We start from the raw sequence: 70,870 nt of genomic DNA, 5'->3' as shown, positions 1-70,870 counted from the left end.
TTCAAAATTCCATGTCCCTCTGTCCTGACCTCCTCACATCTCCCTTTTTTGTGTTCCTCTTTATTCCAATCAAATTCAGCAAGTTCAAACCCTTATTCAAACTATGCTTAAATTATATTTTTCTAATTATTATGTCCCAGATTTTCATTATCTTAGCCCATTCCTCATCTTATATACTATGACATAATTTTATTCTGTTCATAACCCCCTTCTCCTTTTTAACATTCTTCTTTTCATTCACATTTAACCAAATCCCACAAGCCCTGTTGCCTTCACTTCCCACATCATGTTAACACTCCAACATTTTGCAATGTTTTTGTAAATAGTCCTTAAACTTTTTCCAATCCTGTTCCATCAGTTCTTCTCCCTGGTCACGGATTCTGCCAGTCATTTCAGCCATCTCCATGTAGTCAATCACTTGCATCTGCCATTCTTCCACGGTGGGTAGATCTTGTGTCTTCCAATGCTTGGCAAGAAGTATTCTTGCTGCTGTTGTTGCATACATAAAAAATGTTCTGTCTTTCTTTGACACCCGTTGGCCAACTATGCCCAAAAGGAAGGCCTCTGGTTTCTTAGGAAAGGTAAATTTAAATACCTTCTTCAGTTCATTATATATCGTTTCCCAGTAAGCCTTGACCCTTGGGCATGTCCACCAAAGGTGAAAGAATGTTCCCTCAGCTTCTTTACATTTCCAGCACTTGTTGTCAGGCAGGTGATAAATTTTTGCAAGCTTGACTGGGGTCATGTACCACCTGTAAATCATTTTCATAATATTCTCCTTTAAGGCAATGCATGCCGTAAACTTCATACTGGTGGTCCACAACTGCTCCCAGTCAGCAAACATAATGTTATGACCTATGTCCTGCGCCCATTTAATCATCGCTGATTTAACCGTTTCATCCTGTGTGTTCCATTTTAACAGCAAGTTATACATCTTTGACAAAATCTTAGTTTTTGGTTCTAACAGTTCTGTTTCCAATTTTGATTTCTCCACCTGGAAGCCAATTTTTTTGTCCAAATTGTAGGCCTCTCTTATTTGATAATAATGAAGCCAATCTCGCACTTTGTCTTTTAATTTCTCAAAACTCTGCAGTTTCAGTCTGTCACCTTCTTGCTCCAAAATTTCCCAATATTTTGGCCATTTGGCCTCCATATTGAGCTTTTTCTGAGACTTAGCTTCCATAGGTGACAACCATACAAGGCCAAAACTTTGGCACAACTCCTTTATGGTTCCTTTTTGCCCCCGCCTTCCTCGGCTTCCTCCCCCTTTGAGAGAGTTCAATCTGGACTTCTTAGAGCTCTCCTCCAAGTGCCCAGATGTGTCTCAAACGCATGGGTGAGATTAGAAACTGGGGTGATGAGAGTGGAGGCTAGCATCTGCCTAACATCAATCTACAAATGGCTGACATTGAATCTGCTCCCCCGAGGGATAGCCCCATTGATTCTCTGCGACCAATTCCAGTCAGGCTGGCAGACTGCAGTTCTGAACACCCTCCGGAAACTGGGTTTTGCCCCTCAAGCCCTTCTAAGTCTGGGCTTGGGCCAGGCCAAAGCCACGGTCAAGCAAAGAATATTAGATACCGAGAGAGAACAGGACTGTGCAAGGTGCCCCGACCATAAAATTGGAGAAATCGAGAAATATATAGCCGCACCGGCAGAATATCTCTTCTTTCTCGCATCTAGAAATGCAAGAAGGGCCTTTACACTTGCCAGAAGCTCGGCTCTTCCCTCGCTGGTCCTGGATGGAGCCTTTAGAAAAGTCCCGTGTGCTCAGAGACTTTTCACCTGTCCATTGGGAGAGATAGGAAGCCAAAACACTTGTTCTTTAGACGTCCCTTTTACGAAGAGACACGTAGTAAGACCATTGATCCCCTGCTGGTGAGGCTCGCTGACCTCCCGCAAAAGCAAAAATTTGACCTTTTGCTGTTAGGCAAAGATCAGAAGATGACCTGGATGGTCGCCAGATTCTGTGTACAGATCTGTAGCCGCAGACCATCTCCCAACTCAAAATAGTCCATCATGAAAATCCCCAAACTCGGTTATATGGGTGACTCTGAGTCAACTCCCTGGTATAGTTTATTGGTGTACATTGTTTTTAAATTTGTTGTTGTACATAAATTGCCTGTTTTACTTCTGTGACTGTACCCCTACTGATAGCCTTATTCAAAGAAGCTAGATTTCTATCTGCTAGATTTCCTTTTTTTTTTAAGATATTTATTTAAGTTTTCAATTTTTTATGCAAGCAAAAAACAAACAAACAAATTAAAAAAACATATAGTTCATAATACATACTTTTCAATAACATATTTCTCTGACCTCCTCATACCTCCCCTTCTTGTATTCCATTTCAAATTATTTGTTCAGCAAATCCTTAACTTAAAGCATTACAGCTTATAATAACACCTTGTTTTCTATCCAATCCTTTTTTTTCATATTCCTTTATATCATTACAGCTAGAAACCACTCAATTTCAATCCAGCATCATTCAACATTCCTTAATTTTACAATATTTCTGTAAGTAGTCCTTAAATTTTTTCCAATCTTCTTCTGCCGACTCTTCTCCCTGGTCACGGATTCTGCCAGTCATTTCTGCCAATCCCAATCAGTTTCATCTGCCATTCTTCCAGAGTGGGTAAATCTTGCGTCTTCCAATACTTTGCGATGAGTATTCTTGCTGCTGTTGTAGCATACATAAAAAACGTTCTGTCCTTCTTTGGCACCACTTGGCCGGCCATGCCCAAGAGAAAGGCCTCTGGTTTCTTCAGGAAGGTATATTTAAATACCTTTTTCAATTCATTATATATCATTTCCCAGAAAGCCTTAATCCTAGGGCACGTCCACCAAAGGTGAAAGAATGTACCTTCGGTTTCCTTACATTTCCAACATTTATTATCGGACAAATGATAGATTTTTGCAAGCTTGACTGGTGTCATGTACCACCTGTATATCATTTTCATAATATTCTCTCTTAAGGCATTACATGCCGTAAACTTAATCCCAGTGGTCCACAACTGTTCCCAGTCAGCAAACATAATATTATGTCCAACGTCTTGTGCCCATTTAATCATTACAGATTTAACCGTCTCATCCTGAGTATTCCATTTCAACAGCAAGTTATACATTTTTGACAAAGTCATAGTTTTGGGTTCTAACAATTCTGTTTCCAATTTAGATTTTTCCACCTGGAAACCAACTTTCTAATCCAAATTGTAAGCCTCCATTATCTGGTAATAATGAAGCCAAACTCACACTTTATCTTTTAATTTCTCAAAACTCTGCAATTTCAGTCTGTCCCCTTCTTGCTCCAAAATTTCCCAGTATTTTGGCCATTTGGCCTCCATGTTAAGTTTTTTCTGGGCCTTGGGGTTTTATTTTCCAATAGATCCTTATATCTAATCCAAACATTAAACAATGCTCTCCTGACAATATGGTTTTTGAAAGCTTTGTGTGCTTTAAGCTTGTCATACCACAAATATGCATGCCAACCAAAAACGTTGTTAAAACCTTCTAGATCCAAAATGTCTGTATTCTCAAGAAGCAGCCAGTCTTTCAACCAGCAGAATGCTGCTGCTAGATTTCTATCTGCTAGATTTCCCAGGGGGCTCTGAATAATTTTTTTTCTGGAAGGGGGGGCAGTAACCTTCTCCTCTCCCCCCCCCCCAAGATCTAAAGGAAGGAGACAGTTCCTGCGACCTCGTCCCTCCTTGGCAGGACCCCCTGCTCCCTGGGGCTCCCCCCCCACATGAGCCACCCTCCCCTGCTGCAGCCCTGGGACCCCCACCTTCTCCCCACTGCACCCTCGGGGGGGGGGGAGGGACTCACCAGATCCCAGGAGAGGATTGCCCTTCCCAAAGGAGTAAGCAGCGTCTTTATACAAATGCAGAATATAGAGTATTGTAGTTGCAAACCTCGCGCAACCCCGTCCCTCCCTGGCAGGACCCCCTGCTCCCTGGGGCTCCCCCCCTCCCCACATGAGCCACCCTCCCCTGCTGCATCCCTGGGACCCCCCCTTCTCCCCACTGCACCCTCCTGGGGGGGGGGAGAGGAGACTCACCAGATTCCCGTGGAAGAGAACAATGCAGCATTTGCAATAGCAGAAAGCAACCCCCCCCCCCGCTTGCAGGAAGGGGAGGGAGGGGCTTTTCCTCTGGAGGACCTGGCCCCCCTTACTTCCTGTCCCCTCTAGGAATGCAGCTCGGTTCCCTTTAACCCTTGCAAAGCCGAGTCCACCCTGCTCAGTCCTCTCTGCCTTTTCTCTCCTGCATTGCACAATCCCAGAGATGCTCATTTGGAGGGGACGCTCTTGGTTGGTCTGTGATCCGCTCCCTCCCTTGGCCAGAAACTGGAGGAAGAGGTTGCAGGCAAAAGGGGGTTGCAGGAAGCGAGGAACCTCATCCTAGAATGGGAGGGAGCCCTAAGGGTCATCTATTCCAGCCCCCCTGCAAGGCAGGAATCTCAGCCAAAGCATCCACCCTCTGCTTAAAAACCTCCAAGGAAGGGGAGTCCGCCATCTCCCAAGGGATTCTGCTGCTCTTCTCGTCAGAAGAAACTGCTTTCTGGTCCTCTGGGTCCCTTATTCTGGGTGCTCCCCTCTAGGGCAGGAGAAAACAAGCTGGCTCCCTCTTCCATGGGTCAGCCCTCCAGATATTGAGAGGTGGCTCCCAGGTCTCCATCCAGCCAGGTCTCAGCTGAGGGAGGAACAGGAAGACACGCTGTTCCTGCCTCTCCTGGGACTATACATTGCTGAGCTGCAAAATGCAGGAAAGTGCACATTTTGAAGGCTTTGGGCACGTTTTGTTAATGGAGAAATCTGAGGGTTCCCTTGCACAAAAAACAAGGACACCGGCCAGGAATATCAGAGCAAAACAGCAGCCAGTAGGCTTGGTCTTTCTTGAAGATTGTGGCGACAGGACTCCCACCTGCCACAAGGTGGAACAAGATGGATGCCCAGAACAAGAGAGCCCCCATTTATCAGCTGCTAATCCCCATGTTACACCCCCCCAAACTACATCACTCATACATCATGAAAGGGGAGGTCTGGTGGCAGTAATCTGAGCATCCTGGACCCTGCCCCATGGTTCTCCTTGCCTTCCATCAAACACCCATGGAATGTAACCTGACGCTTTTGCCTCCGTTTGAGTTTCTTATTTCTGGAATGGCTACCTGTCTGGCACTCAGGTATCAGGATGCCAGGGATTATCCCTCAGGCAGAGGGGCTGCTGAGCTCACATTATATGAATTTCTGAAGTTTTCCCAGTGAGCCAGTACATAGATACATTTATCAGTGAATTCTTACATTTGGTATTGTGCAGCAGAGGCCCTTTGACCAGAAGGGAAGAAACTGATGACGTGTTTTGTGGGGACAAGTCACAAAAGTCACAAAATGATGGTGCTGATTTTGGTAGTGGGCTGCATGTGCATGATATCTGCTGCAGGGGCAAGCCCCCCAAAAAAACTATACATAAATTTTGCCTTCCAGTGTCCGGCTATACCTCTTGGCTCGTCCTCCAAACTTTGCTGGGGGGCTGTGTTCCCCCTCCCAAAGCAGGGACACACTCTTAGCACCCGAAAGCTGTACCACCTCATTGCTGCTGCTGGGGGTGTGAGGGTTTATATAGTGGCGGGTGATGCCCTTTTGAAATATTTGGCCAATTAAGTGAGGGAGGGAATCCCTCAAGGGAGAGCAGCAGCTGATTTGCTACCTGTGCAATGACACCCTCCTCTCAGCTGAGCAGGTGCCCTGGGGGGACTTCAGAGGGGAGGTCTGGTGGCAGGAATCTGAGCATCCTGGACCCTGCCCCTATGGTTCCCCTTGCCCTCCACCAAACACCCATTGAGTGTAACAAAAGAGATTGCTGGAGGCAGGGGTGGGACCTGTTGGCCCTGAATATCTGGATTGGCTAAGCAGATGAAATGGGTAGAAGCATCTCAGCCAGTGGGAAAGGCAGACATATTGACTATGGCAGGCATAGGCAAACTCGGCCCTCCAGATGTTTTGGGACTACAATTCCCATCATCCCTGACCACTGGTCCTGTTAGCTAGGGATGATGAGAGTGGTAGTCCCAAAACATCTGGAGGGCCGAGTTTGGGGATGCCTGCACTATGGGTTGTGGACTCTCCATCTTTGGCGATCTTCACATACCTGTCAACTGTCCTGCTTTGAGTGGGACGTCCTGCAATTCCAGAAGCCACCCTGGCTTCTGATTGGCTCCCAGGATGTCCTGTTTTGGCTCCCGTGAAACTGTGGCCCCAAAAGACGCCCATTTTGGGGGATCCTTGCTCTCGTGTGAGTTACGTGACTCATTCAGGAGCGTGGCCCCAGAAGTCGCAGGTCCCAATTTCCCTCTGCAACATGTTGGAGGGTAGGCAGAGTTTGGGAGGACAACTCTATTCATATTCTATGGCTGTGGGTGACAGGAGAAAGAGTGGACGATGTCAGAATCTTCAGAGGGCCAGCAGAGGAGCCTCCCTTGGATGAATCACCACAGCCCCCTAGTGGCCTTAAAAGCAGGTGAGCAGTGAGTCTCCCTCAGGTTTTAAAAGGAGTGCTGCATTACTAGGCTGTCTCACAGGATGCTTTTTATTATGTTTTTATCATTGTTGTTCTGTATTGTCCTTTTAATGTTGTAAACTGCCCTGGTATATTCTGATAAAGGGTGGTATATAAATTGAATAAATACTACTACTGCTCCTCCTACTACTACTACTACTTCCCCAGCACTATAAGTTCCTTGTTTGATGATGATTTTATGTTATAAAGGGCTCTGAGTTCCGCCTTCTGGAGTGCCAAGTCTTTTTGAGAGAACTGCTGTGGAGCTGAGATGAAGGAGGAGAGACCATTTCCTCTCCACCCAGCAGAGGTGTGGAACTCCAGGAAGACACAACCTGAAAGACAGTGCGCTATTTTATTATTATTTTTAATAACTCCTGCTTATGTTATATGATGTTATGATGTATTGTAATTTTCATAAAATGTATACATTGCTTGATTGTAAAAACACACAAACACACTCTTTCATCCCCCATTCTAACAGAATACCGTATGTACCTTTCAGCAGTTGGAATCTAAGTCTCTCTTGTATTTGTCAAAGGACTCTCTGAAATTCTGATGTTAGCCTGTATCTCCTTTTGGTGTATGTAAAGGAAATGCCCTCTGGGAATTCCCATTTATATATAATGTCAGCTCTCCTGAGTGCTATTGTTAAATATCTATATTTGGTTCTTCTAAGTCTCAATTTCAGTGGAATCTCTCTAAAGATATCTACTTTGTGTCCGGCAACCACATGATTTTTTTCAAAAACTGTTCTGAAGGATTGCGTCCTTCACTCTTTTTGTTACTAGTGTTAATAAAACATCTCCTAACTGCCTCCGTTCGCAATTTTCACACGATCTAATTCTGAAACAGCTCTCTGAAAGCCCATCCAACCAATCTTTGCTTTCTCCCAGCCATTCTGAAATTGTCTGTGTGACATATGTCTCCAAATTTGGCTCTGAATCGGATTCTGGAAGGCCTCTGTCAGGTAGATGTTAACTTATTACTTAAGCTAAATGTCACAGGATTAAACAAGGTACTACAGTGGTACCTTGTGTTACAAACGCTTCAGGTTACATACGCTTCAGGCTACAGACTCCGCTACACCAGAAATAGTACCTCGAGTTAAGAACTTTGCTTCAGGATGAGAACAGAAATCATGCTCCGTCGGCCCCATTTGCTAAAGTGGTGCTTCAGGTTAAGAACAGTTTCCGGTTAAGAACAGACCTCCAGAACAAATTAAGTACTTAACCCGAGGTACCACTGTACAGACACAGCTTCTCTTAAACTCCCTCCTCTCATAATCAGTTGTTACACTTCAGGTATCCAGAATAAATGCTAAAAGGCTTAAGTCTGTTTCTGCTGCTTCTCTCTCATTCCCTTCCTTAGTTATGACAGGACAGCCCAGCTTCCTTCATGGCTTCATACTTTGGTCCGTGAGCGAGGGGCCACTTTTCCTTGGTTCCCCTCTCTCTTAGCAGTCCCACTCCCGAGGTATTTTCCTTTGTATGCCAGACCCAGGGGATCCTCTGAGTCCTATTTACTGACTCAGAAATCTCCTTTTCCTAGAAAATCTCTCCCCTCCCGAATGGAAGGAGACCCCAGAAGAAGAGTCTTCCCAAAGCTTCTCCCTCCAGATTAAGTCCCGTCTGAACACTCTCTCCAGACCCTCAACATGGACTTCCTATCTCAGCTACGACTGTTAATAGAGGATGAGCTGCCTCACTTCATGAAATTAAAACCTCGCTCCTTCAAAGTATTAGAGTTCAAAGACTGTGATAAAAATGAAAGAAGACCAAAGGGAGAACAATATCGTGGTTCTCAAATGATGGATAACATAGGTTACTACAGGAGTAAGAAAATAAAATGATAATTATTATTATTATTTATTAGTTATACCCGCCCACCTGGCTGGGCTTCCCCAGCCACTCTGGGCGGCTTCCAATAAAATATTAAAATACTAACACATCAAACATTAAAAGCTTCCCTAAACAGGGCTGCCTTCAGATGTCTTCTAAAAGTCTGGTAGTTGTTGTTCTCTTTGACATCTGGTGGGAGGGCGTTCCACAGGGAGGGCGCCACTACTGAGAAGGCCCTCTGGCTGGTTCCCTGTAACTTAGCTTCTCACAGTGAGGTAACCTCCAGAAGGCCCTCGGTGCTGGACCTCAGTATCTGGGTAGAACTTCAAAGGTATCCCATTGTAGAGCGCATTGCTGTAGTCCAAGCGGGAGATAAGCAGAGCATGCACCAATCTGGCGAGGCAGTCCGCAGGCAGATAGGGTCTCAGCCTGTGTACCAGTTGGAGCTGGTAAACAGCTGCCCTGGACACAGATTTGACCTGTGCATTCATGGACAGCTGTGAGTCCAAAATGACTCCCAGGCTGAACACAGCCCAGGGGGAAGGAGCGGAACCACTGTATGACAGTGCCCCCAGCTTCCAGCCCCTCAAGATGGTCCAGAAGGATGTTATGGTCGATGGTATCAAACGCCACTGAGAGATCCAGCAGAACTAGGAAACAGCTCTCACCTTTGTCCATAGCCCGCCAGAGATCATCAACCAGTGCAACCAAGGCAGTTTCAAGTCCCATGCTGAGACCTGAATCCCGTCTGGAAGGGATCCAAATGGTTCGCTTCCTCCAGGTGTGCCTGGAGTTGTTCAGCCACCATTCGCTCAATCACCTTGCCCAAGAATGGAGGATTTGAGACTGGGCGATAGTTTTTTTTATATATATAAATTTTTATTAAGGTTTTTACAGTATTACAAAATGAAAACGAAAAAAACAAAAACAAAATAAAAATAGTTAAAAACAATTCAATCTTTTCATCACTTATTTTTCATTTACTTGTTTCCCGGACCTCCTCATACCTCCCTTTTTTGTATTCCAGTTCAATTTATTTAGTTCCGCAATTCCTTTCCCACTTTATTTTATCCTGATCTTTTTAATCTTAAATCATTATAGCATTAAATTTTTACCTATTAAAAAACCATTTTTTCATATTCTTTTATACCATTACAGCTAGAAACCACTTAATTTCACTCCAACATCATTCTAGCATTCATTAATTTTGCAATATTTCTGTAAATAGTCTTAAAATTTCTTCTAGTCTTCTTCCACCGACTCTTCTCCCTGGTCTCGGATTCTGCCAGTCATTCCCGCCAATTCCATGTAGTCCATCACCTTCATCTGCCATTCTTCCAGAGTGGGTATGTCTTGTGTCTTCCAATACTTTGCAATAAGTATTCTTGCTGCTGTTGTAGCGTACATAAAGAATGTTCTATCCTTCTTTGACACCGATTGGCCGACTATGCCCAGGAGAAAGGCCTCTGGTTTCTTCAAGAAGGTATATTTAAATACCTTTTTCAATTCATTATAAATCGTCTCCCAGAAAGCCTTAATCCTTGGGCATGTCCACCAAAGGTGAAAGAATGTACCTTCAGTTTCTTTACATTTCCAACATTTATTATCGGGCAAGTGATAAATTTTCGCAAGCTTGACTGGTGTCATGTACCACCTGTATATCATTTTCATAATATTCTCTCTTAGGGCATTGCATGCCATAAACTTCATACCTGTGGTCCATAACTGTTCCCAGTCAGCCATCATTATGTTATGTCCAACATCTTGTGCCCATTTAATCATAGCAGATTTCACCGTTTCATCCTGAGTATTCCATTTCAACAGCAAGTTATACATCTTTGACAAAATCTTAGTTTTGGGTTCTAACAGTTCTGTTTCTAATTTTGATTTTTCCACCTGGAAGCCAATTTTCTTGTCCGAATTATATGCCTCCATTATCTGATAATAATGAAGCCAGTCTCGCACTTTGTTCTTTAGTTTCTCAAAACTCTGCAGTTTCAGTCTATCTCCATCTTGTTCCAAAATTTCCCAATATTTCGGCCATTTGACCTCCATATTGAGCTTTTTCTGAGCTTTCGCTTCCATCGGTGACAGCCACCTTAGGGTTTTATTTTCCAATAAGTCCTTATATCTTATCCAAACATTAAACAATGCTTTCCTAACAATATGGTTTTTAAACGCTTTATGCGCTTTGACCTTGTCATACCACAGATATGCATGCCATCCAAATACGTTGTTAAAACCTTCCAAATCCAAAATGTCTGTGTTTTCAAGAAGTAGCCATTCTTTCAACCAGCAAAAAGCTGCTGATTCATAGTAAAGTTTAAAGGGAAGCATTCACCACCCCACGAAGCCCATTCCGGCTAGCTTTTATAAGCCAGGATGGACAAGGATCAAGGAGACAAGTGGTTGGTTTCACTCGTCCAAGCAGCCTGTCCATATCTTCGGGGGTAACAGATTGGAATTGATCCCACACAACTTGACTAGACAGGACTCTAGCACTCTCCCGCCCTGCTCCCACGGTGGAGTCTACGTCTTCTCGAATCGGAGCGACTTTGTCTGCAAAAAACTTTGCAAAATCATTGCAGGAGATCATGTGGCCTGTACTGGGCCCTACTGGAGCAGGTGGTTCTGTTAAATTGTGAACCACCTGAAAGAGTCTCCTGCTGCTGTTTTCCGCAGATGTAATAGAGGCGGTGAAGAAAGTCTTCTTTGCTGTCACTATCAGCACTTGGTAGGCTCAAAATTGAGCTCTAGCCCGTGTCCGCTCAGATTCAGAATGGGTTATCCGCCACCGGCACTCTAGCCGTCTCAGCGATTGTTTCATCACCCTCAGCTCCGAAGAAAACCACGGGGCTGTCCGGGCTCCATGCAATCGGAGAGGGCGCTTCGGAGCCAAACAGTCAATAGCCCTGGTTAACTCCACATTTCAGCGGGCCACCAGGGAATCAGCTGAAAGGCCATCAACATGGGATAAAGCATCCCCTACCGCTCTCTGGAAACCATTTGGATCCATTAAGGGGCGGACCATCTGAATCGGTCCCACTTCCCTGAAGAGGGGAAGGTTCGCGGAGAAGTCCAGTTGCACCAGGAAGTGATCTGACCATGGCAATTCTTTAGTTTCACTTTTACTTAGTGTCAGATAACCAACATCCATAGAGGTGAACACCAGGTCTAAGGCATGTCCGTGACTATGAGTTGGGCCAAACATATTCAGGGAAAGCCCCATGGAGGCCATGCTTTCCACGAAGTCCCAAGCGGCCCCTTGTAAGGTCGTGTCGGTGTGGATGTTAAAATCCCCTAGGACAACCAAACTAGGTGTCTCCAGGAGAACATCCGCCATGACCTGGAGCAGCTCAGGCAGGGAATCCTTGGTGCAGTGGGGAGGTCGGTACACCAAAAGGAATCCTGTACTGCCCCTATTGCCCAACTTCCAGAACATGCACTCAGAGAACTGGGTCTTCCCAATAGGACGCCTGCTCCACAGGGTAGGACACAAACCAATGCCTTCAAGTTTTGTTTTGTTTTTAAAAAAGACTGACTAAACATGCGGAAGAACTTTTTGACAGCAAGAGCTGTTAGTGGATTGGACTCCCTTGGGAGTTCTGGAATTTCCATTCTTTGAGGTTTTCAAATGAAGTTGGATGGTCATCTGTCATGGATGCTTTACTTGCTATGCCAGCATCACAAGGGGTGGAATAGATTGCACCAGGGATCACTTCAAGCTCGAAAATTCTACAATTCCGTGATTCTCCCTTGTATGAATTCTTTGTTGTTTTTTTAAATAAATGTTTATTAAAGTTTTACAAAACAAAAAGTTCATCATTTCACATAGATCATTCCATTTATTAAAGCCCACAGAAAAATCAAAAAACAAAAATATATAGCAAAAAAGAAGAATAGAAAAAAGAAAAATCCACTTTAAAAAGTTACAAAATTCCATGTCCCTCTGTCCTGACCTCCTCACATCTCCCTTTTTTGTGTTCCTCTTTATTCCAATCTAATTCAGCAAGTTCAAACCCTTATTCAAGCCATGCTTACAATTATATTTTTCTAATTATTATGTCCCAAGTTTTCGTTATCTTAGCCCATTCCTCATCTTATATACTAAGACATAATTTTATTCTGTTCATAGCCCCCTTCTCCTTTTTGAAATTCTTCTTTTCGTTCACATTTAACCAAATCCCACATGCCCTGTTACCTTCACTTCCCACATCATGTTAACACTCAAACATTTTGCAATATTTTTGTAAATAGTCCTTAAACTTTTTCCAATCCTGTTCCATCAGTTCTTCTCCCTGGTCCTGGATTCTGCCAGTCATTTCAGCCATCTCCATGTAGTCGATCACTTGCATCTGCCATTCTTCCACGGTGGGTAAATCTTGTGTCTTCCAATACTTGGCGAGAAGTATTCTTTCTGCTGTTGTTGCATACATAAAAAATGTTCTGTCCTTGTATGAATTCTTTGATGGGTATTCAGATGGCCTCTCTGGCTGAAACTCTTTCCACATTCCAGGCACTGATAGGGTTTCTCCCCTGTATGAATTCTTTGATGGGAAGTGAGAGAGGAGTTCTGACTGAAACTCTTACCACATTCCACACACTGATACGGTTTCTCCCCTGTATGAATTCTTTGATGGGAAGTGAGAGTGCAGCTCTTACTAAAGCTCTTTCCACATTCAAAGCATTTATATGGTTTCTCCCCTGTATGAATTCTTTGGTGTTTAGTGAGATCGGAGCTTCTACTGAAGCTCTTTCCACATTCCATGCACTGATAGGGTTTCTCCCCTATGTGAATTCTTTGATGGGAAGTGCAATCTAAACTGCTACTGAAGCTCTTTCCACATTCCACACACTGATAGGGTTTCTCCCCTGTATGTATTCTTTGATGTTTAGTGAGAGTGGAGCTTCTATTGAAGCTCTTTCCACATTCCACACACTGATAGGGTTTCTCCCCTGTATGAATTATTTGATGTTTAATGAGATCGGAGCTTCTACTGAAGCTCTTTCCACATTCCACACACTGATAGGGTTTCTCCCCTGTATGAATTCTTTGATGGGAAGTGAGATTGTGGCTGTGACTGAAGCTCTTTCCACATTCCACACACTGATAGGGTTTTTCCCCTGTATGAATTCTTTGATGTTTAGTGAGATCGGAGCTTCTACTGAAGCTCTTTCCACATTCCACACACTGATAGCGTTTCTCCCCTGTATGAATTCTTTGATGGGAAGTGAGAGAGGAGCTCATACTGAATATCTTTCCACATTCAATGCACCGATGGGGTTTCTTTCCAATGAGATTTTGTTGATGGGAACTGGAATGGGAGCTCTGACTGCAGCTCTTTCCACATTCCAAATTTTTACGTGCCTTCTCCACTCTGCAGATTGTGTTGTGGTCACCTTTGATCTTGATTTCCAATTCATCACAATCTGCAATGGAGAGAAAAAGGGATTAGAGCCTCAGGAACAAATGGAGCCCCCAGTTAAGGAATAATGCTCATTAGATTTGTTGTAGAGAAGGCAGTGTTCATTACCTTTGTTATTTGTAATAAACCAATGTATTTATTACTGGATTCTAATCGTTGGTTGAATGTTGCTTTGTTTGAAGTAAGTTACTCATTTTAAAAAAATTGTACTTTTTGTAAAATTTTTGTACTTTTTGCATTGGATTAGATTGTTATTATTACTGTTTCATGTTTTTACAGTAGCACCTCGAGTTACGTAAGCCTCACGTTATATAAACTTCAGCTGATGAAAGTGGCAAATCCATACGCATGCACAGAACAGTGATCTTCGGGTTGCGAAAACCTCGTTATCTGGCCGGAACTCCCTAATGGATCCCATTCGCAACCAGAAGTACGACTGTATATGTGTTGGAAGCTTCCCAGATTGGCTGGGGCAACCCAACCAGATGGTCAGGGTATAAATAAAAATTAATAATAATAATAATAATAATAATAATAATAAATGTTATTTATATCCCGCCCTCCCCAGCCGAAGCCGGGCTCAGGGCAGCTAACAACAATCAAATAATCAAACAATCAAATAATCCAACATTCTAAAAACATTTCATTATAAAAATTAATTAAAATCAAATTGATGGCAACCGTTAAGCAAAATTCTATGCAGGTTGCCAGAGGAGGGAGTTAGGCTGCGCCCTGACCCAAAGCCTGGTGGAACAACTCTGTCTTGCAGGCCCTGCGGAAAGACGTCAGGTCCCGCAGGGCCCTAGTCTCTTGTGACAGAGCATTCCACCAGATTGGAGCCGCAGCCGAGAAAGCCCTGGCTCTAGTTGAGGCCAGCCTAACCTCTCTGTGGCCTGGGACCTTCAGGATGTTTTTATTTGCAGACCGTAGGTTCCTCTGTGGGGCATACGAGGAGAGGTGGTCCCGTAGGTACGAGGGTCCTAGGCCGTATAGGGCTTTATTTATTTATTTTTTAAAATAATATTTATTACTTTTACAACAATTTAAACACTTACAAAAAAAAGAAAAAACAGTACATTACAATACAAAAACACTACATAACACTAAAACATTAAACTAACAAGACAAAACAAAAACAATTTAAAAACACATCAAAAAAAAGAAGAAAAAAATTTCAATATCTTATCTTTCTTTCACATATTTCCACGGCCTCCTCACACCTCCCTTTTTGTATTCCACTTCTATTAATTATTTCAGCAATTCCTTTCCATCTTCCCGTTTTCTATCCTATAATTATCTTAACACATTTTAACCTTATTTTTCCTTTAATACTCTATTAATCTATTTATACTTAATTCCTTATAACATTTCTACTAAAGCCATATAACTTCATTCCAACATTCTTCTAACATTCATTGATTTTACAATATTTCTATAAATAGTCTTTAAACTTTCCCCAGTCTTCTTCCACCGACTCTTCTCCCTGGTCTCGGATCTTGCCAGTCATTTCTGCCAATTCCATATAGTCCATCAACTTCATCTGCCATTATCCAGCACTTCAGTGCTTTCAAGAAGCAGCCATTCTCTCAGCCAGCAAAAAGCAGATGGTTCACAACAAAGTTTAGGGGTCTGGCAGGGCAAGTCCACCTCCTTCTTTGGCATCCGTCAATATCTTAAATTTTACTCGAGGCTTCCTGCCCTGCCAAACAAATCTAGAAACATCCCTCTGCCACCTCCTGAAACAATCCCTCCCATCCAAAACTTGCACTGTTTGAAACGAAAGCAACATCCCTGGCAACACAGCAACCCTCATCCCCACCACAACTCGTCCCAACAATAACAACTTCAGATTTATCCATATTTCCCAATCCCCCTTCTCTTCAATCCAACGTCCCTCACAGTTATCCTTAAATAGATTCACATTTTTGGCGGTCCTACTGACCCCCAAATACCTCTCTTTCTCAACCGATGTTAGTCCTGTCTCCTCCTGAAACTCTGTCAAGCTTTCCTTTCCCAATTCAGGTAGGGCTCTGGTCCTCAAATTCGTCTGTTTTTCTTTAAGTTCCATCATAACAAATGTCAGCTTATGTTCATCGAGTTGCCTTTGAATGGATGGGACTCTCTCTCTCTCCAATTGTATTGCTTTACATTCAGCAACAAGGGTTTTCTCCCTGACTTCATCCGCAGTTTGCCGTATCAAAGTAGATTCCTGTATCAATTTCTGGACGGTTTCTGTATTGGTGTTCACCTTTTGTCCCAGATTATTTAAACTTTCTACAATTAAGTCGATTTTAATATTTGCAGCATCAACTTTCACATTTATCACGTCTGTTTTCTTGTGAAGCTGTTCCAGCGAATCGTTAATTTTCACTAATGCGACCACTAAGGCCTCTTCTGTCGACATTTCGTCTGTTTTTTTCCTTTCCATTTGCCATAACACTTAAGAGATTCAAGGTCAATCCCAGAGTCTCACAATTTTTTATCTTGCAGCTGGAAATTCCCCTAGCCCAGCTCTTATAAAGCAACCAATTTCAGAGATTTCCACTAGGGGGAAACAGTTTCTATTTATAATAGTCAATAATGTCCCCTTTAAACGCAACTCATACAATCCAAAGTTAGTTTCAGTTTTCAGTTACTTTTTACTCCTTTTTAGAAGCAGCCGGAGACAGTAGAAACAATGTATTTCTCTTATTTTGCTAGCTGTCAAGGAACGTTCTAAGTGCTGTCAATGAACATTCCAAAACGTCAGTCCTGCTAGCAGCCCGTTTCCAAGGTCAGAGCGGCGGTATTTTAACTCTCTTCACTCTCTCCTGTAGGCATACTCAGTCCGCAACTTCCCCCCCTCTTCTCCTGCCTCCAAGGGGGGTTTTATGCTCTTTACCGATGGAAATTTAGTCTTTTACAGAAGGCTTTCCAAGACTTCAGTTTGCAGCCTCCTTGCCTCAGTCTATTTACAAATAGGGAAGGCGGACTTCCTGTATTGAACCTCCCCATTTCGATGCCAAATTAAACGTTTAAAATCCAATTCTCCCGCTTCAGCTCTACTCACGGGTAATTACTTTGGAGTCAAATTGTCCACAGGAAAAAGTCAGTGCTCTCCAGCAACAGCTATGCGGCTTCGCTCCGTGGAAGAAGCAGACAATTTGAAGCACCGCGCTGCTCACCCCACTTCGCTCTGGATCCCCGAAACCGGGTTTCCCTGCGAGTAGGGGAGGCGCAAAAGGTGCCCGCCGAATCCCACGCTCACAGGCTTCTCCCGCCTGTGATTTCTTGCAGGTCTCCGCCTTCGCCATGGCGGCCAGACCCAAATTCCCACGGGGCAAATTACTCCCGATCAGAGGAATTCCGCCATTACCGGAGGCACCAACCCGGAAGTCTCCCTAGGCAGTATAGGGCTTTAAAGGTTAAAACCAGCACCTTAAACCTGATCCTGTACTCCACCGGGAGCCAGTGCAGCTGGTATAGTACCGGATGAATGTGATCTTGCAGTAAAGACCCCATAAGGAGTCTCGCCGCGGCATTCTGCACCCGCTGGAGTTTCTGGGTCAGTCTCAAGGGCAGCCCCACGTAGAGCGAGTTACAGTAATCCAGTCTGGAGGTGACCGTCGCGTGGATCACAGTGGCTAGGTCAGGGCGAGAGAGATAAGGGGCCAACTGCTTAGCTTGGCAAAGATGGAAAAATGCCGCCTTTGTTATAGCTGCAATCTGCGCCTCCATGGAAAGGGAGGTATCGAAGATTACACCCAAACTCTTAACGGACGGTGCTGGCACTAATTGTGCCCCCGCAAGAGATGGGAGTTGCCCCCTCAATCCCATATCGTCCCGTCCCAGCCAGAGGACCTCTGTCTTTGAAGGATTTAACTTCAACCGGCTCCCACATAACCATCCAGCCACAGCTTCCAGACATCTGGTCAGTGTGTCTGGGGCCGAGTCAGGATGGCCATCCATCAACAGATAGAGTTGGGTGTCATCGGCATACTGATGGCAACCCAGCCCAAAACTCCGGACAAGCTGGGCGAGGGGGCGCATAAAGATGTTAAAAAGCATCGGGGATAGTATCACACCCTGAGGCACTCCACACACCAAGGAGTGGCGCGATGACAATTCCCCCCCAAGCGCCACCCTCTGTCCCCAACCAGAGAGAAACGAGCGCAGCCATTGAAGGACTGTGCCCTGGATCCCCACGTCGGCAAGGCGGTGGTCCAGGAGTTCATGATCGACCATGTCGAAGGCTGCTGACAGGTCTAGAAGAATCAGCAGCCCCGACCCGCCTCGATCCAGCTGCCTGCGGAGATCATCTGTTAGGGCGACCAGAGCCGTCTCGGTCCCATGACCAGCGCGGAAGCCGGACTGGAATGGATCCAGAGCTGATGTTTCATCCAGAAACCCACCAAGCTGTTCAGCAACCGCTCTCTCAATCACCTTACCCAGGAATGGAAGATTCGAAACCGGGCGGTAATTGGATAGATCTAAGGGATCTAATGATGTTTTCTTTAAGAGCGGGTGCACCACTGCCTCCTTCAGTTCCCCTGGGAATATCCCGGTGCCAAGAGACAAATTGATGATATCCCCCAGGGGAGCCCGCACCTCGTCTGGACACGCTCTAATCAGCCATTGCTATTATTATCACTGCTACTACTACCTGAGATTCAATCAGCCTGGCTCTTCTCTGGGGCAGATGTTGTTTGGCCCAGTCATGGCATCCCCTCCATCTCCAGTGTCAGTCGTCTCTTTGGTCAACCCAAGACTGACAGCAGCAAAAACAAAAACAGAAATCCTGACAGAAGCTACTTATCTTTCCGAACAACTCTGAAGCTGACATTTAAGATGCCTGGGCAGTTCAGATCAGCCCAACTGTGGTAGAAGGAGGCAGAACTGGAGGAAGATTGTTCACAGAAAAAACTGTAATTTACTATTTCTTGTGGGGGTGTTGGGTTCCCAGGTGTTGTAGGGGGTGCTGTGAAAATATATGAGGTTTGTCACATAGAGGTATTTTTTGAATTTCCTGGCAGCTAGGACGATCCCATAGGGAGCCTTACCAAGAGAGGCCACGATCCCCCAATTCTCCTCCATGACGTCCTTATGCAGAGCTCTCTGGTCAGGATCCAGCAACTCCCACTCCTCGTCTGTGAAACGAACAGCGACATCTTCAAAGCACACTGGACCCTAAAAGAAAAAGGGAAATGTCCTTCTCTGTGACAGCAGAAATATAATCTGCTACACAATGCTCTGTTATTTCCTTCCTGTTAATTGCTGTGTTATTTCAATAGGATTGCTTTGCTGCATACTTTAATTATGGGTACCTATTTTAACGCTTTAATTGAATTCTTTTATTCTGCATTTTAAGTGTGGGTATTCGTCTTTTTGCAAATAGGTGGTACTCCAGCTTATGTTTACGTTTCTCTGCCTTCGCAAGCATTCCAGTTTCCCCGATGGAAGGATCCACTTTCTCCTCTCCTCGTGTGCTGTTCTGGGGAGGTTCCCTTCCAATGCCCTAGAGCCAAATTCAAGGGGTTCATGGGGGCATGGAGAGGGGGAGGAATGGGGGGCAGGCCCCATTTTGCAGCGGATGGGGCTGGCTAGGTGAATCCTGGCCACTATTTGTACTCGTCTGTCCGCTGCTTAGAAGCCTATTTTAGCATTCATTGATGAATATAGAAATAAAAGAAGCCTAGTTTGGATGGCCATCTGTCTTGGAGGATCTAGCTGAGACTCCTGCAATGCAGGGGGTGGGACTTGATGACCCTTGGGGTCCCTTTCAACTCTAGGATTCCATGAAAACTGCAACTACAGATGAATCCTACTGCCAACATTCAGAAGGCTGGTGTCACAGAGTTATCTGGGCAGGAAATCCCACAGTTCACAGCTGTATTTAACTCTTTATCAGCAAGAACACGATATTCGCAGACTTGGCTGAGTTTTGGGCTTTATGAAAACAGCAGCTCATTCCCTGAGCCTCTTCCTCCACAAAAGCAGTTGCTGAGAGTGAAGGCCCCCGGCTCCCCACAGCTTTTCAAGTCCCCTCCTCTCTGGGGTTTCTGGGGAGCGATCAAACAATGCGCCAGTGTGCAACCTGCCTTTGCTCCTCCATTGTAAGCCATTTGCTGGCTCTGAGAGACAAGCAGGGAGGGTGGATTCTGGCAGAAGGAGAGGGAGCCCCCGGTGGCTCCTCCTTATCCTGACTCACCTCTGCCTCTCGACCTTCCTCTCCCACTCGCCTCCTTCCTCTTCTGCCTCTGATTCTGGACTGCATTCTGCCACACAGTCTCCCAGCTCACTAAGCCCTGTTTCCCCTTCAGCCTCTGACACCTCCTCTTCCCAGGCTTCTCCCTCTGACCGCCAATCCTTCCTCAACCTTCACTCCTTGGGCTCTGAGACGTCTTCCCTTCCTGGTTCCCCGGCTGCTTCCTCCCACCATTCCTCTGTGCCCAACCAGTCCATGACATTGCTCCGTCCCTCAGCCTCTGTCCCCACAAGGCAGCTTCCCCTGACCTGATCTGGTTCCACAGCCGCTGCTTCCCTTCTGCCCCCATGAAAAGATGGATCAGGAGGTCTTTCTGGCTTCATTCTTTCACCTGCAAAAGAAAAAAAAGGTAAGCAGGATGCCAGGAGTGCCTGCTTCTCTCACAGGGGAAACAGGACATCTCTAACTAAAGATGGGCTTTGAGAAAGCCTACCTGCTGAGTGCAGTTGAAGGTTTGTGCCCATTTCATGTTAGGTGTGCAGAAATACATCTCCCCTCCTCTGAACCCTTGTTCCCAACCCCCACCCCTCAAAAAAAAACAACACCCAAGATTAAAAGAACCCTCGGATGAGTTGGAAAACCAACAGAACAAGACCAAACGGAGAAAAGCCACCTTCCTCCTTACCCAGTGGCCTCTCTCTGGTGTCCAACGGAGCCCTCTCTGCCTCACAGGAATCCAGATCCATTTCTGCAAAACGATCCCTTTTCTGAAAGAAAAACAAGGATTCAAAACTAAATGAATGGTGAGAAATGTTAGAAAGAGAATGACAAAGACAGAATCTTTAAGGATGTCAGAACTCATTCCATGGATGCAGAAAAAGGATGGGCCAACAGCAGATCATTATGGGATGTTCTCCATCCTGTTTGGAGCCCCTTGGGAGTATCCAGAGGAAAGTCTCTCTCACCTGCTTTCTCTCTGCCTGCTTTCTCTCCTCTGCCTGACTCAGGAGGAATCCTTCGGCCAGCGACACCGCCTGGGAACTGGTCTCCGCTCCACAGTCCCTCACCCAGCTCTCCATCTCCGGTGGAAGGACAGCCAGGAACTGCTCCAAGATCACCAGGTCCAGCATCTCAGCTTTCGTGTGCCTTTCTGGCTTCAGCCACAGATGGCAAAAGTGGTAGAGTCGGCTGCAAACCTCTCGGGGTCCTTTGGCCTCCTGGAAGCAGAACTGCCTGAATTGCTGGCTCTGCACCTCTGAGCGGAGGGTGTCCTCCTCTACCAGGATCTTCTGCCCAGAGTTTTCCCAGAATCCCTCACTGCTCCCAGTTTGGATTGCATGGCCTCTTCCTGCTTCAGGGCCAGCTGTGTCTTGCTCATCCATCTGCGGTCTCAGGAAGCCTCTGAGAGATCGGAAGGAACCCTTTGGTCTTCTGCCAAGTTCTGTCCGTCTTAATGAAAAGCTCTAGCAAATCCTACAAAGCAAATACATTGTTCTGTTACAAAAGCTGTACAATATCAGGAGAAGAAAAAGGTTCCCTGAGCATCCATGGATGAGTCTTGCTGGGAACCAGGGTAGGACTGCACCACAGCCCAGACTCTGAGCTATCTTTCAAAAAAGGAGGAGGAGGAGGAGGAGGAGGAGAAGGAGGAGGAGATGTAGGCCTCTAGAAGGGAGATTGTGGAAACGTGGAGGCAAGCGAAGAGATTAATGCGAGGGGACTCAGCCTGGTTGCTCCTTCCTTCCAGTCAATGCATGAAGTCAGAACTGATTGACAAGGGAGTCATTGGTGCCTCGTGAAAAATGACTAGGAGTGTTGAGTCCAAATCTCCTTTCTTGTAGCTTGAAGACATTGGTTGGAATCCTACGCCCAGGTGACATGGCTCTCCTATCTCCTCTCTGTCTCCTCCTCTGCAACTCAACATACCCAGCTCCTCATAAAGCTTGGCTTGATCTGCTTGGCTTGCCTCCTCTGCCAATAAGGAGAAAGGAAGAAAGGAAAGAGACAAAGAGGTTTTGGAGCAACCATTCATACACGTTTCCTCTCTTGTGCAATGACGCTGACCCGTGTCACTCACGACAGAAGTCGTACTGATAGCCTTCTTTAAAGAAGCTAGATTTCTATCTGCTAGATTTCCCAGGGGGCTCTGAATAATGTTTTTTGGGAAGGGGGGGCGGTAACCTCCTCCCCTCCCCCCCAAAGATCTAAAGGAAGGAGACAGTTCCTGCCACCTCGCCCCTCCCTGGCAGGACCCCCTGCTCCCGGGGTCTGCCCCCCCACATGAGCCACCCTCCCCTGCTGCATCCCTGGGACCCCCCCTTCTCCCCACTGCACCCTCCTGGGGGGGGAGAGAGGAGACTCACCAGATTCCCGTGGAAGAGAACAATGCAGCATTTGCAATAGCAGAAAGCAAACCCCCCCCCCGCTTGCAAGAAGGGGAGGGAGGGGCTTTTCCTCTGGAGGACCTGGCCCCCCTTTACTTCCTTTCCCCTCTAGGAATGCAGCTCGGTTCCCTTTAACCCTTGCAAAGCCGAGTCCACCCTGCTCAGTCCTCTCTGCCTTTTCTTTCCTGCATTGCACAATCCCAGAGATGCTCATTTGGAGGGGACGCTCTTGGTTGGTCTGTGATCCGCTCCCTCCCTTGGCCAGAAACTGGAGGAAGAGGTTGCAGGGAAAAGGGGTTTGCAGGAAGCAAGGAAGCTCATCCTACAATGGGAGGGAGCCCTAAGGGTCATCTATTCCAGCCCCCTGCAAGGCAGGAATCTCAGCCAAAGCATCCACCCTCTGCTTCAAAACCTCCAAGGAAGGAGAGTCCGCCATCTCCCAAGGGATTCTGCTGCTCTTCCCGTCAGAAGAAACTGCTTTCTGGTCCTCTGGGTCCCTTATTCTGGGTGCTCCCCTCTAGGGCAGGAGAAAACAAGCTGGCTCCCTCTTCCATGGGTCAGCCCTCCAGATATTGAGAGGTGGCTCCCAGGTCTCCATCCAGGCAGATCTCAGCTGAGGGAGGAACAGGAAGACACGCTGTTCCTGCCTCTCCTGGGACTATACATTGCTGAGCTGCAAAATGCAGGAAAGTGCACATTTTGAAGGCTTTGGGTACGTTTTGTTAATGGAGAAATCTGAGGCTTCCCTTGGACAAAAAACAAGGACACCAGCCGGGAATACCAGAGCAAAAGAGCAGCCAGTAGGCTTGGTCTTTATTGAAGACTGTGGCGACAGGACTCCCACCTGCCACAAGGTGGAACAAGATGGATGCCCAGAACAAGAGAGTCCCCAAACATTTATCAGCTGCTAATCCCCATGTTATACGACCCCAACTATACCACTAATACATCATGGTTACATCATGAAAGGAGAGGTCTGGTGGCAGCAATCTGAGCATCCTGGACCCCGCCCCATGGTCCCTGTAAAGGTAGAGGGACCCTGTCCATTTGTTCCAGTCATGGCCGACTCTGGGGTTGCGGCGCTCATCTTGCTTCTGGGTCATGTGGCCAGTATGACTAAGCCGCTTCTGGCGAACCAGAGCAGTGCACGGAAACGCCGTTTCCCTTCCCAACGGAACGGTACCTATTTATTTACTTGCTCTTTGACGTGCTTTCAAACTGCTAGGTTGGCAAGAGCAGGGACTGAGCAACGGGAGCTCACCCGGTCGTGGGGATTTGAACCGCCGTCCTTCTGATCTGCAAGTCCTAGGCTCTGTGGTTTGACCCACAGTGCCACCTGCGTTCCTTATGGTTCCCTTTGCCCTCCACCAAACACCCATCGAGTGTAACAAAAGAGATATTTACATCTGCGGGCACACGCGCTAAACCCTGTCTGTGGTGCCTACCCCTTTTCCCAAATGATAACACAAGAGACCAGAGTATGGGTTCAAATTGGCCACAACTTTATTGAGCTTCAGAAGTGGGAAACTTGGCACAGGCCTTGGCAGGTAACCCTCTCAGCCCGCCTGGCTGAGGATATGCAGGCAGTTGAGGCCCAGTGAGAGGGGACTGCAAAGCGCAAACTTACACAGCATGCCCTTCCACTGACCTCGTCCGGGGAGTTTGACCTACATGCCGCCGCTCTAGGGCCAGGGACCCCCGGTTTTGCCCTTCAATGGGCCCTGCAAGCATGACTGCATCCCCCCCCCCAACTTGATGTTAGACCTTGCCAAGGCCTAGAACCGCCACTCGAGGCCCTAAGGGGCCTCGCTGCCAAGTCCCACAACCGAGGACCAATCAAACCCCGCAATCTATCCAGTCCCCAAGGGCTTGTCGCAAGTCGTGGAGCCAGACGTCATTGCCCAGTGGGGTCAGGTGCACCCCGTCCCCCCGGAATAGGTCAACTATATCTGATGTGATGGTGGGATGTGGGATAGGGAACCCACCAAATTGGTGCATGGTGTTGCGCATGGCCCTGTTAATTTTACTCACCGCATAATTGAGGTGAGAGGGATTGGAATGTTAGGATATTTCCGTTCCACCTTAAAGGGGAGCAGGATGTTTGTATAACAGCCTGCGTAAGCTCCTGTCTCACAGGATGTTTATGTTGTAAGTTCATTTCGTTTTTGCCTGTTTTGCCTGAGCAGTCGGAGCAGACGGTCATGCCTTCTTTGTTCTGACCAACGCCAAATAAACTGTAAATATGCATGTTCTGCTCTCATGCTGTGCAACTTCTTGCTGTGTGAATTCTGCTGTCAGAGTGTGCACTAAGCCTGAGGCTTAGTGTCGCTGAATTGCTGATATTGCCTGACTACGGGAGGTTGATGGATCGTCCGGCAACGAGCTTGGGGGCTCAGATGGATTCTATCTCCCTGGCAGTATCCCAACAACAGGTTATGGGCCCAGATTCACGGCACTTGCAGGAGAGTAAGACTGCGACAGACTGCTGAGGTATGTGTGGGAAAAGCGAAAGCAGAGGCTTTTCTGTTGCCGCGGCAGCCTCTTTGATGTCCGGCTGGCCTAATTGGCCTGGGAACCGAGCCAAGCAGGCTTCGTGATTTATGGGTGCCAAGATAAGGAGTCTCTGAAGTGAAGAAGACTCACGGCTGGCGTTAAGAGGTGGAATGGAGTTTTTCCAAGCCTCTGAAGCTGCTGAGTGTCCAAAGTTAAATCGGGACAATTATGAGACCTGGGCAAAATGGTGTGAGAGTTTGCTGCGTCAGTTTGGAGTCTGGCAAACTGTCAGTGAAGCCCCTCCAGTTCCTCTGACAGGGAGATGGGAGGCTCAGAATTCGAGAGCCATAGACGTAATAGTCTTGTCCGTCTCTCTGGAGGAAATTGCTACGCTAGCTGGCAACACGACTGCACGTCAGATGTGGAATGCTTTGAAGATAGCCCATCTGCCAGTCATCCCAGCCCAGAGTTTGACTGCGTCGGAGGTCCTGGCTGTTTCCCAGAATGCGAGTGAATGCAGAGATGCTGAGGGCACCGGTTGCAAGCTGCAGGGGGAGCTGACTGTGATGTCATCCCAGGCAGCATTCCAGCCTCCAGGGGGAGCCAAGGAGTCGGCAGCTGAGAGCTCTGTTTCCCGTGAGAACCAAGGTCAGAGCCTTTGCAGAGGCCGGAAGACCAGATGTAAACAGAGCAAGATGCTTGCAGGTGGCAAAAGCCCACGCCAGTGGAAAACAAGGCTATGTTTGCTGGCACAGCTCCACCAAAGGCTAAAGGCACGTCTGATGGCCAGGAGCGGGGGGGCAAGTTGCAAAAGCCCACGCCAGTGGAAAACAAGGCTATGTTTGCTGGCACAGCTCCACCAAAGGCTAAAGGCACGTCTGATGGCCAGGAGCAGGGGGGCAAGTTGCAAAAGCCCTCGCCAGTGGAAAACAAGGCTATGTTTGCTGGCACAGCTTCACCAAAGGCTAAAGGCAAGCTGCAAAAGCCCACGCTGGTGGAAAACAAGGTTTTGTTTGCCAGCAAATCTGCTTCGAAGGGAAAGGCCAGGTTTATTGTGGACTCTGCGGCCACGCGCCATCTCACCAAAGACCGCCATCTGTTCATCTCCTTCACACCTCAAGATGGAGAGGTCCAGCTGGCTGATGGAAGGACTTTGCAAGCTACAGGAGTTGGGACTGTGAAACTTGCTAGTCTGAATATGACCATCAAAGATGTACTTTTTGTTCCAGGAGCTGCGGGCAATTTGATTAGTGTACCACAGCTGACTGGGCGTGGTTTTGAGGTTTCCTTCAAGAGGACTGTCTGTGTCATCAGAAAAGGCAAAGAGGACATTTTGCATGCAAAGTTGATGGATGGTTTGTTCTGTCTAACTTATGATGACAATGGTGTTGCTATGTCTAATGCTGATACTTGTTGTGTTGCACAAACTAACAAGGTTCTTCATGCAGGATGCATTCATGATGCACATCGCAGATTTTGTCACCTCTCTTGGCAAGCGCTAACCAAGATGCCTGGGTTGGTTGAAGGTTTGGACATCAAACCTTGCAAATTTCACATGAAATGTGTATCTTGTGCAGAGAACAAGGTGAAGGTTGCTCCAAAAGGCAAGGAGTCTAGCAGGCAGGCTTCCAAACCCTACCAGCTAGTTCACGGAGACCTGGTAGGTCCTCTAGCGCCCTCTTTGGGAGGAGCAAGGTACTTCATGGTTCTAATTGATTCTTTTTCCAGGTACATTCATGTGTTTATGCTCGAGCAGAAATCGCAAGCATTTCCTAAGTTCAAGGCATTCTGTGCTTGGTTGGAGAATGCTCACGGTAAACGTATTGGCTGTCTGTTTACTGATCGGGGCGGGGAGTTCACTTCTCAGCAGTTTGAAGCTTTCCTGACTGAGAAGGGAATCCAGCATGACATGTCAACGCCTAGATCGCCATGGATGAATGGGCTTGCGGAGAGAGCAAATCAAACGTTGCTGCAAGGGATAAAAACCATGTTGCATGATGCCAACCTCCCTGAGAAGTTTTGGGGGGAGGCTCTCTCGAATTTTGTTTATTCTTTTAACAGGAGACTGTCATCACCTATTGGTTGTACTCCCTATGAGAAAATGTTTGGGAGGAAACCTAATGTCAAGCACTTGAGAATCTTTGGTTCTGACATGTGGGTACACACCCCACAAAGCAACAAGCTTGGGAAGCGTGGGGCACATGGTTTGTTCATGGGGTACGAAAAAGGTGCATACAGGGTATGGATGACTAACTCTAAATCCATAAAGTTCACAAGGAGTGTTGAGTACAATCCTAAGTGGGGGGAAAATGTGGGAATTTTCCAGAGTTACCCAGAGGAGGATGAAGGTGAAGTGAAGAAAGCAGATCATGCTGAGAAAGCTGAGGAAACTGAGGATGATGATGATGATGATGATGATGATGATGATGATCAGAGTTCGAATTCCAGTTCAGTGGGCGGCGCTGCTGCTGCTGTCAGTGACAGTGATGACACAGCAGACTACAAGAGCGCAAAGGCCTCAGTCAGACCATCTGATGAGTCTGACAATGAACTGGAAGAACCACTGTTCACCATTGGTCACTTTTCTCCTAAGAAGGAGGAGATGAGTCCAGAAGACTTGCGTCTGGTTCGCAGGTCTGAAAGGGCGACCAAAGGCAAACCTCCAAAGAGATTTGCTGATGAGTTTGCTAAGATGGCAACTGCTGTTCTTAGTAGCTCGGAGAAGGTGTGGGAACCTTCTAGCTTCAAAGAGGTCCAGGAGTTAACCTCTAAAGATGCTGAGCCTTGGCTTAATGCCATGAAGGCTGAAGTTGATTCCTTAAACAGGAACCAGACTTGGGAACTGGTACCGGTAGTCCCAGGAATGAGACTGGTTGGCAGCAAATGGGTCTTCAAGGCCAAGACAGACCAGAATGGCAAGGTTGTCGGACACAAAGCCAGATTGGTTGCCAGAGGTTTTTCACAGGTACCAGGGCAGGATTACCACGAGACCTACTCACCCACGGTCAAATATGAGAGCATTCGGCTGATGCTCAAGATCGCTGTGGAGGAGAAACTGCATGTTTCCCATCATGACATTAATACAGCTTTTTTGTACGGAATTTTGAACGAGCAGCTGTACATGCTTCCACCTGACGGGATGCAGATACAGAAGGGAATGGTCTGTAAACTGCGGAAATCCTTGTATGGTCTCAAGCAGAGTGCCAGGTGTTGGAACACAAAACTCACTGAAACGTTGCTTTCTCTAGGTTTTCACCAGGGCAAAGCAGATCCATGTGTGTTTGTCAAGGAGGAGGGGCAAAACAAACTGTATTGTTTATGTTTTGTTGATGATCTTCTAATGTTTTGGAAGAATCAGGCTTTCTACCAAAGCACCCTAGCTCAGCTGAAGGAGCACTTTGACATGAAGGATCTTGGTGAGGTATCCAACTATCTTTCTCTGCAGGTGGAGAGGGACCAAGCAGGTAATTTTCTGGTACACCAAACACAGAAAATTGCTGATGTATTAACCAGGTTGAATTTGGTTGATGCAAACCCAGCAGACACACCGATGGTGACAGGTTACCAGGTAGACAGTACTGCTGAAGCGTTTTCTGACACAACGCTGTACAGATGCATTCTAGGCAAGTTGAATTTCATTGCTAGATGTTCGAGACCTGACATTGCTGTAAGCACTAACCTGCTTAGCAGACATGCTAACAATCCTACTGTTCAGGATTGGAAAGCTCTGAAGCGCATAGCCCGGTATTTGAAAGGGACTATGCACTACAGGCTGAGGTTCACCAGTCAGAAGACTGGAGGTCTTGAAATCTTTGCAGATGCAAGTTTTGGAAGTGACACCACGGATGGTACAAGCACTTCTGGAGTATGCTACATGTACAACCACTGCCTGTTTGACTGGTTGTGCAAAAAGCAGACGACAGTTAGCCTAAGTTCCTGTGAAGCAGAACTCAATGCTCTGTCATTTTCACTCATGGATTGTGAATGGTTGATGCAACTGTTTAAGGACATTGGGGTTTCTGTGAAATGTCCTATACAAGTGTATCAAGACAATAGATCTTGTTTGGCTTTGCTGAACTCAGAGAGTTGCAAGCAAAGAACCAAGTACTTGCAGATTAAACTACATCGTGCAAGAGAGTGTATTCAGAAAGGACTCATTCAGGTGTCCTACATGCCAGGAAATGAAATTCCTGCTGATCTGTTGTCTAAGGTTGTTAACAGAGAACAACTGAAGGTTTACGCACAAAGGTTGCAATTGGGTTGAACCACAGGTACTACTGGTTACACGGAAAGGGGGAGGATGTTAGGATATTTCCGTTCCACCTTAAAAGGGAGCAGGATGTTTGTATAACAGCCTGCGTAAGTTCCTGTCTCACAGGATGTTTATGTTGTAAGTTCGTTTCGTTTTTGCCTGTTTTGCCTGAGCAGTCGGAGCAGACGGTCATGCCTTCTTTGTTCTGACCAACGCCAAATAAACTGTAAATATGCATGTTCTGCTCTCATGCTGTGCAACTTCTTGCTGTGTGAATTCTGCTGTCAGAGTGTGCACTAAGCCTGAGGCTTAGTGTCGCTGAATTGCTGATATTGCCTGACTACGGGAGGTCGATGGATTGTCCGGCAACGAGCTTGGGGGCTCAGATGTATTCTATCTCCCTGGCAGTATCCCAACATGGAAGCCCCCCTCCAGTGAAGACGGGGTAGGAGATTGGACCAGCCGATGGTCATTGATGGGTACAAGGCATGCAGGCTTTTTAGATCTGCCCTTGCAGCAAGGGTAAGGGCAATGCCTTTTTGCTCCACTAGATCGTTCTCCCCCGCATGTATAATCAAGACCCTTGGAGGATCATGGGTCGCTGCGGCACTACGCAGCATGGGCATCAAGCTCCGCCAACGCATGCCCCGCTGGGCCATCCAATAAAAGCATACCTTGGGGTGGATGTTAAGGTTAAGGCCACAATTTTGAGACCGTGCATAATCCGCTGCCCAATGGACAATGCTGTGGCCTATCACCCAGATCTTCATGGTGGGCAAACCTGTAAGACAATTAAATTGCAAGTGATAAGGAGGAGGAGCCGGGACGAATGTAACTTTTGTAGGCTGTCGAGTGCCAGCGGCCCAGTGTCTTGATGTGTGCGGGGTCCCAACCCTATATCGCTGCTGAAGTAGCAGACCCGATACGAAACGAGTGCCCGAATATTCCTGGGGACTAACACCGCAAGCAGATAAGGCTTTGCATAAAACCGCTGTGAATTGTGATCGCGTCAACGGGCGCGTGTTTCAGTGAATGAAGAAAGGGCCCTTGCACTGGGGCCGGACCCTGAAGAAGCGGCGTGTGTCGTGATATGGGCAGGGGCCCGCCTGTTCCGTTGGGGACAGCGCGAGCGTGACCCCTTTCCGCAACTGGTCAGTTTTTGAGGACCGAATCTTAACATTCAACGTATGCCCAGAGAACTTGATGTCGTTGTCTGCCAACCCTGATTGCAGGGGCCCAGCCAAACACTCCCCAATGTGCATGGCACCAAAAAAGGCTAGGGAAAATGCTGCCCGAAAGAGACGCGTTTCGAAATTTGACTAGCAGATCTCTGGTAGTTTTTTCCAAATTAGATAAAGTATGTCTATGGTGATAGGCTTCCTGCCATCCTGACGAGGGGGAATGACACGCCGCCACCCAGCCAGTAACTTCTTGACATGGAAGCTGTCACAGGGGTCTGGCCAGTGACGTAATTTACAAAAGAAAGAAATAGCTGCCCTGTAAAGCATTAAAGTTTTTATGGCAAGGCCCTTGTGCTTTAGGAGCACCAAGAACTGAAGCACCTCCTCCTCGGATGCGCGCCGTGTTACAGAGCCATGAAAGCGCCCAAAGGCATCCCAGGCCCTGGAATAAGAACGTCTAGTGGAGGGTGCTATTGCTGCCAACACTCCCTGGTTTACTTCTTGCTTCCAATCTCCCACAGATCGTCTGGGAAGGCGTCTGGGGACTGGGCTGCTCCTGGTGCCAGTTCGCGGAAACGCTCCATCTGGAAATGAGACAGGGCATCAGCAATGTTATTGTTAAGGCCAGGTATGAAGCGGGCAGTGAAAGAAATATTGTGCCGCAGGCACTCCAGCACAAACAGGCGCAGGACCCTTATGACCCTCTGGGACTTTGCTGACTGCCTAGATATAACTCTTACAACTGCTTGATTGTCAGACCAGAAACAGACCCTGGAATTCGAAAAGAGGGTTCCCCAGATGCGAATGGCGACTAGAATAGGAAAGAACTCCAGAAAGGTTAAATCCCAAGTAATGCCTGCTGCGTGCCAAGAAGATGGCCACGACTGGGCGCACCAATGTCCCCTGAAGAAGACGCCAAAGCCAAAGCGGTCAGAAGCATCAGAATGAACCTGGAACTCCGCCCCGGGGTTAAGGCACTTCTACCAAAAAGACACCCCATTATAATCCTGCAGGAATGCAAGCCAAACCCTCAGATCATCCTTTATCTGCCTTGTCACCCTGATGTGATGGTGGAGGGCTACCCCCCTGGCTGTGAGCCGTACCAGATGGGCACAAAAGGCACGGCTTGGCACCACTACTCTACACGCAAAATTAAGATGACCCAACAGGGATTGCACCTGGTGAAGGGTGGTCTTCTTAACCCCAAGCATTGCCTCCAGCAAAGCTTTCAAGGATTCCAACGTGGTTTGTGGTAGGCGCGACGACTGCCGAATTGTGTCCAATTCAATACCCAAGTAGGAAAGGAGAGTTGAAGGGCCCTCGGTCTTGTCAGCAGCCAGAGGTATGCCAAAGTCAGCTGCAAGGCGCATGAATGTAGCTAGGGATAGGGCACAGTTGGGGGAGTCTGGGGCCCAAATGATAAGAAAGTCATCTAAGTAATGGGTCACAAAAGGGGAACCAGATGTGGTTTTGAAGGCCCATTCAATGAATGTGCTGAAGGTTTCAAAGGCCGCGCAGGCCACAGAGCAGCCCATGGGCATAGCCTTGTCAAAGTACCAGCTATCCCTGAATTTGAATCCAAGCAGCCAAAAATCTTCAGGATGAACTGGGAGCAGCCGAAAGGCTGACTCGATGTCACATTTTGCCAATAAGGCCCCAGTGCCCAATTCCCTGATCATTTTAATGGCCACATCCAAGGATGCATATTTAACTGAACAAAGTTCCTGTGGTATGGCGTCGTTTACAGACCCACCCCTAGGATAAGAAAGGTTGTGTATCATGCGGAACTCACCAGGAAGTTTTTTGGGCACTATGCCAAGAGGGGAAACTATAAACTTTTTGAAAGGGGGAGCCGGGAAAGGGCCGGCCACCCTGCCTAAACGCCGCTCTTTTTCAATTTTGTTAAAAGCAACAAGGGGCATTTCCATTACCGACTTTTGATTAGGAGGGGTTCTGGATACTGGTGTATTGGAGACAGGGATGCGGAAGTCAAAACGAAACCCTCCTTCCAAGTAATTGGCTGCAGACCTGTTGGGATAAGCCTGTAACAAAGGTAACATCGCGGAGAGGCGGACAGGGGTTGGGGCTAGGATGGAAAAAACCTCATTTCCGGGAGGCAGCCGTGGCTTGCTGGGCTCCAGAGGTAGAGGCTCCTGAGTCTCCCTTGGCCCACTGTGTAAATAATGTATATAAAGCAGACATTCTGGGGGAACTTCCATTCCTCCTCACCACTGTGAGCTGAATAAAGAGCATGAAATCCACACTCAACTCCGAGTATATTTCAATCGGAGAGCCTTCAAGGTGCCACACAGGACTGTTAACAAGCCCCCCCCCCAAATACCCCTGTGATCATCTTCTAGCTTGGTTTCTTTCCCCTTCCCCTTCCCTGATTCTCACAGAGAGAAGAAGGGGAGACAAGTGACAACAGGAGCCACCTCCTGGCCAAGACATTCCCATGGGAGAGAGTTGCTGGAGACAAGGGTGGGACCTGTTGGCCGTGAATATCTGGATTGGCTAAGCAGATGAAATGGACAGAAGCATCTCAGACAGTGGGAAAGGCAGCCATATTGACTATGGCAGGCATAGGCAAACTCGGCCCTCCAGATGTTTTGGGACTACAATTCCCATCATCCCTGACCACTGGTCCTGTTAGCTAGGGATGATGGGAGTTGTAGTCCCGAAACATCTGGAGGGCCGAGTTTGGGGATGCCTGCACTATGGGTTGTGGACTCTCCATCTTTGGAGGTCTTCACATACCTGTCAACTGTCCTGCTTTGAGTGGGACGTCCTGCAATTCCAGAAGCCACCCTGGCTTCTGATTGGCTCCCAGGATGGCCTGTTTTGGCTCCCGTGAAACTGTGCCCCCCAAAAATGCCCATTTTGGGGGGTCCTTGCTCTCGCGTGAGTTACGTGACTCATTCAGGAGCGTGGCCCCAGAAGTCGCAGGTCCCAATTTCCCTCTGCAACATGTTGGAGGGTAGGCAGAGTTTGGGAGGACAACTCTATTCATATTCTCTGGCTGTGGGTGACAGGAGAAAGAGTGGACGATGTCAGAATCTTCAGAGGGCCAGCAGAGGAGCCTCCCTTGGATGAATCACCACAGCCCCCTAGTGGCCTTAAAAGCAGGTGAGCAGTGAGTCTCCCTCAGGTTTTAAAAGGAGTGCTGCATTACTAGGCTGTCTCACAGGATGCTTTTTATTATGTTTTTATCATTGTTGTTCTGTATTGTCCTTTTAATGTTGTAAACTGCCCTGGGAAATTCTGATAAAGGGGGGTATATAAATTGAATAATTATTATTATTATTATTATTATTATTATTATTATTATTATTATTATTTCCCCAGCACTATAAGTTCCTTGTTTGATTGTGTTTTTATGTTATAAAGGGCTCTGAGTTCCGCCTTCTGGAGTGCCAAGTCTTATTGAGAGAACTGCTGTGGAGCTGAGATGAAGGCGGAGAGACCATTTCCTCTCCACCCAGCAGAGGTGTGGAACTCCAGGAAGACACAACCTGGAAGACAGTGCGCTATTTTATTTTTATTTTTTATAACTCCTGCTAATGTTATATGATGTTATGATGTATTGTAATTTTCATAAAATGTATACACGGCTTGATTGTAATCACACACACACACATACTTTCAAAATGTTTTTTTAAATATTTTTATTAGTAATTCCCCCCCCCTTATTTTTCCCCTCTCCAAAAAACCTGACCCACCCTCCCCTCCCCAGACTTCTCTCAGCTTCTCTCTCTGGTTTATCAACATATGTTATTTTCTGCATGTTACAAAACTGTACAGATCCTTAATTTATCTATCTAAATGTTATCAATAAAAAGTTTGTAAATGTTTATTCAAAACCTGCCAAGGAGTCCAGTTCATTTTGTTGCTTCTATAAGTACTTTGTAAAGTGTTCCCATTCATCTTTAAAATCACAGTTCTCCTTGTCACGTAGTTTGTGTGTCAATTTTGGCAATTCTCTGATTTCCATCAATTTCTCTTGGCATAGTTCTTTAGTCGGGATTTCCTCATTCTTCCATCCTTGTGCTGTTAAGGCTCTTGCCGTCGTTGTCGCATACATAAAGATATTTTTCAGTTTCCTTGGCAGGTCTTTTCCTACAATCCCTAACAAGAATGCTTCAGGTTTTTAAACAAATGTTAATTGGAACATTTTCTTCAACTCATTATATATCATTTCCCAAAACTTTTTGATTTCATTACAATCCTACCACATATGGTAAAAAGTCCCGTCTCTTTCTTTACACTTCCAACACATATTTGAGCTGGTTTTGTTCATTCTTCCTAACTGCACTGGTGTCATATAGCATCTATACATCATCTTCATATAATTTTCTTTCAGCAAGGAACAATCTGTGAATTTTAAATTGGTTTTCCATAACCTTTCCCAATCTTCCATCATAATATTATGACCTATATCTTGTGCCCATTTAATCATAACTGATTTCACATCTTCGTCTTACGTCTCCCATTCTAACAGAATACCATATGTGCCTTTCAGCAGTTGGAATCTAAGTCTCTCTTGTATTTGTCAAAGGACTCTCTGAAATTCTGATGTTAGCCTGTATCTCCTTTTGGTGTATGTAAAGGAAATGCCCTCTGGGAATTCCCATTTATATATAATGTCAGCTCTCCTGAGTGCTATTGTTAAATATCTATATTTGGTTCTTCTAAGTCTCAATTTCAGTGGAATCTCTCTAAAGATATCTACTTTGTGTCCGGCAACCACATGATTTTTTTCCAAAAACTGTTCTGAAGGATTGCGTCCATCACTCTTTTTGTTACTAGTGTTAATAAAACATCAACTAACTGCCTCCGTTCGCAATTTTCAGGCGATCTAATTCTGAAACAGCTCTCTGAAAGCCCATCCAACCAATCTTTACTTTCTCCCATCCATTCTGAAATTGTCTGTGTCACATATGTCTCCAAATTTGGCTCTGAATCAGATTCTGGAAGGCCTCTGTCAGGTAGATGTTAACTTATTACTTCAGCTAAATGTCACAGGATTAAACAAGGTACTACAGTGGTACCTTGCGTTACAAACGCTTCAGGTTACATACGCTTCAGGCTACAGACTCTGCTACACCAGAAATAGTACCTCGGGTTAAGAACTTTGCTTCAGGATGAGAACAGAAATCGTGCTCCGGCGGCCCCATTCGCTAAAGTGGAGCTTCAGGTTAAGAACAGTTTCAGGTTAAGAACAGACCTCCAGAACAAATTAAGTAATTAACCCGAGATACCACTGTACAGGCACAGCTTCTCTTAAACTCCCTACTCTCATAATCAGTTGTTACACTTCAGGTATCCAGAATAAATGCTAAAAGGCTTAACTCTTGCTGCTTCTCTCTCATTCCCTTCCTTAGTTATGACAGGACAGCCCAGCTTCCTTCATGGCTTCATACTTTGGTCCGTGAGCGAGGGGCCACTTTTCCTCAGTTCCCCTCTCTCTTAGCAGTCCCTATCCAAAGGTATTTTCCTTTGCATGCCAGACCCAGGGGATCCTCTGAGTCCTATTTACTGACTCAGAAATCTCCTTTTCCTAGAAAATTTCTCCCCTCCCGAATGGAAGGAGACCCCAGAAGAAGAGTCTTCCCACAGCTTCTCCCTCCAGATTAAGTCCCGTCTGAAGACTCTCTCCAGACCCTCAACATGGACTTCCTATCTCAGCTACGACTGTTAATAGAGGATGAGCTGCCTCACTTCATGAAATTAAAACCTCGCTCCTTCAAAGTATTAGAGTTCAAAGACTGTGATAAAAATGAAAGAAGACCAAAGGGAGAACAATATCGTGGTTCTCAAATGATGGATAACATAGGTTACTACAGGAGTAAGAAAATAAAATGATGATTATTATTATTATTTATTATTTATACCCCGCCCATCTGGCTGGGCTTCCCCAGCCACTCTTGGCGGCTTCAAATAAAATATTAAAATACTAATACATCAAACATTAAAAGCTTCCCTAAACAGGGCTGCCTTCAGATGTCTTCTAAAAGTCTGGTAGTTGTTGTTCTCTTTGACATCTGGTGGGAGGGCGTTCCACAGGAAGGGCGCCACTACCGAGAAGGCCCTCTGGCTGGTTCCTTGTAACTTAGCTTCTCGCAGTGAGGTAACCTCCAGAAGGCCCTTGGTGCTGGACCTCAGTGTCTGGGTAGAACTTAAATGGTAGTCCATTGTAGAGCGCATTGCTGTAGTCCAAGCGGGAGATGAGCAGAGCATGCACCAATCTGGCGAGGCAGTCCGCAGGCAGATAGGGACTCATCCTGCGTACCAGGTGGAGCTGGTAAACAGCTGCCCTGGACACAGATTTGACCTGTGCCTCCATGGACAGCTGTGAGTCCAAAATGACTCCCAGGCTGTGCACCTGGTCCTTCAGGGGCACAGTTACCCCATTCTGGACCAGGGAATCCTCCACACCTGCCCGCCTCCTGTCCCCAAAAAACAGTACTTCTGTCTTGTCAGGATTCAACCTCAATCTGTTAGCCGCCATCCATCCTCCAACCGCCTCCAGACACTCACACAGGATCTTCACTGCCTTCACTGGTTTAAAAGAGAGGTAGAGCTGGGTATCATCCGCATATTGATGAACACCCAGCCCAAACCTCCTGATGATCTCTCCCAGCGGCTGCGTGTAAATGTTGAAAAGCATGGGGGAAGAGGATGGAACCCTGAGGCACCCCACAAGTGAGAGCCCAGGAGTCTGAACACTCATCCCCCACCACCACTTTCTAAACACGACCCAGGAAGAAGGAGCGGAACCACTGTATGACAGTGCCCCCAGCTCCCAGCCCCTCAAGACGGTCCAGAAGGAAGTTATGGTCGATGGTATCAAACGCCGCTGAGAGATCCAGCAGAATTAGGAAACAGCTCTCACCTTTGTCCCTAGCCCGCCGGAGATCACCAACCAGTGCGACCAAGGCAGTTTCAGTCCCATGATGAGGCCTGAATCCCGACTGGAAGGGATCCAAATGGTCCGCTTCTTCCAGGCGTGCCTGGAGTTGTTCAGCAACCACTCGCTCAATCACCTTGCCCAAGAATGGAGGATTTGAGACTGGGCGATAATTGGCCATCGTGGCCGCATCTAAAGATGGGTCCGGGAAGGCTCCCTCACGGATGGAAGCATTCACCACCCCACGAAGCCCATCGCCCAGCCCTTCTCGGCTAGCTTTTATAAGCCAGGATGGACAAGGATCAAGGAGACAAGTGGTTGGTTTCACTCATCCAAGCAGCCTGTCCACATCCTCGGGGGTAACAGATTGGAATTGATCCCACACAACTTGACTAGGCAGGACTCTAGCACTCTCCCGCCCTGCTCCCACAGTGGAGTCTACGTCTTCTCGAATCGGAGCGACTTTGTCTGCAGAAAACTTTGCAAAATCATTGCAGGAGATCATGTGGCCTGTACTGGGCCCTAATGGAGCAGGTGGTTCTGCTAAATTGTGAACCACCTGAAAGAGTCTCCTGCTGCTGTTTTCCGCAGATGTAATAGAGGCGATGAAGAAAGTCTTCTTCGCCGTCGCTATCACCACTTGGTAGGCTCAAAATTGAGCTTTAACCCATATCCGGTCAGCTTCAGAATGGGTTATCCGCCACCGGCGCACTAGCCGTCTCAGCGATTGTTTCATCACCCTCAGCTCCGAAGAAAACCATGGGGCTGTCCGGGCTCCATGCAATCGTAGAGGGCGCTTCGGAGCCAAACAGTCAATAGCCCTGGTTAACTCCACATTTCAGCGGGCCACCAGGAATCAGCTGAAAGGCCATCAACATGGGATAAAACATACCTTTTTTTTTTTTGCATATAAATTTTTATTGGTTTTCCATTAATTATACATATATACAGTCTAGATTACATAAGTTACATATAACATAGCTGTTACAAAAATCATATATATAATACACAGTTATTTTGGGCTCCGCCGAGCCTCGGACTTCCCTTTACTTCATTGGTAAGTATCAGATAATTTCTGAAGTTACGTGTTTTGTCTCTACATATTTGCCAAACGCTGTTAGATAGTGTGGCGATGACTCAAATGAGACAGAAGCAATTAAACCTGAAATTTAGGGGGATCCCTGAGGAACCAAATGAAAATATATGATCTAAATTGGTTAGAGAATTGGCAGTTTGGTTAGATATGAAGGAAGACATAGGATACTCAGTTGTAAATATCTTTTGGATAAAAACAAAATTAGCCAAAGTCAGAGGGAAGAAATTGCCAGGAGATGTCCTGGTCATGTTTAACTCCCTGGACATAAGAAATGAAATACTAAAGCTAAACTATAATCAAAAACTATGTATTGAAGGAAAGCCAATTATTATATTTAAAGAGATTCCTTCGAGATTTCTTCGTAAGAGAGATGTTTATAAAAAACTAACTAACCAACTGAAGAAGAACGGGATCCAATATAGATGGGAGTTCCCGGAAGGGATTTCATTCTATTTCAAGGAAAAAAGATTCAAACTATCCAGCCCTCTGGAATTGGACAAATTTGCAAGAAGATATGAGAAGGAACTGGGAAGGTTGGGAGGGTGGGAACAAGAAGGGGAGCAGATGGGGGAAGAGAGGGGCAGAGGTGAAGGAAGTGGAGAGGGAGAAGGGGAGGAAAATCTAGACGAAGGAAAAGAAGAGGAAGAGACAGATAACAAGGAACAGTAGATCTAACTTAGATTCGACCACTTACTGATTGTACATTAAAAATGACTAAAAATTATCTCGTGGAATGTGAACGGGCTTAACAATAAAAAGAAAAGGAACCAAATTGCTCATGTATTGCTCAAAAAGAACATTGACATAATCTGTCTACAAGAAACTCATGTAACAAGAAAACACAAAAGAATTTTAAGTAATAAGAAATTAGGGTTGGACTTTGTAGCATCGGACAATGTCAAGAAAAGAGGAGTGGTATTATATATAAAAGAAAAACTTGATCCAAAACTATTATATAAAGACGAAGATGGGAGAACGATAGTAGTACAGATCACCCATCAAGGAGAAAAGATAAATGTGGTGGGGATATATGCACCCAATGACAAAAAGTCAGCATTTTATTCTGAATTAGGTAACAAACTGTTAGAATGGATGGATCAACAATTGATATTGATGGGGGACTTTAATGGAGTGGTTTTCCCAAACTTGGATAGATCAACAAGAAAACAGGAAGTAAGGGAGGGCAAACTACCGAAAGCCTTCTTCGAGCTAGTGGAAAATCTGGGATTAATCGATGCTTGGAGATTTAAAAACTCCACAATAAAACAATTCACTTTCTTTTCAAACCCAAATCAAAGCTGGGGGAGAATAGTTCTTATCTGGATTTCGAAGGAATTGACGCAAAGAGTAACTAAGACAGAAATCCTCCCACAAACCCTATCTGATCACAATCCAGTATACACGGAGGTAAAAGGAAAAGACTTTAGAACATTAAGATGGAAAATGAATGAAAATCTATTTAATGATCAAAAGATAGTAAATAAAGCAAAAGAGAATTGAGGAATACTTTAAGTGGAATTTGAATAAAGAAACATCTTTAGAAATGGTGTGGGATGCTGGGAAGGCCGTCATGAGGGGTTTCTTAATCCAGAAAAATAGCATTTTAAAAAAGAAAAAAGAGAAAAGGAAAGAAGAAATCCTATTACATCTCATGGAGAATGAAAGACAATTAACCATTAAACCAGGAGATGAAATAATAAAACAAAATATAAGGATGCTACAAGCTCAATTTTCTATGATAGTGAACCAGGAGATTGAATGGAGGATTAAAATGATGAAACAAAAGAACTTTGAATCGGCAAATAAGATAGGGAAATACCTGGCGTGGCAACTAAGAGAGAGGAAAAAACAAAACATGATATGTAAGATAAGGGATGGAGAAAGGACAGTGGAGGACCCAAAAGAGATAAAGAAGATATTTCAGAAATACTATAAGGAACTATACAAAAGAGAAAAAGAGACAGATAATGAGATAGAAGATTACTTTAAAAAATACCCATTACAACAGATCACGACTGAAGAAAGAGAATACCTAAACCAGACAATTACAGAGGAAGAAATTAGGAAAGCAATAAAAAAAATGAAATCAGGAAAAGCGCCGGGGCCAGACGGTATCTCAGCTAAATATTATAAAATACTAAGTGATCAACTTTCCCCAGTGCTATGCGAAGTCATGAATAATGTACTAATAGAAGGGAGAATTCCAAACACCTGGAAAGAAGCGTATATTACCTTAATCCCTAAAAAAGACACAGATGGCATAGAGGTAAAAAACTATAGACCTATCTCATTATTAAATAACGACTATAAGCTATTCGCAGATGTATTGGCGGAAAGGTTAAAAAAAGGAACAGGAACAAGACTAAAATGATAACAAAAAATATAACCAAGGAAGATATAGTAGAGTTAGAACCAAGGTCGGGAATTACGGTTGCTAAGAAGGTAAAATATCTAGGAGTGTGGATCACGGCTAAAAATATAAATCTATACAAAGATAATTACGAGTTTACTTGGAAGGGTATTAAGAAAGATTTAGAAATCTGGGAGAGATTGAAACTCTCCTTCTTAGGGAGAATATCGGTTATTAAAATGAATGTCCTGCCCAGAATGCTATTTTTGTTTCAAACTATACCAGTAATGAAAGGACTAAAACAGTGTAAAGATTGGCAAAGGATCTTAGCAAGATTTATCTGGCAGGGAAAAAGACCACGAATAAAAATGAAAATACTGGTAGATAAAAAAGAAAGAGGGGGGTTTTCTTTACCAAATTTGAGTTTATATTACGAAGCGGCTTGCTTAACGTGGGTGAGAGATTGGATAAAGCTAGAGAATACTGATATCTTGGATTTAGAGGGCTTCGATAACAGGTATGGGTGGCACTCGTACCTGTGGTATGAAAAGGTGAAAGTTCATAGAGGGTTCCTAAATCATATAATTAGAGGACCATTATTTTAAGTATGGGAAAGAAATAAGAACCTGCTAGAAAAGAAAACCCCATGGTGGATCTCGCCAATAGATGTCTTAACTGTCAAAAAAACCAACATGGAGGGGGAAAAAGCTACCTATGAAGAACTTATCAATAAAACTGATCAGGGCATAAAACTTAAGCCCTATGAGGAGGTAAAGAATGTACTCACGGGGTGGCTGCAATATCATCAAGTGAATGATCTGTTAAAAGATGATAAAAAGAAACTGGGATTTGAAGATAAAAAAATCTAAATTTAATGTGGAAGTCATAGAAGGTAAAAACAAAATATTATCTAGGATGTATGACCTGTTACTAGATTGGTATACAAAAGATGAAGAGGCGAAGGAAGCCATGATAAAATGGGCCATAGATATTGGTTACAACATTGACTTTGTAAAGTGGCAAGAACTGTGGAGTGTAAATATGAAATTCACGGCGTGTATGGCATTAAGGGAGAACCTCTGGAAGATGATTTATAGGTGGTATCTCACACCAGTGAAGCTAGCTAAGATTTATAAACTGAAGATTAAGAAATGCTGGAAATGCGGAGAGGGGGATGGTGAGTTCTATCATATGTGGTGGACATGCAGTAAAGTAAAAGGCTTTTGGGAACTGATTTACAACGAACTTAAAAAAAAAATTAAGTATACTTTTCCCAAAAAGCCTGAAGCTTTCCTGCTAGGAATAGGTGGCAAGGAAATCAAAAAAGAGGATAAAAATCTGTTTCTATATGCCACAACGGCCGCTAGTACTATGTTAGCCCAAAGTTGGAAAATGGAATCAATACCTACAATAAATGACTGGCAGACCAAGATGATAAATTATGCTGAACTAGCTAGAATAACAGGAAGACTAAGAGACCAGGATGACCAGAAGTTTCATGAAAATTGGAACAAATATATAACGTATATAAGAGATAAGTATAGAACTTCGATGACTCTGGCAGGATTAGAACAACTCTAACAGGGATAAAATATACCTACCGCGCTCTGGAAACCATTTTGATCCATTAAGGGGCGGACCATCTGAATCGGTCCCACCTCCCTGAAGAGGGGAAGGTTCGCGGAGAAGTCCAGTTGCACCAGGAAGTGATCTGACCATGCCAATTCTTTAGTTTCGCTTTTACTTAGTGTCAGATCACCAACATCCATAGAGGTGAACACCAGGTCTAAGGCATGTCCGTGACTATGAGTTGGGCCAAACATATTCAGGGAAAGCCCCATGGAGGCCATGCTTTCCACGAAGTCCCAAGCGGCCCCTTGTAAGGTCGTGTCGGCGTGGATGTTAAAATCCCCTAGAACAACCAAACTAGGTGTCTCCAGGAGAACATCCACCATGACCTGGAGCAGCTCGGGCAGGGAATCCTTGGTGCAGTGGGGAGGTTGGTACACCAAAAGGAATCCTGTACTGCCCCTATTGCCCAACTTCCAGAACATGCACTCGGAGAACTGGGTCTTCCCAATAGGACGCCTGCTCCACAGGGTAGGACACAAACCAATGCTTTCAAGTTTTGTTTTGTTTTTTAAAAAGACTGACTAAACATGCGGAAGAACTTTTTGACAGCAAGAGCTGTTAGTGGATTGGACTCCCTTGGGAGTGCTGGAATTTCCATTCTTTGAGGTTTTCAAATGAAGTTGGATGGTCATCTGTCATGGATGCTTCACTTGCTATGCCAGCATCACAAGGGGTGAAATAGATTGCACCAGGGATCACTTCAAGCTCAAAAATTCTACAATTCCGTTATTCTCCCCTGTATGAATTCTTTGATGGGAAGTGAGATTGGACCTCTGACTGAAGCTCTTTCCACATTCCATGCACTGATAGGGTTTCTCCCCTGTATGAATTCTTTGATGTTTAGTGAGATCGGAGCTCATACTGAAACTCTTTCCACATTCCACACACTGATAGGGTTTCTCCCCTGTATGAATTCTTTGATGTTTAGTGAGATCGGCGCTTCTACTGAAGCTCTTTCCACATTCCATGCACCGATAGGGTTTCTCCCCTGTATGAATTCTTTGGTGTTTAGTGAGATCGGAGCTTCTACTGAAGCTCTTTCCACATTCCACACACTGATAGGGTTTCTCCCCTGTATGAATTATCTGATGCGAAGTGAGACTGGAGCTCATACTGAAGCTCTTTCCACATTCCATGCACTGATAGGGTTTCTCCCCTGTATGAATTCTTTGATGGGAAGTGAGAGAGGAGTTCCGACTGAAACTCTTACCACATTCCACACACTGATACGGTTTCTCCCCTGTATGAATTCTTTGATGTTTAATGAGATCGGAGCTCATACTGAAGCTCTTTCCACATTCCACACACTGATAGGGTTTCTCCCCTGTATGAATTCTTTGATGTTTAGTGAGATCAGCGCTTCTACTGAAGCTCTTTCCACATTCCATGCACCGATAGGGTTTCTCCCCTGTATGAATTATTTGATGGGAACTGAGATTGCAGCTCATACTGAAGCTCTTTCCACATTCCATACACTGATAGGGTTTCTCCCCTGTATGAATTCTTTGATGTTTAGTGAGATTGTAGCTCATACTGAAGCTCTTTCCACATTCCACACACTGATAGGGTTTCTCCCCTGTATGAATTATGTGATGGGAAGTGAGATTGTGGCTGTGACTGAAGCTCTTTCCACATTCCAGGCACTGATAGGGTTTCTCCCCTGCATGAATTCTTTGATGGGAAGTGAGAGAGGAGCTCTGACTGAAGCTCTTTCCACATTCAATGCACTGATAGGGTTTCTTTCCAATGAGATTTTGTTGATGGGAACTGGAATGGGAGCTCTGACTGCAGCTCTTTCCACACTCCAAATTTTTACGTGCCTTCTCCACTCTGCAGATTGTGTTGTGGTCTCCTTTGTTCTTGTTTTCCAATTCATCACCATCTGCAATGGAGAGAAAAAGGGATTAGAGTCTCAGGAACAAATGGAGCCCCCAGTTAGGGAATAATGCTCATTAAATTTGTTGTAGAGAAGGCAGTGTTCATTACCTTTGTTATTTGCAATAAACCAATGTATTTATTATTGGATTCTAATCGTTGGTTGAATGTTGCTTTGTTTGAAGTAAGTTACTCATTTTATAAATTTTGTACTTTTTGTAATTTTTTTGTACTTTTTTCATTGGATTGGATTGTTGTTATAATTACCGTATTTTTCGCTCGATAACACGCACCTGACCATAACACGCACATAGTTTTTAGAGGAGGAAAACAAGAAAAAAAAAATTCTGAATGAAACAGTGGATGTATCATTTTTGTGCTTCATGCTGCGGCCACAGACATGTGATTTGACGGTGAGTTTGGGGTAGCCCAATGCAAAGATCCTGAGGATCCACGTGGATCCATGCTTTGTAACCACGTTTTTGTACCATTGCAGCCCCAGGCAACAGTGGGTGCGTGATTTTTTTGGTGCAGGCTGTAGCCATGGACATGCTATGTGATCTGATGGTGAATTTGGGGTGACCCAATGCAAAGATCCTGAGGATCCATGTGGATCCATGCTTTGTAACCACGTTTTTGTACCATTGCAGCCCCAGGCAACAGTGGGTGTGTGATTTTTTTGGTGCAGGCTGTAGCCATGGACATGCTATGTGATCTGATGGTGAATTTGGGGTGACCCAATGCAAAGATCCTGAGGATCCATGTGGATCCGTGCTTTGTAACCATGTTTTTGCACCATTGCAGCCCTGTTTTTGCATCAGATCATTGCTATGTGATCTGATGGTGAATTTGGGGAGACTCAATGCAAAGATCCTGAGGATCCATGTGGATCCGTGATTGGAACCAGGTTTTAAGTAGGGAGGGAAGGAAAAACATAGAAAGGATAAGGAGCACCGAAAGGGGTGTGCAGAGAGGCAGCTGGCTAAGAATGCAGGAGAGGGGTTTTACCGGAGGGAGGAAAGGAAGGCAAAAGTCCCCCCCCCACAAGCCAGCCAGCTCTCTCTCTCTCCCCCCCCCCAACCTGCATGTTGCCTGCGAGTCCCAGACGCACGGAGAGGAATCACTCTGCTTGCCTGGAGGGGAGGGGTTTTCTCTGCTCTTTGTTCCGTTTGAGCAAACACAGTAAGGAAACAGAAGCAGGTGGGCAGTAAGACCCTGAGGCAGAGCTTCCTCCTTTCAAGGCTTCCCTTCTCCGGACGATTTGATATTTGCCTGATTTTTGCCTTCACTCGCGCTTGTCAGCTCCAAGGACCACACATTCGCTCAATAACACGCACAGACATTTCCCCTTACTTTTTAGGAGAAAAAATCTGCGTGTAATAGAGGGAAAAATACGGTACTGTTTCATGTTTATACAGTAGCACCTCGGGTTACCTAACCCTCGGATTATATAAACATCAGCTTATGAAAGCCACAAATCCATGTGCAGTGATCCTTGGGTTGCGAAAATCTCGGGATCTGGCCAGATCTCCGGAACGGATCCCATTCGCAACCAGAAATACGACTGTATATGTGTTGGAAGCTTCCCAGATTGGCTGGGGCAACCCAACCAGATGGTCAGGGTATACATAAAAATTATTATTATTACTATTATTATCACTGCTAGTACTACCTGAGATTCAATCAGCCTGGCTCTTCTCTGGGGCAGATGTTGTTTGGCCCAGTCATGGCATCCCCTCCATCTCCAGTGTCAGTCATCTCTTTGGTCAACCCAAGACTGACAGCAGCAAAAACAAAAACAGGAAACCTGACAGAAGCTACTTATCTTTCCGAACAACTCTGAAGCTGACATTTAAGATGCCTGGGCAGTTCAGATCAGCCCAACTGTGGTAGAAGGAGGCAGAACTGGAGGAAGATTGTTCACAGAAAAAACTGTAATCTACTATTTCTTGTGGGGGTGTTAGGTTCCCAGGTGTTGTAGGGGGCGCTGTGAAAATATATGAGGTTTGTCACATAGAGGTATGTTTTGAATTTCCTGGCAGATAGGACGATCCCACACGGAGGCTTACCAAGAGAGGCCACGATCCCCCAATTCTCCTCCATGACGTCCTTATGCAGAGCTCTCTGGTCAGGATCCAGCAACTCCCACTCCTCGTCCATTAAACGAACAGCGACATCTTCAAAGCACACTGGACCCTAAAAGAAAAAGGGAAATTTCCTCCTCTGAGACAGCAGAAATATGATCTGCTACACAATGCTCTGTTATTTCCTTCCTTTTAATTGCCGTGTTATTTCAATAGGATTGCTTTGCTGCACACTTTAATTATGGGTACCTATTTTAACGCTTTAATTGAATTCTTTTATTCTGCATTTTAAGTGTGGGTATTCGTCTTTTTGCAAATAGGTGGTACTCCAGCTTATGTTTACGTTTCTCTGCCTTCGCAAGCATTCCAGTTTCCCCGATAGAAGGATCCACTTTCTCCTCTCCTCATGAGTTGTTCTGGGGTGGTTCCCTTCCAATGCCCTAGAGCGAAATTCAAGGGGTTCAAGGGGGCATGGAGAGGGGGAGGAATGGGGGGCAGGCCCCATTTTGCAGTGGATGGGGCTGGCTAGGTGAATCTTGGACATTATTTGTTATCGTCTGTCCGCTGCTTAGAAGCCTATTTTAGCATTCATTGATGAATACAGAAATACAAGAAGCCTAGTTTGGATGGCCATCTGTCTTGCAGGATCTAGCTGAGATTCCTGCAATGCAGGGGGTTGGACTTGATGACTCTTTTTGTCCCTTCAACTCTAGGATTCAATGAAAACTGCAACTACAGATGAATCCTACTGGCAACATTCAGAAGGCTGGTGTCACAGAGTTATCTGGGCAGGAAATCTGACACATCACAGCTGGAGTTTACTCTTTATCAGCAAGAACACGATGTTCACACACTTGGCTGAGTTTCGGGCTTCATGAGAACAGCAGCTCATTCCCTGAGCCTCTTCCTCCACAAAAGCAGTTGCTGAGAGTGAAGGCCCCCGGCTCCCCACAGCTTTCCAAGTCCCCTCCTCTCTGGGGTTTCTGGCAAGCGATTGAACAGTGTGCCAGTGTACAGCCTGCCTTTGCTCCTCCATGTTAGACCTCTCTTGGCTCTGAGAGACAAGCAGGGAGGGGGGCTTCTGGCAGAAGGAGAGGGAGACCCCGGTGGCTCCTCCTTCTCCTGACTCACCTCTGTCTCTCGACCTTCCTCCTCTCACCTCCTCCCTCTTCCCACTCGCCTCCTTCTTCTTCTGCCTCTGATTCTGCACTGCATTCTGCCACAGAGTCTCCCAGCTCACCAAGCCCTGTTTCCCCTTCAGCTTCTGACACCTCCTCTTCCCAGGCTTCTCCCTCTTCTCCCTCTGACCGCCCATCCTTCCTCTACCTCCACTCCTTCGGCTCTGAGCCGTCTTCCCTTCCTGGTTCCCCGGCTGCTTCCTCCCACCATTCCTCTGTGCCCAACCAGTCCATGACATTGCTCCATCCCTCGGTCTCTGTCCCCACAAGGCAGCTGCCCCTGACCTGATCTGGTTCCACAGCCGCTGCTTCCCTTCTGCTCCCATGAAAAGGCAGATCAGGAGGTCTTGCTGGCATCATTCTTTCACCTGCAAAAGAAAAAAAGGTAAGCAGGATGCCAGGAGTGCCTGCTTCTCTCACAGGGGAAACAGGACATCTCTAACTACAGATGGGCTTTGAGAAAGCCTTACCTGCTGAGTGCAGTTGAAGGTTTGTGCCCATTTCATGTTAGGTGTGCAGAAATACATCTCCCCTCCTCTGAACCCTTGTCCCCAACCCCCACCCCTCAAAAAAAAAAAAAAAAAAACAAGATGAAAAGAACCCTCGGATGAGTTGGAAAACCAACAGAACAAGACCAAACGGAGAAAAGCCACCTTCCTCCTTACCCAGTGGCCTCTCTCTGGTGTCCAACGGAGCCCTCTCTGCCTCACAGGAATCCAGGTCCATTTCTGCAAAATGATCCCTTTTCTGAAAGAACAATACGAATTCAAAACAGTAAATGAAAGGTGAGAAATATTAGAAAGAGAATGCAAAGGGTGTTAGATTTCATTCCCCGAAAACGGATGGGCCACCAGCAGACCATTTTTGGATATTCTCCATCCTGTTTGGAGCCCCTTGGGAGTATCCAGAGGAAAGTCTCTCTCACCTGCTTTCTCTCTGCCTGCTCTCTCTCCTCTGCCTGACTCAGGAGGAAACCTTTGGCCAGGGCCACCGCCTGGGAACTGGTCTCCGCTCCACAGTCCCTCACCCAGCTCTGCATCTCTGGTGGAAGGACAGCCAGGAACTGCTCCAAGATCACCAGGTCCACCATCTCAGCTTTTGTGTGCCTTTCTGGCTTCAGCCACTGATGATCAAGGTGGTAGAGTTGGCTGCAAACCTCTCGGGGTCCTTTGGCCTCCTGGAAGCAGAACTGCCTCAACTGCTGGCTCTGCACCTCTGAGCAGTGGGTATCCTCCTCACCCAGGATCTTCTGCACAGAGTTTTCCAAGAATCCCGCACTGCTCCCAGTTTGGATGACATGGCCTCTTCCTGCTCTAGGGCCAGCTGTGTCTCGCTCATCCATCTGTGCTCTCAGGAAGCCTCTGAGAGATGGGAAGGAACCCTTTGGTCTTCTGCCAAGTTCTGTCAGTCTGAATGAGAAGCTCTAGCAAATCCTACAAAGCAAATACATTGTTCTGTTACAAAAGTTGTACAGTATCAGGAGAAGAAAAAGTTTCCCTCATGGATGAGTCTTCTTGGGAACCAGGGTAGGACTGCACCACAGCCCAGACTCTGAGCTATCTTTCAAAAAAGGAGGAGGAGGAGGAGGAGGAGGAGGAGATGGAGGCCTCTAGAAGGGAGATTGTGGAAATGTGGAGGCAAGCGAAGAGATTAATGTGAGGTGAATCAGCCTGGTTGCTCCTTCCTTCCAGTCAATGCATGAAATCAGAACTGATTGACAAGGGAGTCATTGGTTGCTAGTGAAAAATGACTACGTGTGTTGAATCTGAATCTCCTTTCTTGTAGCTTGAAGCCATGGGTTGGAATCCTGCGCCCAGGTGACATGGCTCTCCTAAAGGCCGGCCTCACTATACACTGCCTTTGTTGATCTAAAAGCAGCCTTTGATACAGTCTCCAGAACCAGACTCTGGGACAGACTACAGGGGACCTACATAGACAGAGGGCTTCTGCTCTTCATTCAGGCACTGCACGCAAACACGGCTCTTAGAGTCAGGTGCAGCCGCCTAGGACACCTAATGGACCCTATTAAAACCTCTAAAGGAGTCAGGCAAGGGTGCCTATTGGCCCCTCTACTATTCAATTTCTATCTAAATAATTTAGTATCTGCACTCCATGACTCAGAACTCCACCCTCCGAAGCTCGCAAATCGGCATATTTCGGTCCTGCTATATGCCAATGATGCAGTAATTCTATCTAGAACCCCCACTGGACTCAAAAGAGCACTAAGAAAGCTCGCAGCATATTGTGAATTTGAATGTCTCAAAATCAACTATCAAAAGACCAAGATACTCGCTTTTGGGGCAAAACCAAAGCTTAAAAGCTGGGAACTCCAAGGCCATAAATTAGAACAAGTCATAGAATCATAGAATCATAGAGTTGGAAGAGACCACAAGGGCCATCGAGTCCAACCCCCTGCCAAGCAGGAAACACCATCAGAGCACTCCTGACATATGGTTGTCAAGCCTTTGCTTAAAGACCTCCAAAGAAGGAGACTCCACCACACTCCTTGGCAGCAAATTCAACTGTCGAACAGCTCTTACTGTCAGGAAGTTCTTCCTAATGTTTAGGTGGAATCTTCTTTCTTGTAGTTTGGATCCATTGCTCCGTGTCCGCTTCTCTGGAGCAGCAGAAAACAACCTTTCTCCCTCCTCTATGTGACATCCTTTTATATATTTGAACATGGCTATCATATCACCCCTTAACCTCCTCTTCTCCAGGCTAAACATGCTCAGCTCCCTTAGCCGTTCCTCATAAGGCATCATTTCCAGGCCTTTGACCATTTTGGTTGCCCTCCTCTGGACACGTTCCAGTTTGTCAGTGTCCTTCTTGAACTGTGGTGCCCAGAACTGGACACAGTACTCCAGGTGAGGTCTGACCAGAGCAGAATACAGTGGCACTATTACTTCCCTTGATCTAGATGCTATACTCCTATTGATGCAGCCCAGAATTGCATTGGCTTTTTTAGCTGCCGCGTCACACTGTTGGCACAAACTATAACTATCTAGGAATGGTGGTACAGGCCTCAGGAGCCAACAAACTACACATAAACTCCATCGGGAGTTCAGCGAAAAAACCCGCAAATTGTATCCTTAAATTTTTCAGAGCACAAGGGGGCTTCTTCGTTCCCGCAGCTCGAAAACTATACAAGGCCAAAACTTTGGCACAACTCCTTTATGGTTCCTTTTTGCCCCCGCCTTCCTCGGCTTCCTCCCCCCTTGAGAGAGTTCAATCTGGACTTCTTAGAGCTCTCCTCCAAGTGCCCAGATGTGTATCAAACGCATGGGTGAGATTGGAAACGGGGATGATGAGAGTGGAGGCTAGCATCTGCCTAACATCAATCTACAAATGGCTGACATTGAATCTGCTCCCCCGAGGGATAGCCCCACTGACCCTCTGTGACCAATTCCAGTCAGGCTGGCAGACTGCAGTTCTGAACACCCTCCAGAAACTGGGTTTTGCCCCTCAAGCCCTTCTAAGTCTGGGCTTGGGCCAGGCAAAAGCCACAGTCAAGCAAAGAATATTAGATACCGAGAGACAACAGGACTTCGCAAGGTGCCCCGACCATAAAATTGGAGAAATCGAGAAATATATAGCCGCACCGGCAGAATATCTCTTCTTTCTCGCATCTAGAAATACAAGAAGGGCCTTTACACTCGCCAGAAGCTCGGCTCTTCCCTCACCGGTCCTGGATGGAGCCTTTAGAAAAGTCCCGTATGCTCAGAGACTTTTCACCTGTCCATTGGGAGAGATAGGAAGCCAAAACACTTGTTCTTTAGACGTCCCTTTTACGAAGAGACACGTAGTAAGACCATTGATCCCCTGCTGGTGAGGCTCGCTGACCTCCCGCAAAAGCAAAAATTTGACCTTTTCCTGTTAGGCAAAGATCAGAACATGACCTGGATGGTCGCCAGATTCTGTGTACAGATCTGTAGGCGCAGACCATCTCCCAACTCAAAATAGTCCGTCATGAAAATCCCCAAACTCGGTTTCATGGGTGACTCTGAGTCAACTCCCTGGGATAGTTTGTTGGTGTACATTGTTTTTAAATTTATTGTTGTACATAAATTGCCTGTTTTAGTTCTGTGACTGTACCCCCAAGTGTGTTTTATAAGCTGGTCTCTGACCGTAATAAATGATCTAATCTGACATGGCTCTCCTATCTCCTCTCTGTCTCCTCCTCTCCAACTCAACATACCCAGCTCCTCATAAAGCTTGGCTTGATCTGCTTGGCTGGCCTCCTCTGCCAATAAGGAGAAAGGAAGAAGGGAAAGAGACAAAGAGGTTTGGGAGCAACCATTCATACACGTTTCCTCTGTTGTGCAATGACGCTGACCCGTGTCACTCACGACAGAAGTCCTACTGATAGCCTTATTCACAGAAGCTAGATTTCTATCTGCTAGATTTCCCAGGGGGCTCTGAATAATTTTTTTTTCTGGAAGGGGGGGGCAGTAACCTCCTCCCCTCCCCCCCCACAAAAGATCTAAAGGACGGAGACAGTTCCTGCCACCTCGCCCCTCCCTGGCAGGACCCCCTGCTCCCTGGGGCTCCCCCCCCCCCCACATGAGCCACCCTCCCCTGCTGCATCCCTGGGACCCCCACCTTCTCCCCACTGCACCCTCCTGGGGGGGGAGAGAGGAGACTCACCAGATTCCCGTGGAAGAGAACAATGCAGCATTTGCAGCAGAGGAAAGCAACCCCCCCCCCCCGCTTGCAGGAAGGGGAGGGAGGGGCTTTTCCTCTGGAGGACCTGGCCCCCCTTTACTTCCTTTCCCCTCTAGGAATGCAGCTCAGTTCCCTTTAACCCTTGCAGAGCCGAGTCCACCCTGCTCAGTCCTCTCTGCCTTTTCTCTCCTGCATTGCAGAATCCCAGAGATGCTTATTTTATTTTTGCTCTTGGTTGGTCTGTGATCTGCTCCCTCCCTTGGCCAGAAACTGGAGGAAGAGGTTGCAGGGAAAAGGGGGTTGCAGGAAGCGAGGAACCTCATCCTAGAATGGGAGGGAGCCCTAAGGGTCATCTATTCCAGCCCCCCTGCAAGGCAGGAATCTCAGCCAAAGCATCCAACCTCTGCTTAAAAACCTCCAAGGAAGGAGAGTCCGCCATCTCCCAAGGGATTCTGCTGCTCTTCTCGTCAGAAGAAACTGCTTTCTGGTCCTCTGGATCCCTTATTCTGGGTGCTCCCCTCTAGGGCAGGAGAAAACAAGCTGGCTCCCTCTTCCATGGGTCAGCCCTCCAGATATTGAGAGGTGGCTCTCGGGTCTCCATCCAGGCAGATTTTGTCTCCATCTGGGTTTGTTATTACTGGAATGGCTACCTGTCTGGCACTCAGGTATCAGGAGGCCAGGGATTATCACTCAGGTAGAGGGGCTGCTGAGTAGCTGAGCTCACAGGTCTATAGGAATTTCTGAAGTTTTCCCAGTGAGCCAGAACATAGATACATTTATCAGAAAATTCTTACATTTGGTATTGTGCAGCAGAGGCCCTTTGACCAGAAGGGAAGAAACTGATGACGTGTTTTGTGGGGACAAGTCACAAAAGTCACAAAATGATGGTGCTGATTTTGGTAGTGGGCTGCATGTGCATGATATCTGCTGCAGGGGCAAGCCCCCCAAAAAAACTATACATAAATTTTGCCTTCCAGTGTCCGGCTATACCTCTTGGCTCGTCCTCCAAACTTTGCTGGGGGGCTGTGTTCCCCCTCCCAAAGCAGGGACACACTCTTAGCACCCGAAAGCTGTACCACCTCATTGCTGCTGCCGGGGGTGTGAGGGTTTATATAGTGGCGGGTGATGCCCTTTTGAAATATTTGGCCAATTAAGTGAGGGAGGGAATCCCTCAAGGGAGAGCAGCAGCTGATTTGCTACCTGTGCTATGACACCCTCCTCTCAGCTGAGCAGGTGCCCTGGGGGGACTTCAGAGGGGAGGTCTGGTGGCAGGAATCTGAGCATCCTGGACCCTGCCCCTATGGTTCCCCTTGCCCTCCACCAAACACCCATTGAGTGTAACAAAAGAGATTGCTGGAGGCAGGGGTGGGACCTGTTGGCCCTGAATATCTGGATTGGCTAAGCAGATGAAATGGACAGAAGCATCTCAGCCAGTGGGAAAGGCAGACATATTGACTATGGCAGGCATAGGCAAACTCGGCCCTCCAGATGTTTTGCGACTACAATTCCCTTCATCCCTGACCACTGGTCCTGTTAGCTAGGGATGATGAGAGTGGTAGTCCCGAAACATCTGGAGGGCCGAGTTTGGGGATGCCTGCACTATGGGTTGTGGACTCTCCATCTTTGGCGATCTTCACATACCCGTCAACTGTCCTGCTTTGAGTGGGATGTCCTGCAATTCCAGAAGCCACCCTGGCTTCTGATTGGCTCCCAGGATGGCCTGTTTTGGCTCCCGTGAAACTGTGGCCCCAAAGGACGCCCATTTTGGGGGGGTCCTTGCTCTCGCGTGAGTTACGTGACTCATTCAGGAGCGTGGCCCCAGAAGTCGCAGGTCCCAATTTCCCTCTGCAACATGTTGGAGGGTAGGCAGAGTTTGGGAGGACAACTCTATTCATATTCTATGGCTGTGGGTGACAGGAGAAAGAGTGGACGATGTCAGAATCTTCAGAGGGCCAGCAGAGGAGCCTCCCTTGCATGAATCACCACAGCCCCCTAGTGGCCTTAAAAGCAGGTGAGCAGTGAGTCTCCCTCAGGTTTTAAAAGGAGTGCTGCATTACTAGGCTGTCTCACAGGATGCTTTTTATTATGTTTTTATCATTGTTGTTCTGTATTGTCCTTTTAATGTTGTAAACTGCCCTGGTATATTCTGATAAAGGGGGGTATATAAATTGAATAAATACTACTACTGCTACTACTGCTCCTACTACTACTTCCCCAGCACTATAAGTTCCTTGTTTGATGATGATTTTATGTTATAAAGGGCTCTGAGTTCCGCCTTCTGGAGTGCCAAGTCCTTTTGAGAGAACTGCTGTGGAGCTGAGATGAAGGCAGAGAGACCATTTCCTCTCCACCCAGCAGAGGTGTGGAACTCCAGGAAGACGCAACCTGAAAGACAGTGCGCTATTTTATTATTTTTTTTAATAACTCCTGCTTATGTTATATGATGTTATGATGTATTGTAATTTTCATAAAATGTATACATTGCTTGATTGTAAAAACACACAAACACACTCTTTCGTCTCCCAATCTAACAGAATACCATATGTGCCTTTCAGCAGTTGGAATCTAAGTCTCTCCTGTATTTGTCAAAGGACTCTCTGAAATTCTGATGTTAGCCTGTATCTCCTTTTGGTGTATGTAAAGGAAATGCCCTCTGGGAATTCCCATTTATATCTAATGTCAGCTCTCCTGAGTGCTATTGTTAAATATCTATATTTGGTTCTTCTAAGTCTCAATTTCAGTGGAATCTCTCTAAAGGTATCTACTTTCTGTCTGGCAACCACATGATTTTTTTCAAAAACTGTTCTGAAGGATTGCGTCCTTCACTCTTTTTGTTACTAGTGTTAATAAAACATCTCCTAACTGCCTCCGTTCGCAATTTTCACGTGATCTAATTCTGAAACAGCTCTCTGAAAGCCCATCCAACCAATCTTTGCTTTCTCCCAGCCATTCTGAAATTGTCTGTGTCACATATGTCTCCAAATTTGGCTCTGAATCAGATTCTGGAAGGCCTCTGTCAGGTAGATGTTAACTTATTACTTCATCTAAATGTCACAGGATTAAACAAGGTACTACAGTGGTACCTTGCGTTACAAACGCTTCAGGTTACATACGCTTCAGGCTACAGACTCAGCTACCCCAGAAATAGTACCTCGGGTTAAGAACTTTGCTTCAGGATGAGAACAGAAATCGTGCTCTGGCGGCCCCATTCGCTAAAGTGGAGCTTCAGGTTAAGAACAGTTTCCGGTTAAGAACGGACCTCCAGAACAAATTAAGTAATTAACCCGAGATACCACTGTACAGGCACAGCTTCTCTTAAACTCCCTCCTCTCATAATCAGTTGTTACACTTCAGGTATCCAGAATAAATGCTAAAAGGCTTAAGTCTGTTTCTGCTGCTTCTCTCTCATTCCCTTCCTTAGTTATGACAGGACAGCCCAGCTTCCTTCATGGCTTCATACTTTGGTCCGTGAGCGAGGGGCCACTTTTCCTTGGTTCCCCTCTCTCTTAGCAGTCCCACTCCCGAGGTATTTTCCTTTGTATGCCAGACCCAGGGGATCCTCTGAGTCCTATTTACTGACTCAGAAATCTCCTTTTCCTAGAAAATCTCTCCCCTCCCGAATGGAAGGAGACCCCAGAAGAAGAGTCTTCCCACAGCTTCTCCCTCCAGATTAAGTCCCGTCTGAAGACTCTCTCCAGATCCTCAACATGGACTTCCTATCTCAGCTACGACTGTTAATAGAGGATGAGCTGCCTCACTTCATGAAATTAAAACCTCGCTCCTTCAAAGTATTAGAGTTCAAAGACTGTGATAAAAATGAAAGAAGACCAAAGGGAGAACAATATCGTGGTTCTCAAATGATGGATAACATAGGTTACTACAGGAGAAAGAAAATAAAATAATAATTGTTATTATTTATAATTTATTATTTATACCCCGCCCATCTGGCTGGGCTTCCCCAGCCACTCTGGACGGCTTCAAATAAAATATTAAAATACTAACACATCAAACATTAAAAGCTTCCCTAAACAGGGCTGCCTTCAGATGTCTTCTAAAAGTCTGGTAGTTGTTGTTCTCTTTGACATCTGGTGGGAGGGCGTTCCACAGGGAGGGCGCCACTACTGATAAGGCCCTCTGGCTGGTTCCCTGTAACTTAGCTTCTCACAGTGAGGTAACCTCCAGAAGGCCCTCGGTGCTGGACCTCAGTATCTGGGTAGAACTTCAAAGGTATCCCATTGTAGAGCGCATTGCTGTAGTCCAAGCGGGAGATAAGCAGAGCATGCACCAATCTGGCGAGGCAGTCCGCAGGCAGATAGGGTCTCAGCCTGCGTACCAGTTGGAGCTGGTAAACAGCTGCCCTGGACACAGATTTGACCTGTGCATTCATGGACAGCTGTGAGTCCAAAATGACTCCCAGGCTGAACACAGCCCAGGGGGAAGGAGCGGAACCACTGTATGACAGTGCCCCCAGCTTCCAGCCCCTCAAGATGGTCCAGAAGGATGTTATGGTCGATGGTATCAAACGCCGCTGAGAGATCCAGCAGAACTAGGAAACAGCTCTCACCTTTGTCCATAGCCCGCCAGAGATCATCAACCAGTGCGACCAAGGCAGTTTCAAGTCCCATGCTGAGACCTGAATCCCGTCTGGAAGGGATCCAAATGGTTCGCTTCCTCCAGGCGTGCCTGGAGTTGTTCAGCAACCATTCGCTCAATCACCTTGCCCAAGAATGGAGGATTTGAGACTGGGCGATAGTTTTTTTTATATATATAAATTTTTATTAAGGTTTTTACAGTATTACAAAATGAAAACGAAAAAAACAAAAACAAAATAAAAATAGTTAAAAACAATTCAATCTTTTCATCACTTATTTTTCATTTACTTGTTTCCCGGACCTCCTCATACCTCCCTTTTTTGTATTCCAGTTCAATTTATTTAGTTCCGCAATTCCTTTCCCACTTTATTTTATCCTGATCTTTTTAATCTTAAATCATTATAGCATTAAATTTTTACCTATTAAAAAACCATTTTTTCATATTCTTTTATACCATTACAGCTAGAAACCACTTAATTTCACTCCAACATCATTCTAGCATTCATTAATTTTGCAATATTTCTGTAAATAGTCTTAAAATTTCTTCTAGTCTTCTTCCACCGACTCTTCTCCCTGGTCTCGGATTCTGCCAGTCATTCCCGCCAATTCCATGTAGTCCATCACCTTCATCTGCCATTCTTCCAGAGTGGGTATGTCTTGTGTCTTCCAATACTTTGCAATAAGTATTCTTGCTGCTGTTGTAGCGTACATAAAGAATGTTCTATCCTTCTTTGACACCGATTGGCCGACTATGCCCAGGAGAAAGGCCTCTGGTTTCTTCAAGAAGGTATATTTAAATACCTTTTTCAATTCATTATAAATCGTCTCCCAGAAAGCCTTAATCCTTGGGCACGTCCACCAAAGGTGAAAGAATGTACCTTCAGTTTCTTTACATTTCCAACATTTATTATCGGGCAAGTGATAAATTTTCGCAAGCTTGACTGGTGTCATGTACCACCTGTATATCATTTTCATAATATTCTCTCTTAGGGCATTGCATGCCATAAACTTCATACCTGTGGTCCATAACTGTTCCCAGTCAGCCATCATTATGTTATGTCCAACATCTTGTGCCCATTTAATCATAGCAGATTTCACCGTTTCATCCTGAGTATTCCATTTCAACAGCAAGTTATACATCTTTGACAAAATCTTAGTTTTGGGTTCTAACAGTTCTGTTTCTAATTTTGATTTTTCCATCTGGAAGCCAATTTTCTTGTCCGAATTATATGCCTCCATTATCTGATAATAATGAAGCCAGTCTCGCACTTTGTTCTTTAGTTTCTCAAAACTCTGCAGTTTCAGTCTATCTCCATCTTGTTCCAAAATTTCCCAATATTTCGGCCATTTGACCTCCATATTGAGCTTTTTCTGAGCTTTCGCTTCCATCGGTGACAGCCACCTTAGGGTTTTATTTTCCAATAAGTCCTTATATCTTATCCAAACATTAAACAATGCTTTCCTAACAATATGGTTTTTAAACGCTTTATGCGCTTTGACCTTGTCATACCACAGATATGCATGCCATCCAAATACGTTGTTAAAACCTTCCAAATCCAAAATGTCTGTGTTTTCAAGAAGTAGCCATTCTTTCAACCAGCAAAAAGCTGCTGATTCATAGTAAAGTTTAAAGGGAAGCATTCACCACCCCACGAAGCCCATTCCGGCTAGCTTTTATAAGCCAGGATGGACAAGGATCAAGGAGACAAGTGGTTGGTTTCACTCGTCCAAGCAGCCTGTCCATATCTTCGGGGGTAACAGATTGGAATTGATCCCACACAACTTGACTAGACAGGACTCTAGCACTCTCCCGCCCTGCTCCCACGGTGGAGTCTACGTCTTCTCGAATCGGAGCGACTTTGTCTGCAAAAAACTTTGCAAAATCATTGCAGGAGATCATGTGGCCTGTACTGGGCCCTACTGGAGCAGGTGGTTCTGTTAAATTGTGAACCACCTGAAAGAGTCTCCTGCTGCTGTTTTCCGCAGATGTAATAGAGGCGGTGAAGAAAGTCTTCTTTGCTGTCACTATCAGCACTTGGTAGGCTCAAAATTGAGCTCTAGCCCGTGTCCGCTCAGATTCAGAATGGGTTATCCGCCACCGGCACTCTAGCCGTCTCAGCGATTGTTTCATCACCCTCAGCTCCGAAGAAAACCACGGGGCTGTCCGGGCTCCATGCAATCGGAGAGGGCGCTTCGGAGCCAAACAGTCAATAGCCCTGGTTAACTCCACATTTCAGCGGGCCACCAGGGAATCAGCTGAAAGGCCATCAACATGGGATAAAGCATCCCCTACCGCTCTCTGGAAACCATTTGGATCCATTAAGGGGCGGACCATCTGAATCGGTCCCACTTCCCTGAAGAGGGGAAGGTTCGCGGAGAAGTCCAGTTGCACCAGGAAGTGATCTGACCATGGCAATTCTTTAGTTTCACTTTTACTTAGTGTCAGATAACCAACATCCATAGAGGTGAACACCAGGTCTAAGGCATGTCCGTGACTATGAGTTGGGCCAAACATATTCAGGGAAAGCCCCATGGAGGCCATGCTTTCCACGAAGTCCCAAGCGGCCCCTTGTAAGGTCGTGTCGGTGTGGATGTTAAAATCCCCTAGGACAACCAAACTAGGTGTCTCCAGGAGAACATCCGCCATGACCTGGAGCAGCTCAGGCAGGGAATCCTTGGTGCAGTGGGGAGGTCGGTACACCAAAAGGAATCCTGTACTGCCCCTATTGCCCAACTTCCAGAACATGCACTCAGAGAACTGGGTCTTCCCAATAGGACGCCTGCTCCACAGGGTAGGACACAAACCAATGCCTTCAAGTTTTGTTTTGTTTTTAAAAAAGACTGACTAAACATGCGGAAGAACTTTTTGACAGCAAGAGCTGTTAGTGGATTGGACTCCCTTGGGAGTTCTGGAATTTCCATTCTTTGAGGTTTTCAAATGAAGTTGGATGGTCATCTGTCATGGATGCTTTACTTGCTATGCCAGCATCACAAGGGGTGGAATAGATTGCACCAGGGATCACTTCAAGCTCAAAAATTCTACAATTCCGTGATTCTCCCTTGTATGAATTCTTTGTTGTTTTTTTAAATAAATGTTTATTAAAGTTTTACAAAACAAAAAGTTCATCATTTCACATAGATCATTCCATTTATTAAAGCCCACAGAAAAATCAAAAAACAAAAATATATAGCAAAAAAGAAGAATAGAAAAAAGAAAAATCCACTTTAAAAAGTTACAAAATTCCATGTCCCTCTGTCCTGACCTCCTCACATCTCCCTTTTTTGTGTTCCTCTTTATTCCAATCTAATTCAGCAAGTTCAAACCCTTATTCAAGCCATGCTTACAATTATATTTTTCTAATTATTATGTCCCAAGTTTTCGTTATCTTAGCCCATTCCTCATCTTATATACTAAGACATAATTTTATTCTGTTCATAGCCCCCTTCTCCTTTTTGAAATTCTTCTTTTCGTTCACATTTAACCAAATCCCACATGCCCTGTTACCTTCACTTCCCACATCATGTTAACACTCAAACATTTTGCAATATTTTTGTAAATAGTCCTTAAACTTTTTCCAATCCTGTTCCATCAGTTCTTCTCCCTGGTCCTGGATTCTGCCAGTCATTTCAGCCATCTCCATGTAGTCGATCACTTGCATCTGCCATTCTTCCACGGTGGGTAAATCTTGTGTCTTCCAATACTTGGCGAGAAGTATTCTTTCTGCTGTTGTTGCATACATAAAAAATGTTCTGTCCTTGTATGAATTCTTTGATGGGTATTCAGATGGCCTCTCTGGCTGAAACTCTTTCCACATTCCAGGCACTGATAGGGTTTCTCCCCTGTATGAATTCTTTGATGGGAAGTGAGAGAGGAGTTCCGACTGAAACTCTTACCACATTCCACACACTGATACGGTTTCTCCCCTGTATGAATTCTTTGATGGGAAGCGAGAGTGCAGCTCTTACTAAAGCTCTTTCCACATTCAAAGCATTTATATGGTTTCTCCCCTGTATGAATTCTTTGGTGTTTAGTGAGATCGGAGCTTCTACTGAAGCTCTTTCCACATTCCATGCACTGATAGGGTTTCTCCCCTATGTGAATTCTTTGATGGGAAGTGCAATCTAAACTGCTACTGAAGCTCTTTCCACATTCCACACACTGATAGGGTTTCTCCCCTGTATGTATTCTTTGATGTTTAGTGAGAGTGGAGCTTCTATTGAAGCTCTTTCCACATTCCACACACTGATAGGGTTTCTCCCCTGTATGAATTATTTGATGTTTAATGAGATCGGAGCTTCTACTGAAGCTCTTTCCACATTCCACACACTGATAGGGTTTCTCCCCTGTATGAATTCTTTGATGGGAAGTGAGATTGTGGCTGTGACTGAAGCTCTTTCCACATTCCACACACTGATAGGGTTTTTCCCCTGTATGAATTCTTTGATGTTTAGTGAGATCGGAGCTTCTACTGAAGCTCTTTCCACATTCCACACACTGATAGCGTTTCTCCCCTGTATGAATTCTTTGATGGGAAGTGAGAGAGGAGCTCATACTGAATATCTTTCCACATTCAATGCACCGATAGGGTTTCTTTCCAATGAGATTTTGTTGATGGGAACTGGAATGGGAGCTCTGACTGCAGCTCTTTCCACATTCCAAATTTTTACGTGCCTTCTCCACTCTGCAGATTGTGTTGTGGTCACCTTTGATCTTGATTTCCAATTCATCACAATCTGCAATGGAGAGAAAAAGGGATTAGAGCCTCAGGAACAAATGGAGCCCCCAGTTAAGGAATAATGCTCATTAGATTTGTTGTAGAGAAGGCAGTGTTCATTACCTTTGTTATTTGTAATAAACCAATGTATTTATTACTGGATTCTAATCGTTGGTTGAATGTTGCTTTGTTTGAAGTAAGTTACTCATTTTAAAAAATTTGTACTTTTTGCAAAATTTTTGTACTTTTTGCATTGGATTAGATTGTTATTATTACTGTTTCATGTTTTTACAGTAGCACCTCGAGTTACGTAAGCCTCACGTTATATAAACTTCAGCTGATGAAAGTGGCAAATCCATACGCATGCACAGAACAGTGATCTTCGGGTTGCGAAAACCTCGTTATCTGGCCGGAACTCCGGAATGGATCCCATTCGCAACCAGAAGTACGACTGTATATGTGTTGGAAGCTTCCCAGATTGGCTGGGGCAACCCAACCAGATGGTCAGGGTATAAATAAAAATTAATAATAATAATAATAATAATAATAATAATAAATGTTATTTATATCCCGCCCTCCCCAGCCGAAGCCGGGCTCAGGGCAGCTAACAACAATCAAATAATCAAACAATCAAATAATCCAACATTCTAAAAACATTTCATTATAAAAATTAATTAAAATCAAATTGATGGCAACCGTTAAGCAAAATTCTATGCAGGTTGCCAGAGGAGGGAGTTAGGCTGCGCCCTGACCCAAAGCCTGGTGGAACAACTCTGTCTTGCAGGCCCTGCGGAAAGATGTCAGGTCCCGCAGGGCCCTAGTCTCTTGTGACAGAGCATTCCACCAGATTGGAGCCGCAGCCGAGAAAGCCCTGGCTCTAGTTGAGGCCAGCCTAACCTCTCTGTGGCCTGGGACCTTCAGGATGTTTTTATTTGCAGACCGTAGGTTCCTCTGTGGGGCATACGAGGAGAGGTGGTCCCGTAGGTACGAGGGTCCTAGGCCGTATAGGGCTTTATTTATTTATTTTTTAAAATAATATTTATTACTTTTACAACAATTTAAACACTTACAAAAAAAGAAAAAACAGTACATTACAATACAAAAACACTACATAACACTAAAACATTAAACTAACAAGACAAAACAAAAACAATTTAAAAACACATCAAAAAAAAGAAGAAAAAAATTTCAATATCTTATCTTTCTTTCACATATTTCCACGGCCTCCTCACACCTCCCTTTTTGTATTCCACTTCTATTAATTATTTCAGCAATTCCTTTCAATCTTCCCGTTTTCTATCCTATAATTATCTTAACACATTTTAACCTTATTTTTCCTTTAATACTCTATTAATCTATTTATACTTAATTCCTTATAACATTTCTACTAAAGCCATATAACTTCATTCCAACATTCTTCTAACATTCATTGATTTTACAATATTTCTATAAATAGTCTTTAAACTTTCCCCAGTCTTCTTCCACCGACTCTTCTCCCTGGTCTCGGATCTTGCCAGTCATTTCTGCCAATTCCATATAGTCCATCAACTTCATCTGCCATTATCCAGCACTTCACAGTGCTTTCAAGAAGCAGCCATTCTCTCAGCCAGCAAAAAGCAGATGGTTCACAACAAAGTTTAGGGGTCTGGCAGGGCAAGTCCACCTCCTTCTTTGGCATCCGTCAATATCTTAAATTTTACTCGAGGCTTCCTGCCCTGCCAAACAAATCTAGAAACATCCCTCTGCCACCTCCTGAAACAATCCCTCCCATCCAAAACTTGCACTGTTTGAAACGAAAGCAACATCCCTGGCAACACAGCAACCCTCATCCCCACCACAACTCGTCCCAACAATAACAACTTCAGATTTATCCATATTTCCCAATCCCCCTTCTCTTCAATCCAACGTCCCTCACAGTTATCCTTAAATAGATTCACATTTTTGGCGGTCCTACTGACCCCCAAATGCCTCTCTTTCTCAACCGATGTTAGTCCTGTCTCCTCCTGAAACTCTGTCAAGCTTTCCTTTCCCAATTCAGGTAGGGCTCTGGTCCTCAAATTCGTCTGTTTTTCTTTAAGTTCCATCATAACAAATGTCAGCTTATGTTCATCGAGTTGCCTTTGAATGGATGGGACTCTCTCTCTCTCCAGTTGTATTGCTTTACATTCAGCAACAAGGGTTTTCTCCCTGACTTCATCCGCAGTTTGCCGTATCAAAGTAGATTCCTGTATCAATTTCTGGACGGTTTCTGTATTGGTGTTCACCTTTTGTCCCAGATTATTTAAACTTTCTACAATTAAGTCGATTTTAATATTTGCAGCATCAACTTTCACATTTATCACGTCTGTTTTCTTGTGAAGCTGTTCCAGCGAATCGTTAATTTTCACTAATGCGACCACTAAGGCCTCTTCTGTCGACATTTCGTCTGTTTTTTCCTTTCCATTTGCCATAACACTTAAGAGATTCAAGGTCAATCCCAGAGTCTCACAATTTTTTATCTTGCAGCTGGAAATTCCCCTAGCCCAGCTCTTATAAAGCAACCAATTTCAGAGATTTCCACTAGGGGGAAACAGTTTCTATTTATAATAGTCAATAATGTCCCCTTTAAACGCAACTCATACAATCCAAAGTTAGTTTCAGTTTTCAGTTACTTTTTACTCCTTTTTAGAAGCAGCCGGAGACAGTAGAAACAATGTATTTCTCTTATTTTGCTAGCTGTCAAGGAACGTTCTAAGTGCTGTCAATGAACATTCCAAAACGTCAGTCCTGCTAGCAGCCCGTTTCCAAGGTCAGAGCGGCGGTATTTTAACTCTCTTCACTCTCTCCTGTAGGCATACTCAGTCCGCAACTTCCCCCCCTCTTCTCCTGCCTCCAAGGGGGGTTTTATGCTCTTTACCGATGGAAATTTAGTCTTTTACAGAAGGCTTTCCAAGACTTCAGTTTGCAGCCTCCTTGCCTCAGTCTATTTACAAATAGGGAAGGCGGACTTCCTGTATTGAACCTCCCCATTTCGATGCCAAATTAAACGTTTAAAATCCAATTCTCCCGCTTCAGCTCTACTCACGGGTAATTACTTTGGAGTCAAATTGTCCACAGGAAAAAGTCAGTGCTCTCCAGCAACAGCTATGCGGCTTCGCTCCGTGGAAGAAGCAGACAATTTGAAGCACCGCGCTGCTCACCCCACTTCGCTCTGGATCCCCGAAACCGGGTTTCCCTGCGAGTAGGGGAGGCGCAAAAGGTGCCCACCGAATCCCACGCTCACAGGCTTCTCCCGCCTGTGATTTCTTGCAGGTCTCCGCCTTCGCCATGGCAGCCAGACCCAAATTCCCACGGGGCAAATTACTCCCGATCAGAGGAATTCCGCCATTACCGGAGGCACCAACCCGGAAGTCTCCCTAGGCAGTATAGGGCTTTAAAGGTTAAAACCAGCACCTTAAACCTGATCCTGTACTCCACCGGGAGCCAGTGCAGCTGGTATAGTACCGGATGAATGTGATCTTGCAGTAAAGACCCCATAAGGAGTCTCGCCGCGGCATTCTGCACCCGCTGGAGTTTCTGGGTCAGTCTCAAGGGCAGCCCCACGTAGAGCGAGTTACAGTAATCCAGTCTGGAGGTGACCGTCGCGTGGATCACAGTGGCTAGGTCAGGGCGAGAGAGATAAGGGGCCAACTGCTTAGCTTGGCAAAGATGGAAAAAATGCCGCCTTTGTTATAGCTGCAATCTGCGCCTCCATGGAAAGGGAGGTATCGAAGATTACACCCAAACTCTTAACGGACGGTGCTGGCACTAATTGTGCCCCCGCAAGAGATGGGAGTTGCCCCCTCAATCCCATATCGTCCCGTCCCAGCCAGAGTACCTCTGTCTTTGAAGGATTTAACTTCAACCGGCTCCCACATAACCATCCAGCCACAGCTTCCAGACATCTGGTCAGTGTGTCTGGGGCCGAGTCAGGATGGCCATCCATCAACAGATAGAGTTGGGTGTCATCGGCATACTGATGGCAACCCAGCCCAAAACTCCAGACAAGCTGGGCGAGGGGGCGCATAAAGATGTTAAAAAGCATCGGGGATAGTATCACACCCTGAGGCACTCCACACACCAAGGAGTGGCGCGATGACAATTCCCCCCCAAGCGCCACCCTCTGTCCCCAACCAGAGAGAAACGAGCGCAGCCATTGAAGGACTGTGCCCTGGATCCCCACGTCGGCAAGGCGGTGGTCCAGGAGTTCATGATCGACCATGTCGAAGGCTGCTGACAGGTCTAGAAGAATCAGCAGCCCCGACCCGCCTCGATCCAGCTGCCTGCGGAGATCATCTGTTAGGGCGACCAGAGCCGTCTCAGTCCCATGACCAACGCGGAAGCCGGACTGGAATGGATCCAGAGGCGATGTTTCATTCAGAAACCTGCCAAGCTGTTCAGCAACCGCTCTCTCAATTACCTTACCCAGGAATGGAAGATTCGAAACCGGGCGGTAATTGGATAGATCTAAGGGATCTAATGATGTTTTCTTTAAGAGCGGGTGCACCACTGCCTCCTTCAGTTCCCCTGGGAATATCCCGGTGCCAAGAGACAAATTGATGATATCCCCCAGGGGAGCCCGCACCTCGTCTGGACACGCTCTAATCAGCCATTGCTATTATTATCACTGCTACTACTACCTGAGATTCAATCAGCCTGGCTCTTCTCTGGGGCAGATGTTGTTTGGCCCAGTCATGGCATCCCCTCCATCTCCAGTGTCAGTCGTCTCTTTGGTCAACCCAAGACTGACAGCAGCAAAAACAAAAACAGAAATCCTGACAGAAGCTACTTATCTTTCCGAACAACTCTGAAGCTGACATTTAAGATGCCTGAGCAGTTCAGATCAGCCCAACTGTGGTAGAGGGAGGCAGAACTGGAGGAAGATTGTTCACAGAAAAAACTGTAATTTACTATTTCTTGTGGGGGTGTTAGGTTCCCAGGTTTTGTAGGGGGTGCTGTGAAAATATATGAGGTTTGTCACATAGAGGTATTTTTTGAATTTCCTGGCAGCTAGGACGATCCCATAGGGAGCCTTACCAAGAGAGGCCACGATCCCCCAATTCTCCTCCATGACATCCTTATGCAGACTTCTCTGGTCAGGATCCAGCAACTCCCACTCCTCGTCTGTGAAACGAACAGCAACATCTTCAAAGCACACTGGACCCTAAAAGAAAAAGGGAAATGTCCTCCTCTGTGACAGCAGAAATATAATCTGCTACACAATGCTCTGTTATTTCCTTCCTGTTAATTGCTGCATTATTTCAATAGGATTGCTTTGCTGCACATTTTAATTATGGGTACCTATTTTAACACTTTAATTGAATTCTTTTATTCTGCATTTTAACTATGGGAATTCGTCTTTTTGCAAATAGGTGGTACTCCAGCTTATGTTTATGTTATTCTGCCTTCGCAAGCATTCCAATTTCCCCGATGGAAGGATCCACTTTCTCCTCTTCTCCTGAGTTGTTCTGGGGAGGTTCCCTTCCAATGCCCTAGAGCCAAATTCAAGGGGTTCATGGGGGCATGGAGAGGGGGAGGAATGGGGGGCAGGCCCCATTTTGCAGCGGATGGGGCTGGCTAGGTGAATCCTGGCCACTATTTGTACTCGTCTGTCCGCTGCTTAGAAGCCTATTTTAGCATTCATTGATGAATATAGAAATACAAGAAGCCTAGTCTGGATGGCCATCTGTCTTGGAGGATCTAGCTGAGATTCCTGCAATGCAGGGGGTGGGACTTGATGACCCTTTTTGTCCCTTTCAACTCTAGGATTCCATGAAAACTGCAACTACAGATGAATCCTACTGCCAACATTCAGAAGGCTGGTGTCACAGAGTTATCTGGGCAGGAAATCCCACAGTTCACAGCTGTATTTAACTCTTTATCAGCAAGAACACGATATTCGCAGACTTGGCTGAGTTTCGGGCTTTATGAAAACAGCAGCTCATTCCCTGAGCCTCTTCCTCCACAAAAGCAGTTGCTGAGAGTGAAGGCCCCCGGCTCCCCACAGCTTTTCAAGTCCCCTCCTCTCTGGGGTTTCTGGGGAGCGATCAAACAATGCGCCAGTGTGCAACCTGCCTTTGCTCCTCCATTGTAAGCCATTTGCTGGCTCTGAGAGACAAGCAGGGAGGGTGGATTCTGGCAGAAGGAGAGGGACCCCCGGTGGTTCCTCCTTATCCTGACTCACCTCTGCCTCTCGACCTTCCTCTCCCACTCGCCTCCCCCCTCTTCTGCCTCTGATTCTGCACTGCATTCTGCCACAGACTCTCCCAGCTCACTAAGCCCTGTTACACCTTCAGCTTCTGACACCTCCTCTTCCCAGGCTTCTCCCTCTTCTCCCTCTGACCGCCCATCCTTCCTCCACCTCCACTCCTTGGGCTCTGAGACGTCTTCGTTTCCTGGTTCCCTGGCTGCTTCCTCCCACCATTCCTCTGTGCCCAACCAGTCCATGACATTGCTCCATCCCTCGGCCTCTGTCCCCACAAGGCAGCTTCCCCTGACCTGATCTGGTTCCACAGCCACTGCTTCCCTTCTGCCCCCATGAAAAGATGGATCAGGAGGTCTTGCCAGCATCATTCTTTCACCTGCAAAAGAAAAAAAAGGTAAGCAGGATGCCAGGAGTGCCTGCTTCTCTCACAGGGGAAACAGGACATCTCTAACTAAAGATGGGCTTTGAGAAAGCCTACCTGCTGAGTGCAGTTGAAGGTTTGTGCCCATTTCATGTTAGGTGTGCAGAAATACATCTCCCCTCCTCTGAACCCTTGTTCCCAACCCCCACCCCTCAAAAAAAAAACACCCAAGATTAAAAGAACCCTCGGATGAGTTGGAAAACCAACAGAACAAGACCAAATGGAGAAAAGCCACCTTCCTCCTTACCCAGTGGCCTCTCTCTGGTGTCCAACGGAGGCCTCTCTGCCTCACAGGAATCGAGGTCCATTTCTGCAAAATGATCCCTTTTCTGAAAGAACAATACGAATTCAAAACAGTAAATGAAAGGTGAGAAATGTTAGAAAGAGAATGACAAAGACAGAAGCTTTAAGGGTGTTAGATCTCATTCCCAGAAAAAGGATGGGTCATCAGCATACCATTATGGGATGTTCTCTATCCTGTTTGGAGCCCCTTGGGAGTATCCAGAGGAAAGTCTCTCTCACCTGCTTTCTCTCTGCCTGCTCTCTCTCCTCTGCCTGACTCAGGAGGAAACCTTCGGCCAGCGACACCGCCTGGGAACTGGTCTCCGCTCCGCATTCCCTCACCCAGCTCTCCATCTCCGATGGAAGGACAGCCAGGAACTGCTCCAAGATCACCAGGTCCACCATCTCAGCTTTCGTGTGCCTTTCTGGCTTCAGCCACTGATGGTCAAGGTGGTAGAGTCGGCTGCAAACCTCTCGGGGTCCCTTGGCCTCCTGGAAGCAGAACTGCCTCAACTGCTGGCTCTGCACCTCTGAGCGGAGGGTGTCCTCCTCACCCAGGATCTTCTGCACAGAGTTTTCCCAGAATCCCCCACTGCTCCCAGTTTGGATGGCATGGCCTCTTCCTGCTTCAGGGCCAGCTGTGTCTTGCTCATCCATCTGTGCTCTCAGGAAGCCTCTGAGAGATCGGAAGGAACCCTTTGGTCGTCTGCCAAGTTCTGTCCGTCTTAATGAGAAGCTCTAGCAAATCCTACAAAGCAAATACATTGTTCTGTTACAAAAGTTGTACAGTATCAGGAGAAGAAAAAGGTTTCCTGAGCATCCATGGATGAGTCTTGCTGGGAACCAGGGTAGGATTGCACCACAGCCCAGACTCTGAGCTATCTTTCAAAAAAGGAGGAGGAGGAGGAGGAGGAGGAGAAGGAGGAGGAGATGTAGGCCTCTAGAAGGGAGATTGTGGAAACGTGGAGGCAAGCGAAGAGATTAATGCGAGGGGACTCAGCCTGGTTGCTCCTTCCTTCCAGTCAATGCATGAAGTCAGAACTGATTGACAAGGGAGTCATTGGTGCCTCGTGAAAAATGACTAGGAGTGTTGAGTCCAAATCTCCTTTCTTGTAGCTTGAAGACATTGGTTGGAATCCTACGCCCAGGTGACATGGCTCTCCTATCTCCTCTCTGTCTCCTCCTCTGCAACTCAACATACCCAGCTCCTCATAAAGCTTGGCTTGATCTGCTTGGCTTGCCTCCTCTGCCAATAAGGAGAAAGGAAGAAAGGAAAGAGACAAAGAGGTTTTGGAGCAACCATTCATACACGTTTCCTCTCTTGTGCAATGACGCTGACCCGTGTCACTCACGACAGAAGTCGTACTGATAGCCTTCTTTAAAGAAGCTAGATTTCTATCTGCTAGATTTCCCAGGGGGCTCTGAATAATGTTTTTTGGGAAGGGGGGGCGGTAACCTCCTCCCCTCCCCCCCAAAGATCTAAAGGAAGGAGACAGTTCCTGCCACCTCGCCCCTCCCTGGCAGGACCCCCTGCTCCCGGGGTCTGCCCCCCCACATGAGCCACCCTCCCCTGCTGCATCCCTGGGACCCCCCCTTCTCCCCACTGCACCCTCCTGGGGGGGGAGAGAGGAGACTCACCAGATTCCCGTGGAAGAGAACAATGCAGCATTTGCAATAGCAGAAAGCAAACCCCCCCCCCCGCTTGCAAGAAGGGGAGGGAGGGGCTTTTCCTCTGGAGGACCTGGCCCCCCTTTACTTCCTTTCCCCTCTAGGAATGCAGCTCGGTTCCCTTTAACCCTTGCAAAGCCGAGTCCACCCTGCTCAGTCCTCTCTGCCTTTTCTTTCCTGCATTGCACAATCCCAGAGATGCTCATTTGGAGGGGACGCTCTTGGTTGGTCTGTGATCCGCTCCCTCCCTTGGCCAGAAACTGGAGGAAGAGGTTGCAGGGAAAAGGGGTTTGCAGGAAGCAAGGAAGCTCATCCTACAATGGGAGGGAGCCCTAAGGGTCATCTATTCCAGCCCCCTGCAAGGCAGGAATCTCAGCCAAAGCATCCACCCTCTGCTTCAAAACCTCCAAGGAAGGAGAGTCCGCCATCTCCCAAGGGATTCTGCTGCTCTTCCCGTCAGAAGAAACTGCTTTCTGGTCCTCTGGGTCCCTTATTCTGGGTGCTCCCCTCTAGGGCAGGAGAAAACAAGCTGGCTCCCTCTTCCATGGGTCAGCCCTCCAGATATTGAGAGGTGGCTCCCAGGTCTCCATCCAGGCAGATCTCAGCTGAGGGAGGAACAGGAAGACACGCTGTTCCTGCCTCTCCTGGGACTATACATTGCTGAGCTGCAAAATGCAGGAAAGTGCACATTTTGAAGGCTTTGGGTACGTTTTGTTAATGGAGAAATCTGAGGCTTCCCTTGGACAAAAAACAAGGACACCAGCCGGGAATACCAGAGCAAAAGAGCAGCCAGTAGGCTTGGTCTTTATTGAAGACTGTGGCGACAGGACTCCCACCTGCCACAAGGTGGAACAAGATGGATGCCCAGAACAA

The 70,870-nt window shown here is 46.1% G+C and overlaps 2 protein-coding genes and 1 long non-coding RNA gene across 5 annotated transcripts in view; all 3 read right to left on the bottom strand.

Annotated features, from left to right (window-relative positions):
• Positions 1-21,966, bottom strand: part of LOC128412038 (zinc finger protein 345-like) — a 30,326-nt gene extending 8,360 nt beyond the window's left edge. The window contains exons 1-5 of one of the 2 annotated variants that reach the window (XM_053384859.1): positions 20,968-21,966; positions 20,688-20,769; positions 20,311-20,393; positions 18,858-18,984; positions 12,845-13,822 (exon numbers count right to left, since the gene is read on the bottom strand). In XM_053384859.1, coding sequence (XP_053240834.1) covers positions 12,845-13,822; positions 18,858-18,984; positions 20,311-20,393; positions 20,688-20,769; positions 20,968-21,384 — 1,687 coding nt within the window. In that variant the 5' untranslated portion in view covers positions 21,385-21,966. The remainder of the gene's footprint in view (positions 1-12,844; positions 13,823-18,857; positions 18,985-20,310; positions 20,394-20,687; positions 20,770-20,967) is intronic. The other variant, XM_053384858.1, reaches the window with a different exon arrangement.
• Positions 21,967-42,833: 20,867 nt separating this feature from the next.
• Positions 42,834-69,568, bottom strand: LOC128412052 (zinc finger protein 420-like). 2 transcript variants are annotated; one of them, XM_053384885.1, is made up of 7 exons: positions 68,570-69,568; positions 68,295-68,376; positions 67,920-68,002; positions 66,459-66,585; positions 60,423-61,422; positions 48,088-48,091; positions 42,834-44,099 (listed from the first exon to the last, which is right to left on the bottom strand). In XM_053384885.1, exons 1-7 carry the CDS (start codon positions 68,984-68,986, stop codon positions 42,993-42,995), a joined length of 2,820 nt encoding a protein of 939 aa, XP_053240860.1. In that variant the 5' UTR covers positions 68,987-69,568; the 3' UTR covers positions 42,834-42,992. The 2 variants fall into 2 exon arrangements, with proteins under 2 accessions (XP_053240860.1, XP_053240859.1); XM_053384884.1 differs by lacking the exons at positions 48,088-48,091; positions 60,423-61,422; positions 66,459-66,585 and adding an exon at positions 46,242-46,368 and having other exon boundaries at positions 42,834-44,179.
• On the bottom strand, positions 48,956-52,183 carry LOC128412198 (uncharacterized). Its single transcript, XR_008330031.1, has 3 exons — positions 52,079-52,183; positions 51,630-51,674; positions 48,956-49,361 (listed from the first exon to the last, which is right to left on the bottom strand). It is a non-coding gene; the product is annotated as an uncharacterized LOC128412198 (long non-coding RNA).
• Positions 69,569-70,870: the final 1,302 nt, after the last annotated feature.

This window comes from Podarcis raffonei, chromosome 4 (genome assembly GCF_027172205.1).
Source record: "Podarcis raffonei isolate rPodRaf1 chromosome 4, rPodRaf1.pri, whole genome shotgun sequence".
Taxonomy (NCBI): domain Eukaryota; kingdom Metazoa; phylum Chordata; class Lepidosauria; order Squamata; family Lacertidae; genus Podarcis; species Podarcis raffonei.
The sequence above is the reverse complement of the archived record's forward strand: the minus strand, read 5'-3'. Positions and strand labels throughout refer to the sequence as shown.

Bases quoted from the DNA above. Each gene is read 5' to 3' on its own strand.
- LOC128412052 (XM_053384885.1), bottom strand. From the start codon at position 68,986: ATGGATGAGCAAGACACAGCTGGCCCTGAAGCAGGAAGAGGCCATGCC. The intron at 68,003-68,294 runs GTAAGGAGGAAG...TTTCTTTTGCAG, and splicing joins CACCAGAGAGAGGCCACTGG to GTGAAAGAATGATGCTGGCA. The intron at 61,423-66,458 runs GTAAGGCTCCCT...TCTCCATTGCAG, and splicing joins GGGGATCGTGGCCTCTCTTG to ATTGTGATGAATTGGAAATC.